Raw genomic sequence first — 72,089 nt, 5'->3', positions numbered from 1 at the left:
TCTATACGTGTAAGGGGAATTGAGGGCTACGTTCAAAAGCAGACCGACCGCGAATGTCTTAATTCTTTTCATGAGCCTATTGAACAGAGTGCGTTTAAAATGAAACCGAAACACTCAAAAACTAGCGAAAGACATAAGTAATGTCGTTTATTCTCCGTCATTCTCTCTTGAACCGCTGCGAATAACAGAAGGATGATTTCAGAGGAAACAATCAGTATGACCCTCGTTTTCCGTTTTCTTTCTCGTGAACGTTTCCTGTCTTTATAAAATCAACTTGTCCTTTAGAAATTATTTGTTGTTGCTAATACTCAAAGGGTCTTTAAAGAGTTGTTTTCCATTATAGGAAGATTCGGTTGGAACACAGACTATCGACAGTACTTAAGACACTATTCTCACATGTTTCTGTAATAGGCGGGGGAACTAAATTTGACTTGTTGATTGGTAATGCTGTAATGTAATTCTGAATCCAGAAATTCCTCTTGACGCAAGTGTTCGAAAGATCACGAAATAGGTTGTGTTCCTTTGATACTTAAACTACAAGGCAATACTACTTGATATTTGGCTTTGTTATTTTTAAATAAAGTTGGTTGTTTAAAGTTTATAGAACATCTTTTGTCTTTCAGATATAATTTATGCTAAATATTTCTGTAGGAGATGATAAGGTAGATTTTCAGCGCTTTGATTGGAAGTATTGTTATGAAATGTACAAGACATTAACAACTCTAATATCATATAATAAATGTTGAAAAGATTGTGATTAATGTACCTGCTATCCTCTATGGAGGAAATTTACATGGTTAAAGCGTTGTTTAACAATTCTCAATCTTTATGGCGATATATCAACAATTTTACATGAGGCCAAAATTAAAAACATTTATGTTTCCCCTAACGCGACCGACCCAATTAAATCCCGCCGACTGAATTGTTTTTTCACCACATTGAAAACTTTTTTTTTTTTATAAAGAAACCTTATTTTACCCAAAATCGTTTTTAGAATACCAACATCGTTTTCCTATCATTTTGAAAGCCTCGATCATTAACATTGGCGAAATACTCGCTTAATGATAGGTAACTTCGCCGGAATTTTCTCTGAAAGAGAATGTGTTTTGAGTTCACGATGGTGTAAATTAACCCCAGAGACATTAAAATGATAATCATTTAATTCAATAGACGTTTCACAGCCCCAGTTAACCACTGCTGTGATTAAATGATTGTCTTATCTTTTATGTGTATAAATACGACTGAGGAAACATGTAGTCTACTGTGCATTGAAGATTACAAACGATGTTTATTACTTTTAGTGTTGATATCAAAATTAGTTGGTAACTTGTAATTAGTTAATAACTCTACCAAATTAATGCTAAAATAATCATAAAACCATATGCCTACAGTTATCTTAAAATTAAAATGATCCTCTACACAATGTTTGGTCAAAAGATTTTATTGGTCATTTAGCTAACACAATTACAAAACATTCATCTATAAAATGTATGAATACATCAAATAAATTAAAGTTAATAGATTGAATAAGTTTTTAAAACTTTTAGAAGTTGTTTTATTTTTTATTAACTTGCTTATAAAGTTTAATCCAATTTTAATCAAGGTTGGATCATTGTATATCATCATTCCTGTAGGTTATGCTGTATAAAATATTGACAGTCTTCCTGATGTCATACTTCTTCTTACTTTTCTGTTAAGCAGAAATTAATCTCCCGATAATAAGGTTGGTACCTGTATGATAAAAGACTATTTACGTTTTGAAAAAATTAAACAGTCAAATTTCAAATCAACAGATACAAAAGAGTTGGTTTTGGTTATGACTATAATTTAAATAAAATTACATGTAGGCTTTACAAACATCTCTAGTATCTAATTTGGGTTAAAATTTCCTTGTCAAAGAAGAACATTCTCTGCAAGTGTGGTGATTTTGTGTAACCTCACTGTTGTGGAATCATTAAATACGACTTCACAAATATTTACATTTATTACATTAACTTAAGTTTATCAAATATTATTGTTTTAATATACTTTTAGACAAAATTTATATACCAAATTTTGAAATATCAATCGTTACTTTGAAGTAGGTACATTATGATCATTAAAATGATATTTAAATATAGGTTTACATGTACATCAACATACAACTGATAATGAATGTATTCATGTCATTGAATCAAACATGTTAAAATTTAAGATTATCAATATCAAATTGTGAATCCGATATTAAATTTGTTGTACATTCCATCAGCACAAGTATAAAAATTTGTTTTACAACTGGTCATATTTTGTTTAGTTTTGTAATTAATTAAAGAATTGATTTATTCATTTTCATTTTTAATTTATAATGTATTTTATATTGTGCCCTGACAGAAAAAAATATTTACCTACCTACCTACCCAACTTCAAAATTTAGGGTCAGGTTAGGGGAAACATAGATATTTTTAATGATGGCCTGAGTTCCAAGATTTTTTTTTAAATCAAAACATAAAATAAGTTTAATTCCATCCCCTTTAGTTTTGGGTATTTCGAATGATGTGTTTACACAAAATTGCACCCGAATAAATCAGGGCTTACAATTCACAGGTGCGGAATTTTTATTATTCATTTTATTCATGTCAATTCATATAGTAAATATAAACAACAGATATCATCGTTAGAATGTTTACAATTTGAAATTCATCGGGCTGAGGATTTTAAGACCTAAAACATTTGTACTAACTTCTTTTTTCCAAATTACCATTTTGGGACCGTGTCAATCGCATCTTCTCGGGCCTTTCCGGCAGAGCTCGGAAAACTCGTGTTTTATTTTCGGGCACGAGAAGTTGCGATCGGAGGATCATGCAATATATAGTACAACATTTTTGAAGATTTTAACTTACAATTTTAACTTACGGAAAAATCCGGTTATTAAAATAGTGAAAATGGCGGGCGGGCGGGCGGCTGCCAAAATGGTACCCTCATTGTACGGATAACTCCTCCTACAGTTTTCAAGATAGGAAGTTGTTCTTTTGCAGATCAATTACACATATATTAGAGGTGTGCATTTTGCTAGGATTTTGATTTCTAAATATTAATGAAAAAAATACCAGCTTTTAAACTTAGTCATTTTTTTGGGCAAAATATTGCATATAGGGTACCCTCATGGTACGGATAACGCCTCCTACAGTTTTCAAGATAGGAAGTTGTTCTTTTGCAGATCAATTGTACATATATTAGAGGTGTGCATTTTGCTAGGATTTTGATTTCTAAATATTAATGAAAAAATACCAGCTTTTGAACCTAGTCATTTTTTGGCAAAATATTGTATATAGGGTACCCTCATGGTACGGATAACTCCTCCTACAGTTTTCAAGATAGGAAATTGTTCTTTTGCACATCAATTGTATATATATCAGAGGTGTGCATATTGCTAGGATTTTGATTTCTAAATATTTATGAAAAAAATACCAGCTTTTAAACTTAGTCATTTTTTGGCAAAATATTGCATATAGGGTACCCTCATGGTACGGATAACTCCTCCTACAGTTTTCAAGATAGGAAGTTGTTCTTTTGCAGATCAATTGTACATATATTAGAGGTGTGCATCTTGCTAGGATTTTGATTTCTAAATATTAATGAAAAAATACCAGCTTTTGAACCTAGTCATTTTTTGGCAAAATAGTGTATATAGGGTACCCTCATTGTACGGATAACTCCTCCTACAGTTTTCAAGATAGGAAATTGTTCTTTTGCACATCAATTGTATATATATCAGAGGTGTGCATATTGCTAGGATTTTGATTTCTAAATATTTATGAAAAAAATACCAACTTTTGAACTTAGTCATTTTTTGGCAAAATATTGCATATAGGGTACTCCATTTCACTGGATACGGGTTGACATTGATTATGGATACAGTTCACATAAAAGAAAACCCGATTTGCTGTCACATTGACAGCTTTTCACTTGTTAAAATTCTTATAACTGTTTCAACAAAACAAAGCCATAGACGTCAGGGAATCCAGGAAAAATCGCCACTGTACCCATCCACGATCGGATGAAAACCGTACGACAAGGTACGGCCGGCTTTAATGACTGTACCCACCCGCGATCGGATTAAAACCCTGCGACAAGGCACGACTGGCTTTAATGACTGTAACCACCCGCCATCGGATTAAAACCCTACGGCAAGGCACGACTGGCTTTAATGACTGTAACCACCCGCCATCGGAGTAAAACCCTGCGACAAGGCACGACTGGATTTAATGACTGTAACCACCCGCGATCGGATACGGGTTGACATGGATTATGGATACAGTTCCCTACGACAAGGTACGACTGGTTTAAATGACTGTAGCTACCCGCGATCGGAAAAAAAACCCTACGGCAAGGCACGACTGGCTCTAGTGACTCAGTAGGAATATTGCAAACCAAATGTTAAGAAGACATGAGTGTTATAAGCTACTGAGCAGTTAGTGCAGCATCAAAAGGTTAATCTGTCAAGAAAAATATGTTGTTTTTTCAAAATGGAAAGGGTCACGTACTTAATTTCATGCAAACTACTATAAATAAATCTAATATGTTTTAAAGTGCGAACGTTGGGACAAGGGCAGCAGGCTCTAGCATTATACATATATTGCATCATTGTCAAATACGGTGTTATTTTGACAATTATCATATAACATCAAATAATTTGTGTGTGTGTGTGTGTGTGAGAGAGAGAGAGAGAGAGAGAGAGAGAGATTTAAAAATTCTTACAAATACCTTACATAGACTTGCTCCACCCTAAAACCGTCCTTTATTTACTTTTGGAGGGAATTGATCAGTTTGTATTACATGTATATAATTTGTGTGTAACTTGATCAAGTCTGTAAACTATAAATATTACTTCTTTTATTCCTTGTTGTTATTTGACTTTGATTTTTTTTCTTGTGGTTCATTATTTCGGAGTTTTTTAATTTTTTTTACTTTTGCATGCTAAATATTCGTTGTTTCTACCCCCCACCCACCTTGTGTGTGAGTGATTGACCATTATCCAATTTAATAGAGTGACAACATGCAATATCTACATAGATTTTTTAACTGTTTAATGTCTCTCTTTAATACTCCTTATTGATTACAAAATTACGAAGCAGCGATATATTTTTTTTTATTGCCTCCCTACTTACACTTACTGTATGCAAAGTATATAAAATAGGACCAATATGACAAAAAAGTATGGAACTTGTGTGGACATGTATATAAGCATGTATCATCCCTCTCTCCTATGTAAAGCCAAAGTGATCAATATTCTATCTATGTAATGATATATTTGTCTTTTCTTAATGCATTAGGCCAATTAGTTTAAAAAATGTAAATGGAGAAATGCTAATATTTAACTCCGTAATTGCTAAAATTATATACAACCTTTTGTATATCGTCATTTGTAAGATTATAAGATTTTTCGGGTCTCGATAAATTGTTGATTCATAATCCATTCGATGAAAGTTTGACATCCGTATAAGCGTCATTCGGGATTTGTATTTCTGGATTAGTAAGGCAACGTACCATTGAGCTGCAGTAATGTAGCCCTCTTCGATTTTTATATCTGATGCTATAATTTCATAGGATCTCCGTAATGGTGCAACATTACGAAAGCCAATTCAGCTCATATTCGTAGGTTAAAAAAATATTTTTTCTGCGAAGAAATGCAAAACTTTTGCGATATAACGCGTAACTTTCGCAAATAAACGCGAACTTCGCGATATGACGCGTTAGTTTCGCAAATAAAGGTGTAACTTTTGCGTTATAACACGTAACTTTCGCGAAAAAAACCGCATGGTACATGAAGTAGTTTTGTATAAAATACAGAGGTTGAGATTTTTTAAAAACGTGTACGGGTGCATGTACTAAGGGAATCACCTTAATTTTTCGCTAATAGGTCATCAGTTTTGTGACGACAATGTTTCTACACGTTCTCTAAACTTGTAGAGTGTCGTCTGCACGTAAGTACAAACTTGTAGCATTTGCAATAGATTTAATTGTTGCTCTCAGGCACAAACTTGACTTTTTATGATCTGTCTCCTTTCATTTGATAATTATGTACATACATGTAACTTATTTTACTTTGTACATGTTTAATATTGTGCATTTATTGCATCATTCAATAGTTATGTTTTATATCGATGGTGGTGGTAAGGCAAGCTGACATAAATAATCTAACTGATGAGTGAATATCTTTTTGTGATACACTATACACACTTTTAAACTTCATTTGCATACACATTGATAAGAAATTCACAATTTATTTAGAATTAATTAAATAAATTCATGTTACAAACTGCGTTGATTAACGTACACGTTTATATCATACAAGTTATGAAATCTCAACTGATAAACAGACGAGGTCGTCCATCCGATTTTTTTCAGACTGGGAGCATCAGACCTGCCGCTATCTAGAGAAGTTGCGATTGATTGATATTGATATTGATGTTACTAATATTATATTAGTGACGTCATAGATATAATTTCACTTGCTCTGTTTACGTATCCCGACACAATACGAAAAAATGGAAACGCAAAGAAATCATCTTAGCTGTCAACAAAGCTTGTGCGATACTCGAAACTTGTCTTCAAACCCAAAGGAACCGTAAATTACGAGTTAAATGAGTTACGTGTTAAATGGCGATTTTGGCAGATATGCACGATGGGAGCTAGAAGGCATGCTGGGATGTTGCCCCCCCCCCCCCCCCCCAAAAAAAAATCTTGTTGAACTCTGTCCTATTAGCTTGTTCTTTTTCCCACTCAGGTTTATCTAGTCTGTCCGAAGTTATTTTTGCACCCCGACTGAAATTATCACCTAATAATACTAAAAGAATAATTCCTTAAATAATTTCAATTATACTGCAGTAGTACATCAAAGAGTCACAATGAAAGTGTACATTAAAAAAAACCATTTGTTTGTGTTGATTTAGATTAGACCTCCTTTTTTTTGTTCCATTTCTGTCTTCATATCGTTTTAGGTTGTCACATATTTTTGGTGTATATACTACAGTTATTAGAACATTTTCAAAAACGAAAATCCCGGTAATCACTCATTCCACACATTTGCCTTGTCCCATATTATAGATTTAGCAATTGTAATTTTAATTACATCTTGTTAACACACAAAACTTAATATGCCTATTTATGTTCTATCATTTCAGTTAGTAACAGTAAATTGTTTGTTTCAAACGAAAAACCCTATTTTATATAAACATTGTTTAATAGTCCAGATAAGCAACATGTAGAAAAAGTTTGCACTTATTATGAATTACTAATATAAACGCATTGTGATGCTTCCACCTGCAAAGTTGTTTGCCTCTTAAAGACAAATAAAAACTTGCAGTACATCCTTTTACCTACAATTTCATTGCTATCTAAATCCAAAATTGTAAAAAAAAAAAAAAAATTCTTCAGGTTTTACATTTAGAAATAATTTTTTTACATCCAAGGTTAGCGCTTTTCAGTACTTTGATTATTTCTGTTACATTCGTCCATTTTATTACGGGCCGCCGGAAGGCGGTCCGTTATTTGATACACATTTAAATATTGTTACTGCGTTTCTGCGGGATAGTTCTTTTTTAATAGAATTAATACTATGCTTATTTTTATGCATTAAAAATAAATTTGCATGTAGAAATATGTTTTATGCCTTTTAGAAAATATCACATATTTTTTGTTTTACTCGTAAATGAAAATTAGGTCATACTTAGCTTAGTAGATTGTCGTATTTGGCGCGTTTTCATCGAGATTATAATCTCGGAGTTCTACAATGCATCAGGATCGATATGCGGGACATACTAAAAACCTTAAATACTAATGACCTGAATGTCATTAAATTTTATATAAATGATATATTTGAATTTCTACGTGCCGTGTCAAATAAAATGACTTTGCGTGTGTACTTATCATATTTCCATGTAAAATGTGGTAGAACATATCATGAAATGACATTATATCAATTATTCACGCAAGAATATGACAGAAATGAAAATTTGAATTGACTGGAAAATTTGAACTGATCCATTTTTATTTTATTATGAGGTCCCTTGAAATCATGTACTAGTATTAAACTAATGCATTAAGTTTTCATTCAATACAATGCAACAACAACAAAAAACCAAAATGGTTTGAAATACATAATCTCCAAGAGAAAAATGATGAGTTGAACTTTGTATTAGAGATATGTACAAATCAATGTGTTCTCCATTACTTCATACTATGGCAATGGTCATACAATTTCCGTTAGAAATGCTTACAGTAACGAAATCTATTCTTTATGATAATAGTAAAATGTTAAACTTCATAACAAGTTGCTGAAAGTATATTAAGATTTACCATAAAAATTAGTTCAACCAACTCTTATTTTCTTCTTTGTGGTGTGTTTTTATGTAAAATCCAATGATTCATACAACAATTATATATTTTGCGGCCCATTTGACGCTTGCGTCAATATGATTTCTTGTTTACCATTGTTTAACATGATAATTGATTTATCACACAAATGATAGTAGCTTAAAAATTTTAGTGCTAAAAACACATGTTATATCAAATTAGAGCCAGTCATATGTCATATTATGACCATGCTATTCAGAATTATACAAAAACTTAACAATAATATCTAATTTATTTTAAATCAATGTGCATAATGTTTTCCGGGGCGGTGCTGTAGGAATATTACACAATCTCTGAACAAATCCGGATTGACGACCTGGGAGCTACAGTGCCACCCATTGAAAAAAGTGTGTATTTATTCCACACAAAAACATGTGCTAGTTGTTTTGGGCTGATTTACCTTATTTTTACGCAATTTCTTTGAAAACAGTTAGTAACATTAAATTTGTCGTGCAATTCAAATATTAGAGCTTACTCTCTAACGTTTTGTTCGTTGAACACATGCTGGATTAAGAAGTAAGGGAATAAAACACCATTTTCAAACAATATTTTATTGACATTGCAAAAGTTACGTTAACACAAGCTTATTAGCGTGATGTCAGCTGGGACGGAATTAGCAAAATATTTCGTAGAGTTTTATATGCATTTTTCAACCAAAAACCAAATCTACTTTGATAAAGAAAAGCTATCCGAATACACTAAATTAACCCAAGATCAGATCATCATGACGTCATCACGGATCCCATCCTGCTATTGAAATAAAACACAAAATTTGCGCCACAAGCGATTATTTACAATGCATATATTTACAAAGGCAGTTCATAAAATCTTATACAATACATGACTGCATAACAACATGATGAAGAATTTTCTTCTTTTTTTCGACAATGAAGAAATTTTTTTATGTTAATATTGCAACAATTCATATAACAAATAGAACACATTTTCAATAAATATAACAATAAATTATTTCTATACCTACATAACAGTATGTGAACACATTATTCTTGAGCAGATTTCTCATAACGTATAATCTTTATCATAAAAATAAGTTCTAAAGAAATTGCATATTTAACTAGCAAAGCGCTGCAAACGCTCGTCGAAGTTGCTTACTGTAGGAACTAATAGCTCATTTATAATATTCTTAATTTTTAATCGGGTATTTAATTCACGAGTTTTATCTTTTTATGCAGATAAGAAATTTGGAAATTTTTGATCTTGAAAACAAAAATAAGTTAGCCGATAATGAATGAGTTTAGCATCGAGTCCATCATCCCATAGAACCGTTGTTTAGTGGGTTATCGTAGGCACTATCGATACCGCCAAGTTCCTCATAATCCTACAGAGAAAAAAAAACATGGTATAATTACCATCAACAATATGCGAGTATTATTTACAAATGTTCAAAAAATATGACAGAGACTTTTATTTACAATGTTAAGGGGTTTGGGTTATTCCGTGTTCAGTGAATTCTGAAATATTATCCATCTTTGTAAACCATAAAAAAATTCAAAGATTTATGACCTATGTTTTAGTTTAAATGCTGTCTGTTAACAAGTTATTCTTTTTCTACACGTCAAAGCTTTAGCAAAAAAAAAAGATTAGATTTTATGTCAGTCATTCTACTTTAAGAGCTTGTGTTTGATTATTTCAATACTTAATAAAATAACATTTATAGCATTGTATTGTAAACAAATTTTGACCAAAGATGTTGATGTTTTATAATATCGAAACCAGGTAAAAGTGCACAATACATGTATGTTTATTTATACTATAACATTATACCTTTGGCTCCTGCTTGATTGCGTCATCAGGTTCTGTTTTGATTTCTTTGGACATAGTGGAGAAGAATCGACCACCCTCCCCTCTACAGCGGTTCATGGCGTGCCGATGGCGGGACTCGTGGAGATATTTCTATATGAAATACAAAAAAAAAGAACTATAATATATGAAAACAAATACAATCAATGTGTATGCAGATTGCAGCTAACATTTTATAGGCATCGGAAGGAGGGAGGGGGGCTTGCCCCCCCCCCCCCCTTTCTAACAAAGTTAGACATAATCACCATAACTTTAATTCTTTCTTTTGCTTTTTCAATTAATAAAGAAGGTAAAGAACTATAAGGCATATTTTCTTGTCTATCATAAAGAATATGTTTCATAAAATACGTTTTCGTTTCAAAAAATACCACTAGCGCCATACATTTGTACACTAAATACATGTATTTTGATTTGCTCTGCATTGACTGTCATAAATGATTTATAAGTTATAAACGGGTATTTGTTAGCTACCTTTCTCTCTTTTGGAATTTTCCCCTGAGCCTCCAGTTTGGCTCGGGCTTGTCTTCGCTTCAGAATTCGATGGTACTGTTTAGCATTGACGTATAGCGGTTCTTCTTCTTGCACATCGGTCATGGGAAATTGGCAAGGCACTGGGTGAAGATTCTCCCCATTTAGAACCTGTGGAAACAAATTAGTCCCCCAAAATTAAGTTGATGTATTACCTTCAAAATTGATAATTTTCTGTGCAATAAACATAAACTTTTTAAATGACTCTTTTGGCCGTTAACTATCATTTAGCGAAGAGAAATTCCAAATATTTTTAGCTTTAAGATTTAAATATTTTCCTACATCGCAGCTCTTCGTCTAAAGTAGGCTAATAAAGCCTTCAAATGGTCAGTGCCATCCTGCCTTTTTAACTTAGAAAAAGTGCCCGTTTTTGTTGCTGTTCATGAACATACCATAACTTGTTGGTGCGGAGACATAGGGTAGCCGTCTGGGTACTGTTGAAGATCAGTGTGAGGGAGGATTCTTTGATTGCCAGACTCATGGGAATTTGGCAACTGCTCTTGACAACTCATTATAGGCGAATGTTGATTGCCGCTATCTTCTTGGGAAATGGCGCATGGGTGAGGCGGCGAGGGAAACGTTTGTCGTGAGCATCCGGAGGTTGGGGGTAAGGCTGGGTGAGGGGGATACAATTGGGAAGCCCGGGTGTATGAGTTTCCTACCAAACCGCCGTTTTGTAGATATGAAGACCGAGGTACTCCGCTGTAAGCTTGATGAGGCGAAGAAGAGTTTTGGTGATAGGGCGTGCTTGGGGATACTATGGAATTGCCATTGTTTGGAGAATTGATCCGAGTCACGTGACCTCGACCTCGCTGCTGGTGTTCGAAATGACTGTAATTGTTGTCAGTAGAGTGCATCTGATTGCGCGGAAAGGCTGGATGGGAGAAACCTTGTTGGTTTGAATGGTATGCCGAATTAGAAGTCGGGAGATGGGACATGTTGTCGTAATGCTGTGGGGATGAAATCTGTTCTGGAAAATGAGATGATCGTGGACTTCCACAGCTAGAAATGGGTGAAACTGGGCAAGATGACGATTGGCTGTCTGTAAAATCAATGAAGAAAAAAGTGAGTTATGCAAGCATTATTTTTCGCAAAGCAAACAAATCAAAAAATGTTTACACTTGTTGTATGATATTAGCAGAGGAACTTACTCCTATGTGAAATAGGGCTTTCAGACTGCCTCATTATGCAATTGTTCTGTGAGTGGGAACTGACAGGCAGCCTCAATCGTTGATGATCATCATAATAAGAGATCTTCAAGTCCTCCATCGCATGAAGGAAAGGCGCGGATTGGCAATGACCTTGGTAATTTCTAAACTGATTTTGGTGGTGCTGAGACTGCTGCTGAAGATAGAGCTGAAATTGACAAATAAAAAATACAAGGGTTATTTAAAAAAAGCTAAAGATCGATAAAATTCTTTTAAATCTTACTGATATCATTTACTGGCCATTTCTGTACACATAACATTAAGTATGGGTTAAGTTATCTTTCTTCCGGTTTCAATTTTGTACACTTTGAACTTCCGGTTTTTACATGAGCGAGTGGCATTAGATCGGAAGAAAAACCAGAGAAGAAAAGGCAAGAGCAAGATAATTTTTCAGAAAAAGGGGGAAATAAGTTACAGGTCCCAAAAATCTTAGCTTTTCGTGCTTATTTAGAGAAAAGCTTCTATATGTTTTTTTTTTCTCATTTTGAGAAATCTTCTAGAAGTAACGCATATTGTAATTGATTTTAAAGGTCATGATGAGTTTGAAGATAAGTCTTTATGAACGATTGATATCTTAAATATCTAGTTTATCAAAAAAATAAATCAGTTTACTATCCATGAATGATAACCAGACATGACATGATCTGAGAACTCTTTGTAAAAAAAAAATGATTGCAAAAGTTTTGTTTAATACGAACTTTTTATTTACCCCAATGAATATTACTTTAAAGTGGTAACACTACTTAAATAATTCAATATTCAAATGAAAAGAATAAAAGAATTGCGTGATTGACGTTCTTGAAAAGTTGGCTGTGGCCAGAACTAAAAACCATACATTTCACACATGACAAGGATTGTCGTATTTTCTTAAATTTTGCATGTTTTTGAAGACACATAACCATACTTTACACTAGTTCAGGTCGTTTTACCCTTATTGGAAGCAAAAAATACAAGCTAGTTTGTTGTTGAAATTACTTACTCTAGAACTGTTTTGACTATCAGATAAGTAGTCCATACACATTCTGTATGGTTTGAAAAAGGAATCAATAACATTATCCTTTTGGATCCGAACGAGTTCTTTTTTGTTTTCATCAAAGTCAATTTCAAAGTGAAACGAGTCTTTGTTCAGCACAAATTTATCCTCCACGTAATAATGATAGTAGTCTTCCATTTTGCTACACGCACAATCCATCATGTACAAGATACTAATAATTTTCATTCGTGATTATGAACAAACAACATACTGTATATTCGGTGATTAGGTGTAATGAATATACAAGCACCCTCGAGTGATTGCTGGGTATAGTTAACCTATCCTTTCCTAATTTCCATAATCAACAAAGGTGCATTACCCGCGCTAAATACAGATAATGCAAAATAAAAAACGGAAAGAACACAGCCAACATACACGTATTTGTCATGTTTAATGATTAAATTTGTCAAAATGCCATCAATGAATTTATTCATTTTTTGATGGGTGAAAAAAGGGGGGGGGGGATGAATATCAAATTTAAAGATTCTAAAATAGAAAGGTTAATTTCTGGATATTTAATTATCAATCAAGTCACTATGAGATACGAGATACAAATTTCGTTGGTAAGAGGATAACATCCATAAAATTCGCCGAACTGAATTCACCACAACCTCACCTCGTAAGCTAAGGAGATACAAAGGGGCACCTCTTAATTGTGATGTTCTTTTAATCGAAATAAATGATGAAATTATCTCTACGGCATTATATTTTGGTTTTTCTCCGAAACCGTTAGCTTTTGATCTGTAATCATAAGTTCGAAACCGACCGTTATGGGTTTTTTCGGTGTTTTATTTCTTGTTGGTGTTTTTTTTAACTTAAACAATGCATTATATGGTTAACAAATCGTACCTATTGTTTAAAACGCTGATTAACAACGTATATTTACATCTACCAAGCATAATTTCCTTTATTTCTTACAGAAACTTAGAGTTAACTCATAGCTCTATAGAAACAGCCAGACTGAAATCTACACGCCCTATTTATCGATTGGTCGAAATCTACAGCGGCTGAAAGTGACAGGACTGAAATTGACACGCTTTGTTTATCGATTGGTCTGAACCTACAGCGACCTTAGTAAAATTCCGGACTGCACGAAATAATCATGACGATGCCAGACTCAAAGTCTCACAGGAGACGATTTGGCTGTTTCTTTAAGCTGACGTACTTTTGAACATTAACAGTAATTTAGTGAATTTTACTAACTTTTCATAATCAATTTATTAATAAGTTAAAGAAAGATGTTAATATAAACAATAAAATGCTTTCTTTGATGATTCATGCGGGTTATGAAGGTAGCGATCATTGCAGGAAAAATTTACATAACCCGCTAACGCGGGTTATGTATTTTTCGTGCAATGTCGCTACCTTCATATCCCGAATGAATCACCAAAGAAAGCATTTTATTATTTAAATATTTCTTTTGCAATCTTTATGTTAACAGGGTAGCGCAAAATCCGAATTCCCTTAGAGCTACAGTTCTGCAGTTTCGTTGGCTATTGATCGTACACCTTATATAAAGTTTTGAGTTTAAACCAGTAAGGTTTTTAATTTTCAAATTATGGCCAAAAATTGTACGATTAGAAAATATTAAAACGATGGTTAAAATTTGAATTTTTAATACGTCCTTCACATCTATATCTCAAAGTTTCCCACGCCACTATAAGGCGATATGGATTACGCAGTATTTTCAATTGAGTTTTCCTTCATGAGGTTGGGTGGTGGACATATACCCATCATGTCCACATTAGATTTTTTTTAAATATTATTTGCTAAGTTGTAAAGTATTATTTAATAATAAAAGAAATCAATAAATTTGAGCTTTTTTTTTTTAAATTTGAGTATGTTTCTATATCTTTATATAGAGCTCTTCTTCCAAAGGAGATTAATACAGTCTAAAAAAATGGCCATGACCATGCGACCCTCTTAATAAATGATATTTTTAAATTTTTACTTGCGATTGCATTGGGCCATAGGGACTTGGAACATGCATCTTTGGACAGTAGACGTGATGTCAAGTTGTCGTGTAGCTGAGGAAGATCCAGTGGCCTGCAATAAAAAAAAAAGAAAAGAAGGTAAAAATACTGGTGAATGGAACTAATACTGTTAACTTTATAACAGATTATATGAGGAGAATACCCGCGGAGTCTTTCAATACAATTACCTGATGATTTCCAGTTCCTATGGATACCGAAAACTGCAATTTGCAAATTTATTACATGTATTTAAACTTTTTATCGTAAATTTGGGCTTTATGGAAAGTTCTTTTTAAAAACAAATATTCATTTCATATTGATTTTATATCGCTTTTGAAGATATCTATATAAAAAAAAAAAACCTCAAATTTAAAAGAAAAACTTTCAGAAACTTCATACTCACACAAAAGGTAATTATTCTTTACTTTTCTATTTTAGAAATCTTAAAGATCAGTACGATTACGATTCCTGAAAAGACTTAATATCCTCCAATGCAAAGATACTGTCGCTGAATAGTATGATTTGGAACTTAAATACTAAAAGTCTACGTAATGCATCATTGTTTGCAACACCTTTTCTTTGAGGGTGTTAACAAGTAATTAACATCTTTACCAAGGTGAAAATAAGTGAGTCCAGATACTAATACTACTTGTTCTGGGTGGATGAAACCAGTGATTGGCTTTTTTCCTTGCTTCCAAACATATAGGATTTTTAGATATATTTTCACTTTATTCATATTTTTCAGGCATGTAGTCTTACCATTTTTTTCGTTGAAAACATTTTTTTTTTTAGTTGACATTTACAAAATTTATTTTTTTAAGGAGTGCCCCCCTCCCCCCACTACTCTTTTTGGGAGTATATCAAATTCTGTAGTGAAATTAACATTAAATTAGAGATTTTAATTACATAGCTAGTTTATGCTAACCCCCCCCCCCCCCTCCTTCCACCATCTTCCACGGATTAGGATTATGAAGATTGGCGGATTAGATTTTGTTTTAGATTGTTTGTTTGTTTTTATTGATCAAAATTTCGGATAGATCCTCCCCTTCCATTCGTTCAAAACAATGCTACGTGTCTGTTTGTAAAATGACTACAAGCCAGATTTCCGTGTTTTAAAGAAAAATCAGAGAATCCAGATTATGCCATACATTTTCCAACATCAATCCATCTTTAACCAAAGATTTCCATGTGGTCAAGTGATCAAGATACAATTATGTATATACCGGTATGTGTAAACTAATCTTGGCCTTACAACAACAGCAAAAAAAATCTTTTTTGATGTGTTGGAGACAAGAAATGTTAAAAAGGTTAAAATGCTAATAGTATATCCCCTCCTTGAGTTGCAGCACGACAGGGCATTGGTGAATGCATTGTACATTCGTGATTCTTTGAACAGCACGGGTGGCGTAGTTTACATGTAAGATGTAAAACACTCAGATGTGACTTTGAAAAGTTCATTAATTAAAAACAAAATGCGTGGGAAAAAGGGTGCTACCGTCGATAATTGATTCAACATTTTAGAATTTTCCCCGCAGTTTTGATCAACCCGTACAGGAGATAAGTTTTTTGATCGGGCAGTCACATTTTACTGAATTTTCATTTTAATAAAGCGATAATTCATCAATCGAAGAAATCGTCATTAGAATAATTTATAATTATTACGTTGCCAACATGTTCCGAGAAATTGGGTGTGGCGGTTTTCATCGAGCGCTAAATGAAATTCAAATGGACAGTGCCTCGGTTCTATTTGTGTTGCTTTAAAAAAACCTTACATGCACATGCATCAGTGCATCAATTTCAGGCTTTTGTGTTAAATCTGAATGATTCTATCTTGTTGTATTTGTCCTGTGCCAATTCAGAACACCCCCCCCCCCGGGTGTGGGGGGAGGGGGGGGGTCCAGACCTCCAAGATCTGCCAATGCTTGGGGGAAATGGGGTTTAAAAACCTATTATTGTCTGACAGATATATAATCTAAATACTTCATATCTGAGAAATGTTTTATCCGCATTATACGTAAGTAAGGTAGACAGACTGCAGGACTCCCGGACCGGCTGGTGATAATTAATAAAGCAAATTATGAAACGTTGAAGATCCACTGTAAACAGAAAAATTAAGAAGAATTTCATTGATAGACAGTTTTGAAGGGGGATATATATTCTTTGCTCAATTCATTGAGGAAAAAAATTAATCACGCAATATTTTAATTACATAAAAAAGCATGTCGGTAAGAAGCTAACCAAAAAAAAAGGTTGCGTGTCATATTGTGAATTTTGCATCTAAATTAATTAGCTTAGCTCAGCATAAACATATAGCAATACAGGCAAGGAGCATCAGGGGAGGAAGACCCGCCCCCCCCCCCCCTCCGGACACACGCCTTTTCTCTCAGCAAACTTTTTTCTTAAATTGGGTTATGAAGGGTCCCAAGTAAAATTAACGAGATTAACATTAAAATTGAAGTTGTAAGTACAACTCACCCCCCCCCCCCCCATACACACACACACATCTATTAAGATTTTGAAAATTGGGGATTGAGATTGGGGGGGGGGGGGTGCAAGATTTTAGATGAGTCTGTCCCTTTCAAAACCGATGTTTCGTGCCTGCAATTTGAAATAGCGTAGGGCAATTTTTCCGAACATTGACTCAGTTATATAATGAGTAGTCATTTGAATTTCGGCGTTCGTTCCCCCTCACGATTGTGCAAAGGGACGAAGAAAAGTTCTACGAATCAAAAGTTCGCTGACCTTAACCCAAATTTATGCAAATACATTTAATTAACTCGACTCATTGCCAACAGGTCGCGCGGAAAATATTTTTTTCTCGATTCGGAGAAAATCAAGTTGAATTCCTCGTATCATTTATGATGAAGGAGTCATTAATAAATCATGAAATAATTTTTGTCCATTATTAATTTTATTTTTTGGTCTAACTGTCAAGTTATTTTATAACTTAATCGCAAAGATGAATGCAACAACCGAAGTCTGGGTGTCATTGGGTAAAGTGTATATAGTTTTCAGCGCACAACAAGTATTGATTTCATTAGCATTTTGATTTTAAAATTTTAAAAAATTATTATAATCGGTTTATTAGAGGAAATATCGATGGGTAAAGTACATACATGTTTGTATAAAATAAGAATGTCTCCGTAACGATAACCTGAAATTTGTGTGTTAAGTGTCCATAATGTGACCCGTCTCCTGTATAATGCATGACCTCTGAAGTCGCCTCAGAAGAAATCGAAACAACAAAACACACATCGGGTTCAGTGCTCTTTGTAAATAAATATATATTCCCAGTGTGTTGAATTCCTAATTAATCAATGCAAATCCATGGACTATATCTACATGTTACCCGCTATTCGATAACCACACTATATACCCGAGGTGCACATTTGGTTAACATTTACGTAGATCATTAGAAATCCGGGGTATGAACATTCATTCGACAGGCATAATTAGAAGACTTTATATGACTTTTTATTGTCACCTTCTATAGTAACTTCTACAGTTTGAACATAATCAATGGTATTATTTTTTAAAGTTTTAGATAAAAAAAATTATTATTATTATTAAAGTCTACATACCCAAATTATGGAATGTTTCCCACAATATATTTCCACAGAATTTTCAATTCGCTCAATGCGAAGAACCGTTTTCACGAATAATTAATGTTCAATAGCTTGTTCAATATTCATATATGCATTCACATGTTTCACAAAATACAAACATGCTCAACAATACATACGGTGCATAGTTGCATACATGTCTGTTTACAATCAGAGCTTTTTTGAAAATAAGCACATAATATTTAAGTTGGGTTTTAAATACATAATGAATTTTGCCTGTCGTGTGTCTTATGTGTATTTTTAAACATGGGAAGTTAAATCAAGTGGTTAAAATAAACAAACCAGGGAATCCGCACTTTATTGGATAAAAAAAGGAAGCAATGCACTACATAGCGATACGGCAGGAAGTAACGTTCTGATTGGCTAATATTATTAGAAAACAAAAAGGTCACATGGAATATTCAAAGTCCTGTGATAGCGAGTTGGTTATTGTCTTCATTCATACTGTCTGCTTTACAGGTGAATCGATTGAGCTAGTTGTATGGTTTTTTTCTGTCTAAAAGCGCCAACGCCATTGGCTTGGTTTCCTTCGAATGTGTTTGGTCGTCAAGCGAAGCCAGTCAAGCATGCTGAAATGATATAAAACGACTGCGGTAACATTGCTATAAATGAGTGTTTTGTCTTATAAAAAATTCTACCTGCACAACGAGAGGTGGTATCAATCAAACATGATTAGCAAGATGTCAACTTTATGACGTACAATTCTTTTAAATACTCTGATTTTAATGCACATGTCATAAGTACAAGAACATTGAAATTCTGATTTGATCGTTATTTTACGCAATTTTACGTCAAAAATTTAAATGCACCATACCAAGTTGCATTTGCTGCACCAATAGGAAAAGAACAATCTAGAATTTCATTTAAATCAGGCATGAAGAAAAAAAAGTGAAGTTGACAATTTCAGACACACATATATCCTTAGTAAAAAAAACACACAAACTCAACGTTTTATATAGGTCTTTGATGACGAAACAATTACATCACACCAAATTCCGTGCATGCTAAAAAATATGTATCTATGAAATATTAATGGTCACAACAATACAATAGCTTAGTTTTACAATTCGTCTGCATGATTTAATTGACTACAATCGCTCTCATTGGTGGATATAACCGGGTATACGGAAATAAGACAGTTATCCAATGGCTAGCCTCCTCTTTGTACACAAGATTATCGATTTTCATCCCTATAAACTAATGATGATGTTAAAAAATGCCAAATGGCAGCAATCTAATACAGATCGATTCTCTCAGAGAGAGAGAGAGAGAGAGAGAGAGAGAGAGAGAGAGAGAGAGAGACTGCGTTTGTTGTCTCTTTTTGCATTGACAATTCTTTAATGCTCATGTCTAATTAATTATTCGTGACAAAAGTTTGAATAGGGTTGAACTTAGTACAAGAAGCTGGTGCAGATTGCAAATCTACAATTAATTTTTATATTATAGGACTATGATAAAGCGGATTCGAAAATTGGTTTTATTTAAAATATTTTTGGGGTTTTGTTTTTTTTTTTGTTTTTTTTTTTTTAATAAAGCATGTGATATTAGAAAAAACTTTAAAGTTGGGGAAAGGGGTCGACATATAGACGTCAAAAAGTTAAATGATCCAAAAATAAAATTCATTGAAAAATAACGCAGGGAAAGAAGGATAAGGTTGTTGAGCATCTTGGTAACCCATCCCTTGATCCCAAATTCGATGCCTGTTTCATTCAGTTTTTTGTTATTTAGTCGGATAGACAATTAATCTGAGGGCATAATTCACTCATATATAATACATTAGCAGAAGGTTGGTATATATATATTATTACCTCTCATTTTACATTATCTGTAGCAACTCCAATCTAACAACTATCTTTGAGAGAAGATCTTCGCTTCTTCGTAGGTAAAAGTGAAACACAAACGGTATTTTTAAATCGTTATCTTGGTATCACGTTTTCATAATTAAGATTATCGTAAACATTGCTATTTGTCTTTTTTAATTGAAGGAAATAGTCCAATGTGATAATCTCAAGCCGGCGATAATTACAACTTAATTTATCTAAAGCTATGCAACAACTGGTGGATAAGATCACAAAATAAGCATTTTATTACGTTTAAAACGAAGTCGTTAGCATATGTTATGAATTCAAATAAAGCCATGGACATATCGTTTGTCTCTGTGATTTATTCATTTTCGTTTACAACTGACTCAGAGCATGGAGTACAAACTTTCAACCAATCAAAACTCGCGATACAAAAACCTGCGCGTGAAATATGTCGACGCCCCTTCCTAGAGAATGAGGATGTTTGTCCACATGTAATACAAATCTTGGTGGACAGTTGTTACTGCTCTGGGGCGTTTCTACATGAAAATCATTTTTTCTGGCGTCGGAAAAGGTCAGTTTCTTAAATGCCGAAGCATGAAAAAATCTGATAGAGATATGCTTGTATCATTCACAGCAATCGTATGCTAACCTTCGCTGAAAAAACAAAATGCAAAGAAAACCCGCCTACATCGGAGGCAGATTGGACGAATGCAAGGAAAAGTCGAGAAAAGAAATCAAGACCCCGCCAAATTTATTCTCTATTCATCATGAAAATATGTAATTAATTCATATTAGGTTATTAAAGAAAAACAGGATCTGTACAATATATTTTTCTTTCAGATCAATCAAGTTTAGGTCTACTGTGCTTTACTATCTGTTCGTAGGGCGTTCTCTATTTACATGACTTTGCATGAAGATCTTCGATAAAGATGAGGAAATTTTTTCTCTGAAATGGTCCTCTTTTCTCGTATATATAAAGATACTCCGAGGTTTACTTTTTGATTCATGGGACATTTTGCGGTCTGGCATGTTAGCTGATTGTTTATTGCTCCTCTCTAGAAGGTAATGTTTTAGTCATATTCTTTTTTTCTAAGTAAAGTACAGAGGTGGACTTACACTCTACACGTGCACAGGTGTTAATTTGTGTTTGTTTACCGAGATAAATCGCTGTAATTAACGGTCACTCAAGATCATCGTTGCAAACAAGACATAATTCTTCAAATTTGTTTCAGAACCTGCAGTGGCATTATATATCATGTGTTTAAAACGCGATTTCTTTGTATGATTGTTCTCAACTATTAACCCTTCGATAGCTTAAGATCATACAGGTTCGAGCTGCTTGCTAAACAGACATACATTGTATTATTATTTTTAATACAGTTTGCGATTGCTTCACTGCGAAGCTTGTGAGTATACAAATTAAAAACAAACCCTAAGCTTTTGAAACTTTGGGCCACACGTCTACATGGTTTAGAAATAATTTATTCTTTAACATGTAGTTGCCTTTGCATGTTAAGAATATAATGCAGTCATATAAACATATATGCATTCTAGGCCGACAGACCAAATTCAGTGTTCGCATACTTATGAGTAATTTAACCCAATTTTTGTTTTCTTTTAAAAATTACAAGGTACTGGTGATAAAAAAAGAACATACAAGTATATTGTAGCATTGTTTTTTAAGGTGTGTGAGACAAAATTTGACGAGCCAAAAGAAGTGGGATACACCAACTTCGTTTGTGTCTTTTGTATACTTAGATACTTGCTACTTTAGCTAAAATGGGGTTTTAAGATAAAGAGATAAAGGCCCAGTGCCATGAAAATTAGATGGGGCGATGACACCCCCCCCCCCCAACCAACCCGTTGTTTCCTGCCTGAAACATTCTTGGTTCATAGCGTTATGAAATGAAGCTGCTCGAATGGCATATTACAGCAGTTGATTTACTACAGAGCAATTATACCATACACATGATAAATAATTCTTACAAGTCATTTTATCGCTACGTTTAAATCTAGAAAATGTAGCATTGCGTTTATAGAGTTATAAATGCAGTCCGTGACTGTGCGATCTGATATATTTCAAAGTGAAGTCGCAGCACGAATACAAATATTTTATTAACGTAAAGTTTTTGATTTTGTTGGTATATATCTGCAAAACGTATTCATGCTGTGTACGATTCCATAAAATTATCTAATATTGAAATCGCAAGTGGCCTTTGATTTGCCATTCTCATTTGTTTATAAGTTAACAAGTTCCTACCATTGTTTGTACACTTTGATTGACAAATTGATGTATCCATATTTTCTTTTCCGATTTAGAAAAGTTTAATGTAAATATTTTTTTACGAAGGAAACAAAAACCTCACTTTCAAATCAAACACATATCAAACATGACGTTTGTATTGATGAATTGTTGCTTTTAAGATTCAAAATTTAAAACCAATTTTCTATAGGACCAACGTTTACATGTAACTGGTTGCTTATCGTATTTTTGAACCTTTGTTTCAATATACATATGAGACATTCAAATATTTTTTAAAATTTCTTTTGCGTTTTTGAAATGATAACTTAAAGAATTACCCTCTATCAATATTACTTTGCATTGATGAATAAACCAGTTATATTCACAAATGAATACTAAGTGGGCCCATAGAACACATTTTCGCAATCAAAATTTTGCGTTTGGGATACACGTATTGGAAAATATAAGAAAATCGCACCCCAAAATTTATATCTATGGATACAAGGACATTAAAGATTAATAATGATTCCTAATTCTTTGAGGATAAAAAAATAAATAAATCGACAACTGAGTCATATTTTGGACTGGTTCGCTGCTTTTCACCCTCTACAATATACCAGCGCAGCGGATATAATATAGTAGAACAATTTTGTAAAACTAGTACTTTTTGACGTCGAACACTTGAAGGACTCAAGTGGTTTTATGAATGACAAAAACTGAAACAGGAACAGTTAAGCAAATAGTCATCATAATTGACATTCTAAACGTGATGGTGGAACAAACAAGGAACTTGAAACGTAGATTTGTTTGAGATAAAGACTAAAACATTCGTAGAACGTAAACTGATAGCAGAAGCGAATACGATTAGCGTAAACCGGCCTATATTATATACACCGACACTGATTATTCAACTCCGCGGGCATTAAAATGTCACTCTGCCAAATTATCATAGAATTTCGTAACTTTATAATGACTGCTTTTCAGTAGATACCTAGTTGTTTTACTGTTGGTATACCCTTAGTTAATACATTAGGACATTTGAAGTAATACACAGGGAAATATCTTTGCTAGAGAGCATACACTATGCGTTTTTTATAAGTAATAAGGACTGCATGACTGTTGCCTATTTACCATCAATGTATTTTAGACGAACAAATGCTTTCAATTTTTTAAAATTATTTAATTTTTTAAAAATTATTTTCATATAAAAAAAAATAGCTGTTATTAACAACTTATGTAAATTTATCAATATCATAAATAAGAGAGTCAGCTCTCAAGGTTGATGAGTTCAGTATACACTCTTTATTTTTGTTTAATATTGTCTGTAAAAGATACAGGTTTAGATGAGTGCAAACTAAGCTATACTAATTAGTTTTGACATAAGAAAAAAAAACCCAGCAAAGCATATATCTTAGCAAATGGAATACTCCAAACACGATTCGATTTGATGAATGCTTCAGTGTTTGTAAATGTATAAGAAAAGATCTACAATCCATTGCAAGCGGAAGAAGAAACAATATGGACATTTTTATAAGAGAAGAGGTTCGAGTTTTGTATTTATAAACATATGCATTACTTTGTTTTTATCATACATGGGGTTGATTTGACAACACTGGTTCTCTACTACAATGCATGTATGACACTGTTTCAGGAAATTGTAAAAGTATACTAACTTATGTATAGATGTAAGGGTAACAGTCAGTATCAAAGGCATTACCAAGGTGGCTTCGTTAGATACAAAAAAAGCTCAAAGAAATGAGTAGAAGTGAAAGTTACATTGTATAATAAATTAAGATTGACCGAAAACAACACAGCACAACAAAAGCAACACAACACAAGAAAGTAACACAATGCAAAACAACAAAACACACAACGATACAACATAACAATTAAGACAATACAAAACAACGACACAATACAATACTACAACAAAACATTAAACAACAGAACCAACAAAAATACAACACAACAACAATTCAACATACATAACACAAGACAATACAAAACAACGCCACAATACAATACTAAAACACAACACAGCACTAAACAACAAAACCAACAAAACAAAGCACAACAAAAATACAACATAACGCAATACAGTACAACACAGCAATACAACACAATACAACAACAACACTAAACAACAGAAGTGACACAACGCTTAATCCTCGAAATAGCAATATCTTACGATGGTTATAAATATTCTAGAATAATCATGAACGATTTGAACAAAGGGGTTCCAAATTGTCACTTACGGTAAACCATTATCGTTTACCATTTGTCCGAGTTCATGAGAGCTCCAGTTCTGTTGCCGTGTATCCTTGTACATGTCTTGATTGGGCAATGAGAAAACGTTGACATAGCTCGCCCATTTTATTTGTTGTGGTTAGACCTTGAAAGAAAATGAAACTAATGTGCGAATAAATGTTTTGTATACATAAATACCAGAAAAAGTAGGCACAGCTGATACCTACGGTCAAACATGTTCGTAGCGGGACGTAAAATCTGATCGATAAAATTATTCTGTAATAGAGCGTGTCTTTGTATAAACGCTTTACTTGATTTTTTAGAGATGTAAATGAACATCAAAGAAATTGAACTGCATTATATCCTTGATAATAATTCTACTTTTAAGAATTAAAGAAGTTAATATATGTCAATTCTTCAGAAGATTTTTTCACTTAAAAAATAACTTAACAAAGGAAAAGTTAAACCCAAAATCCTTATGATTGACATTTTTTGTTTTTTCATCCTTTGTTTGTAAGCGTGAAAACCTTTCAAATGAAGTATAAAATTCCAAAGTTGCAGCTGCAAACCTTTATTCGTTATTCTCTTGGAGAGAAAAGATGGGGGATGGAGTTAACAGACTAAAGAGGGATACATATACGTCCTACAGAAATTTTAAAGTTCATCAGGGAACCTTTAGGTATTCGGCCGCGGCCATGTTTTCTGAAGTCTGCACTACCTGTGGCTAGACATTTTCTTGTCCGATTACTCATGTTGTTCCGTTTTCCGACTTGGATGTTCCCCTCGGGATGGTGTAAGTATGTGCGCCTTGCTCTTTCCTCCTGATTTTTGTATCAGATCTGTCATTACAATCATTTATAATGTGATGTTTCATGTTCTAAAGTTGTGTACGCGTACAAACTAGATCCCTGACTTATGCGCGGATCTAGGGAGGGAGGAGGGAGGTTCCGGACCCCCTTTGGAGGATTTATTTTAATTTTACATAGTTAAATTACCGAAAATAACTTGGCAAACTCAAATATCCCTCAGACTCCTTGGAAAAGTTCTGTAGATCCGCACATCTCGATTCAATCTCTTTATACGATTATGATTTTAAAAATTTGTTGATAAATGTTTTCTTTTTGGAGGACATGCTTTATTTTATTATTATTTTTTTTTTGCTATTCAAAATGATCAGAATTTTTAGTTGGTTGTTTTTTTTTATTCAGTGAGAAAATTAGTTATGAATAACACTGATAATTTAGTCGTTGAAAAAAGATTATTTCAAGGTCAAATGGGAATTTAAATTGTTTGAAATATTCCTAATTTCGATTATAATTTAAAGTTTTTCTAGTAGACATAGAGCCGCTTTTGGCAACAAACGGTTTCGTAATATCTGCATGCATATACTTATTATAATTCTTCCTGTTCCAATAAAGTGGTGTATGTTTTTTTCATTGATAATGCTACAATGCTTCCTTATTCTGAAGGACTTCATGTTTTAATAAATAATTAAAACCTAATGATAATTAAAATGCGAGTGTGTATCCGAAATGAGTAAGCATGTGATTTTCATGTTAATTTTGTTTTTGGTTAGTAATGGTTTTTCGCTCATATGATGTACATTTCTTTCTTTCACCCAGATATCAGACTCCAATTAGGTTGTTTGGCAGGGGAGTCCAATAAAAGACCAAGTTTAATTTGATTGGCTCAAAAAGTTACACATTCACAGCTTATCGGCAAATCAGTGCGTTAACGCGGCCAATAGACGTTCGCCCATTGGCTGAGCTGGTTTGGACACGCCTCCCCTTACAAGATTTGTTAATATGTACCAATCACACCTTTCGACTCATTGCCTGACCTGACACGAGATCAACATGTGACAGTTTATGAATTGCTGGTAGGAATGTGTCATTACTATATTGGTTTACAACGTTATGCGTAGTAAATCAGTACCTTATGTAATCAGTGGTGTTAGAGGACAAGGTATAAACTACGCTTAACCTCATCGGCATGAACTCTGTCAACCCTCTACCATCTAGTATACTTCGCACCCATAATGTCTTTAAAGCAAATATATAGCTATGCATTTTAGTCCACTGGAAAATCTAAGGTTATGACCTCTTTGATAAAAACACGTGTATGCAAATCGACGACTTATTGCTTTGTCAACATATTGTAGTCTTAGAAATTAAAAGCAACAGTAGTCTAAATATATGATAATACAGGGGCCGTATTTGAACAAAACGATACGTAGATTTAACAATAATAATAGCTACAGTCGAGAATGCAGAAGTCTAGTTTTAATATATGATTTCAACCCAAACTTTTGCTATATGACTTGTCATTACCGGTAAGTAAATTAAATACCGGTATATGTATCGTATCTGACAGGGATGCTTCAGAAATGCACAGTGAATGAGGAAGTGATTTAAAATTGTCATAAAACGTAAGTACATACATGTATATTATGTGTACATGTGCGTGATACAATATCCCAGTTTCACTAATATGTCTTTTTCAAATCAAGTGGATCGTGTGGAGTATAGAATGAAAAATTATTTTATTTACCGATTGCTCCTTTTTTTTAATTCCAATAGAAATTATACAGTTAGTTACTGCCACTGTAAACAATGTTATTTAAGACTATTATTTACCCGAACTCCATAACCTGTGTTAATTTCTTTATCGATTTCTCTTATTTTCATCCTAGGACCTACCTGAAATTATACAGTTAATTAATACAGGTAACACAGCATGTATATATACATGTATATATATTACATAAACCTCTGATCAAAAGTTGTCATCTGAACGCCTTAACTAGAAATCCGTGATAAAGGATTGATTTTATTACTCTGATGAAAACCATGCAGATATCAATTTAATCAACATTCGCGTTGAGAACTGACCAAGACGCGTGAACATCATTGACCCCCTCGCCCCCCCCCCCCTGAAAATTTTACATAAAAAATATACTGAAAATATGCTTTCAACTATGTAGTTCTAAAATGACTTCTGAAACCAGTATGGACGCCACCAGTATGGACGCCACAAGACCATAAAGAGTGGATCTTACAATAAGCTGGTTAGATCTATCTGAAACTTCAGAAATAAATTTTTAAAAGATGAAACTAACGTTACCGTTGTTAAATATTAAAGAAACGCTTGGAATTATTTAGGAAACTATTGTAATTTTCTTGGGCAAGTTGTTGATTAGCGTAAAACTGTAATCATTTAATGGTTCCTCGAGCTTGGGATATATTACCGACCCCCGGAACACAAATAAAAAGTCGGCCGAATGAATGTAATTATGAACCAATCAGTGTCCACCAAACCACGTGGTTCTCTGTTGTCTTTTTTTTTCTCTCGCGTTAGGGAGATGAGCTGACGAGCGAAATGACCGTTAATCTCTATTCATGGGTGGGTAATGAATATCCAAAGAAGGTTTTTATAAAATGTATAGCATATCAATCGTAAAGACTGTAAAATGGGAATCATGGTTGCAATTTATTCCGAATTAACTCGATGATTAAAAAAACGTAAACAAACAAGGAGCACATTCACCGGGACTCGTCAGGGACGTATACATTTGTATGTCTATGTTTACGTTTTACAATCCTGTTGCTTTATATGGCTCTTGATTAGTTTTAGGCTTTATTTTATATCCACCAAGTTGGTGACAAGCACTTAATTATACTATTCTTCAGTTGTCTTAGCTGAGTGATACATAAATGCATATTTGTACATTTATTTCACATTACTACAGTGTATATATACACTAACAGATATACTGATATATGTATTATTGAACGATATTTTTTTTTCGCCGGAGTTTGTCCTTTTCGCTTTGCAAAGACAGTGACATGTATGATAAAGGTTCCTAAAGATCATATATATAAGGAAAAGATCCTTAGCCTTCCATGTCGTTATTTGGGAAAGAGGAAATTGAATTAGAAATATTATGGATCTTAAAGTATTATGATGGACATCCTAAAAATTTGGTATTTTTCTGAATTTCTCATTTTTGGCTCACCTGAGCTAAAAACTCATGTGAGCTTTGTTCGGCATCCGTCCATCCTTCTATCTGTCTGTCTGTCTGCCTGTAAAATTGTTACATTTTCAACTTCTCCTCCAGAACCACTGGGCTGATTTCAACCAAACTTAGAACAAAGCATCCTTAGGTAAAAGGGTTTCAGGTTTGTTAAATTGAAAATTTCAAAGGGAGATGATTAAAAGTCATTGAAAATTTGTTGGTATTTTTCAAAAATCTTCTTCTCAAAAACCATTTGGCCAGAAAAGCTGAAACTTGTATAAAAGCATCCTCGGGTAGTATACATGTAGATTCAATTTTGCTCAAATCATGATCCCAAGGGGTAAGGTGGGGATAATCTTTTAAAATCTTCTTCTCAGAATCTGTTCAGCCCAAAAAGCTGGAACTGGTGTGAAAGTATTCTTAGTTAGGGTAGATTCAAGTTTGATAAAATCATGATCCATCCCCAGGGATTGGGCCACAGTGAAAGGTCAAATGTTTACATCAGAATATGTTCAGAAAATCTTTAAAAATCTTCTTTGAAATCGATCAGGCAGAAAATCTGTAGCTTGTGTGGTAGCATCTTCAGGTAGGAAAGATTCAGGTTTGTTCAAATCATGATCCCCTGGATATGGTAGGGTCATAATGGGGGGGGGGGTCAAATTTTTATGTTGGAATATTTATGGAAATTTTCTTCTAAAACACAATTTGCCTACAAAAGCTGTAACTTTAGTCAGTACAGAGAGTGTAGATTAAGATTTGTCCAAATCATATTCTTCAGGAGTTAGGGTTTTGCCACAATGGAAAACATCTAAATTATTCACAAAAACTCAAATGTTATTATGCAAGTATTTTGACATATTGTTGATTCTTAAAATTGTTTAGACTCAGGCCCCTGGAAATTCTTGGGCCTCACATGTGGTTCAAAATTTGATGTAAGTTTATGAATTAATATATGTATAAACAGTTGTTTAAGATCTTCTCAAGAGCTGCAGTGCGCAATATATGATATGACTGTACCATCCTGTTACATAAGGGGCTCAACGATAAACACAAGAATATGCAGGGGAATTTTTTTTTTATACAGGACCTATTATATGACATTATTTAGATATTTTGTATATGACTCTATAAAGCTGATTTTATTTTATCTATTGTTGCTCAAGTGAGCGATGTGGCCCATAGGCAGCTAGTCTACTCATTCATTTCCAATATATAATTAATGAATTTAAATATTTACTGTAATGTTTTATGACCAGAGTAAACTTATCCATTGAAATCATGATCAAGTTTTTCATGTTCATACTTTGACCATCTAAGAAAACTGTAGAATCATAATTGTTCGTTGAGGTCCAATATTGGTGGCATTAGTGGGTAACCCTTGCCTTTGAATTTACATCCCCATGAACGTATATTCAAGCATTTGTTTAGTATTTATTTATGAAAAACAACTTCTTACCAATGAAATTATGTCATCACAAACAAGGCTACCCACGAACATCGACCCCAACGAATAAAAATGATTCCACAATATTTCATATTTTTTGTGAATACTTAATTCTGAGATTCATCCAATTAACATCAAATTGCTAAAATATAACATCACTAATGTCCAATTTTTATCATAGTTTTATTTAATCAATATTTGAAAAATTAAAGCATTTGCTAGACAGTGCCTCTTGTGATTTAATTTGCACAGATATTACATGTTAACTTAAAAGTATTACATCATGATTGATGCGGAAATACCTGTTTATGCCTCCATTGTTTGGACCCAAGCAGTGCCCCTGACCCCCCACATGTGTGTGGGTACATAATGACTTTGCTTTTATTAGTCCCCTACCGGTTTCACCAGAGGGGACTATAGCTTTCCTCTGCGTCCGTCAGTCCGTCTGTCCGTCTGTCCCACTTCAGTTTTCCACACTTTTTTTCTTAATGCGTTTGAGGAATAAGATGACATTTGCTGAACAGCTTCAAAATGTCAAACTACAGATCAAGTTTACACTTTTGTAGCGTCTGGTTGACATATTTTCGAGAAAATTAATTTTTTATATTCCAATTTTTTAATGTTCGGGTTCAATATTCTGCATAACAGTGCATTGTTTTCACAATTTCCACAAACCGGTAGGGGATGTGTTTTGCTTACGCAATACTCTCAGAATGCTTGTTTTAATTGTGTGTTTCACACTCTTTATTAGAACTCTCCAGGAGATTTCATAAACAGCAATTAGCAATTGTCTCCATGGAAATTTGTTGATTCAGTGCAAGCAGATCAAACTGGATTCTAGTTGCAATGTCCTTTTTGATTGGTTATACTTACCAGTATTCCTCTTTATGGTTTAACATAGGTAATTTGCCTGTGTCACAATATGACGCACATGCAATTTAATTCTATTCATTTTGACGTTATAACTTGTTGGATACACAAAGACTATATTAATTTAAACTTTTTCTGATTGGTTGTTTGTATATATTAAACAGTTAAAGCTTCGCCTCAGGAAATAGACTTGCTCTCGGGGAACTGGAATCTTACCGACTCCCTCAGTGGTATACATGTACTGTAATTGTATACTGTACTTACAAAGCTCATTACTGGTATTAAACCATTACCAACATACTGATCATTAAAATCTGTTTATTATACCCCCGCTCCGAAGGAGAGGGGGTATACTGTTTTACCCTTGTGTGTCTGTCTGTCCGTCCGTCTGTCCGTCTGTCTGTCTGTCTGTCTGTCCGTCTGTCTGTCCGTCCGTAACAAAAATTTCTGTCGCATTTATCTCAGCAACTATTTATCGCAGATGATTGAAATTTTAACACAGTGTTTGTTAAGGCATGCCATATCGTGGGATATATTTTTGTACCAATCGGACGTCATCTTCCTGTTAAATGACGACTTTGCTTATTTTTTAACCAAAATTTTCAAACAAATTTTCGTCAAAGATTTCTCAGCAACTGTTTATCGCAGATGCTTGAAATTTTTACACAGTATTTGTATAGGCATGCCATATTGTGGGATATATTTTTGTACCAATCATACGTCAACTTCCTGTTAAATGACGACTTTGTTTATTTTTAGCAAAATTTTCAAACAAATTTCCGTGAAAGAATTCTCAGCAACTGTTTATCGCAGATGCTTGAAATTTTTACACAGGATTTGTATAGGCATGCCATATCGTGGGATGTATTTTTGTATCAATCGGACGTCAACTTCCTGTTAAATGACGACTTTGTTTATTTTTTGCCAAAATTTTCAAACAAATTTCCGTCAAAGAATTCTCAGCAACTATTTATTGCAGATGCTTGAAATTTTAACACACTATTTGTTTAGGCATGCCATATTGTGGGATATATTTTTGTATCAATCGGACGTCATCTTCCTGTTAAATGACGACTTTGCTTATTTTTTAACCAAATTTTCATACAAATTTTCGTCAAAGATTTCTCAGCAACTATTTATCGCAGATGCTTGAAATTTTTACACAATATTTGTATAGGCATGCCATACCGTGGGATGTATTTTTGTACCAATCGGGTGTCAACTTCCTGTTAAATGAAGACTTTGTTTATTTTTAGCCAACATTTTCAAACAAATTTTCCTCAAAGATTTCTCAGCAGCTATTTATCACAGATGCTTGAAATTTTAACACACTATTTGTTTTGGCATGCCATATTGTGGGATATATTTTTGTAACAATCGGACGTCAACTTCCTGTTAAATAATGACTTTGCTTATTTTTTGCCAAAATTTTCAAACAAATTTTCGTCAAAGATTTCTCAGCAGCTATTTATCAGAGATGCTTGAAATTTTTACACAGTGTTTTTTAAGGCATGCCATATCGTGGGATATATTTTTGTACCAATCGGACGTCATCTTCCTGTTAAATGAGTACTTTGTTTATTTTAGCCAAAATTTTCAAACAAATTTTCCTCAAAGATTTCTCAGCAGCTATTTATCGCAGATCCTTGAAATTTTAACACACTATTTGTTTAGGCATACCATATTGTTTATTTTAGCCAAAATTTTCAAACAAATTTTCGTCAAAGATTTCTCAGCAGCTATTTATCGCAGATCCTTGAAATTTTAACACACTATTTGTTTAGGCATGCCATATTGTGGGATATATTTCTGTACCAATCGGATGCCAGCTTTCTGTTAAATGTCGACTTTGCTTATTTTGCATATTCACATCAGAGCGGGGGTATCACTAGTGAGCATTGGCTCACAGATATCTTGTTAATTATAGTTACAAAATTCATTAGATTTTCCAATGGGGTGTGACATATGGTACAGTAATATTTGTATTATAAGACTTAATACTTATGCTGTATACAGACCCTTTCCCCTGCACCCATGTACCCCCATTGAACAAATCCAAGAATGAGCATTCTAAAATAGTGCAAATACGGTTTAACTGTAATGCTCTTTTAATTTAATTACTTTCTATTGGTTACCAGGTAACATGAATGTGATATAATATGGTCAATACAACCAAGAATTATTATAAATGCATTACATTACAGTATTTACAGTGTTTACAGTATTTACAGTGTTAACAGTTACAGGCGGGGTAATTAATTTGCTTGATATACATTGTTATGTTTCTTAATATACTTTTTATTAAACATACATGCATGGTACATGTATATATATAAACTTTAATATGCAACAAAGTTTTGAATTTTAAATTCTTCTTTCCTCATTCAGTTAAAATATAATCTTGTTGTGATGGATACCACAATTGTGCCTTAGTTTCTTTAACTAGTGGGGAAAGATGCTGCAACTACTGTAGATTCCTATTTAAACGTGAGGAATTAATATCCATGTGAAATCGCGAGAAGGGCATCTCGCGAATTTTAAAATCTCACTTTTATTTTTTTTGGACATATGTAAACTATAGTCTGTCCCAAGATATTTATGCTGCACATTTGGACGATTTTAAAAAAAAATACACATACCTGTGAAAGAAGTGCAATTGTAATAGTTGAAAGGGATAATTTCCAAGATATTTTCATTGACACATTTTCAACTGTCACTCAGAAAAATTCACAGGAACGAAAACAGATTCCTTACGGAGATTTATAATGGGGAATGTTTACATATTTTCTCCATTCGGAATACACTAGGAATACATCGAGCAATTTTTCAACGTTATCATCCGGGCTTGCTGCAATACAAAATCTCCGTAGACATCACATATTTTAGCATTGTATTGAAACCTGATAAGCTAACAGGGGCGTTTCGACTGAGAAATCTTGGAAATTTTTTATACCTTTGAATGAACATCGTTTGAACCCTGAGGTATTTAAAAAGATCAAGCAATTAAGCAAAATGTGAATCCAAGATATCTTGGGACAGACTATACATGAAAGGATGATAAAAATTCGACATTTGCGATTTAATGTTCTCTTCAAATTAATGGAAAATGGCTGAATCACGGAATTAAGTACTCGCGTAAAATAAGGAATCTACATTTCGGTATATAAAATTTTGTATTGCTGTGATTTCATGAAGCCTGTTATTTGAATGATAAAGTCATTAAAAAAACATTAGCATTTAGTAAAACTCTTCTCTATCAATATTAGTACATGTACCCACCAATACGCACGTCTGTAAACCAACTTTTTCTTGTGTGCAATAAGTTAGCCTGAGGTTCACAAGAACCTCGTCATCGCAAATATCTCTCACAGCAAACCGGTCCATAATGTCTCTGGCATTTCATTTTCTAGATTTGAAATCTACATCTGATTGCAAAAATTAGTTGCTGCAAACAAGTTTATCTCAAAAATTATAAATTGCGAAAGAAAGACATCACGATTAAAAGTCAGTCTAAGTATATACATGTTCAAGCTATTAGAGAAGTGTTTCATTTTAGGAGGCAAGAGAAGCAAGACTGCATGCCCACAGGTTTCAGATTACGGAAGAATTATTGTTACTATAAATCAATAATGTTTGAATGGAAGTTGCATAGTTATTTCCATGTATTTATATAGTCGAGTATGATTGATCTAAGAATTCTATCCACTACCTCTTGAATTACAGGGAGCCAACAGCTACGGTCAGCTGGGGCTTGGAAATCAAGATGATCATCTCTTACCACAGAAAGTTGTACTCCCTGAAACCTCAGATGGCACCATATTGAACCGGCCAGTGGCCAATAGGATCAAATCAATAACTGGAGGGGGAGGTCACTCCATCATTATTCAGGGTAGGAAATGCCAAATTTTAGTCGCAGGTTTGCGAAGTATTTTAAAATGGAATATTTAGGGGCCAATTTTCGTGGACTGCCAATTTTTCAAAGATAATTCATGGTTGAGTAGTTCGGTGGTTTTACTTATATATGTAATAATTGAATTTGAAAATTAATGTGTTTCATAATTTGTTTAATTTTTTTCGTGAGAAGGACCCATGAAATCCACTGAAATTGAGTAAACATGAATGCCCATACCAAAAGAAAGCACTAAAAAGTTATACCTATTAGCCCTTAAAAAAGTTACAAAAAGGTCATAACTAAGTTAGCACAATTTGGAACCATCTGATCAACTATGGTTCCAAATTAGCATCAAAAAGTTATACCTATATTCATTATTGTAACTTTTTGCTTAAGTACAAAAAAGTCATAACTAGAGTGTAACTATTGACAATTTATTTTTTCCATAAAAATAAAATAGTTATAAAATGGTTATTAAAGAGTTATAATAAAGTTATCATTTTGATACAAAAAAGTTACAAATTAAAGTTACAGAAAAGTTATCATTAAGGTACAGAAAAGTTATAGATGTAGGTACAGAAAAGTTATAGATGTAGGTACAGAAAAGTTATACATATAGTTACAGAAAAGTTATCATTTAGGTACAGAAAAGTTACAGATGTAGGTACAGAAAAGTGATACATATAGTTACAGAAAAGTTATCATTTAGGTACAGAAAAGTTACAGATGTAGGTACAAAAAAGTTATACATATAGTTATAGAAAAATTATCATTTAGGTACAGAAAAGTTATAGATGTAGGTACAGAAAAGTTATACATATAGTTACAGAAAAGTTATCATTTAGGTACAGAAAAGTTACAGATGTAGGTACAGAAAAGTTATACATATATTTACAGAAAAGTTATCATTTAGGTACAGAAAAGTTACAGATGTAGGTACAAAAAAGTTATACATATAGTTATAGAAAAATTATCATTTAGGTACAGAAAAGTTATAGATGTAGGTACAGAAAAGTTATACATATAGTTATAGAAAAATTATCATTTAGGTACAGAAAAGTTATAGATGTAGGTACAGAAAAGTTATACATATAGTTACAGAAAAGTTATCATTTAGGTACAGAAAAGTTACAGATGTAGGTACAGAAAAGTGATACATATAGTTACAGAAAAGTTATCATTTAGGTACAGAAATGTTACAGATGTAGGTACAAAAAAGTTATACATATAGTTATAGAAAAATTATCATTTAGGTACAGAAAAGTTATAGATGTAGGTACAGAAAAGTTATACATATAGTTATAGAAAAATTATCATTTAGGTACAGAAAAGTTATAGATGTAGGTACAGAAAAGTTATACATATAGTTATAGAAAAATTATCATTTAGGTACAGAAAAGTTATAGATGTAGGTACAGAAAAGTTATACATATAGTTACAGAAAAGTTATCATTTAGGTACAGAAAAGTTACAGATGTAGGTACAGAAAAGTTATACATATAGTTACAGAAAAGTTATCATTTAGGTACAGAAAAGTTAAAGATGTAGGTACTGAAAAGTTATACATATAGTTATAGAAAAATTATCATTTAGGTACAGAAAAGTTAAAGATGTAGGTACTGAAAAGTTATACATATAGTTACAGAAAAGTTATCATTCATGAAGATAATTCTCAAGACTCTTCACACAGTTTTAATCATTATCATTCTTGTATTTTGTTGTTTACAATGCAAAATCCTTGTAGACTTTTTTTATTCTATCGAAAGAATGTAGTTTTGGCGCAAATGTATTGATGATTTAGAAATTTTAAGCAAAGGTTGTGGAAACAGAAACTTGGGACAGAGTATAGCCCAAAATTATATATGATCCAAACTATCCAGATAAGATATCAGTTATGTTTCCATTTCACATGGGGATAGGCCCAGAGTAAAAAACATATCAATTTTTAGAAGTAGCTATGTCTTCATTGATTGTTACCCAAGTTTAAAAAAAAAAGAAATGAAAAACAAAGTCAGTTTTCAGAATTACTCGTGTTAAAAGTATAGTACACTTTTGAAATTAGAGATGAAGTGTTAAATTGCCATTCTTTCAGATGATGGAAGTTTATTCACATGTGGAAACAACTGTAACGGCCAGCTTGGTTTGAATCACTACAATAATATAGCCGCATTCACACGAGTGAATCTGCCAGCAGTCATTCTCCAAGCCTCTGCTGGATGGGATTTTACAGTCGTTCTCTCGGGTAAAGGATATAGATACTGTGGTTTTATTAATATACTGGGTATCACGTTTCGTGGATAAAGTGAAAATCATAGTTTCAAATCAAGGATAAGTAGGTAAATTCTGATCCTATCAATACAAAAATTAGGTAAATTTGTGGCCAATGATCCTATCAATACAAAATGTTAGTAAAAATTGTACTTCAATGAACATTAAAATTTTTGGATCAACTTATAAAGGCAATCCAAGAAAACTGGTATTCAACCAATATAGATGAAACCAGAACAGTATCAAGTTCTGCAATTGTCATTGTTCCAAAATTTTTGGCGTATTGAGGTTTTGATAGTTTTTTAATTTTTTTTTAAAATTTTGTGTTTGTCCTTAGGTGCTTTATATCAATTTTGAATTTGAACTTTTTTAATGAGAGTTAATAAAACATGATTTATTAACACCAGGTTATGTAAAAAGTTTATTGGCAAAATACAATAGCAAATTTGATTCCAACTTAGTTCTGGTTTTATTTATGGAACTGAATCTGATAATCAGCTAAAACTACCATAATGTTTTATAAATCAATAGCTACTATCTTGACTTTAGTGACATAAGTTTGAACCTTACGTAAAAGAAATAATAATGACCCTTTGGGTTTTTAAGGCGTCGAGCTAATGCTCGGCAGCCTTCTAGCGATCGTCTGGATTGGCAATCGTCCAAAAATTCATGCACTGCACCGCCTTTTTAATGCGCATAAAAATAATTTCCTTGAAGTATTTTAAAACGTATTACAAGATTTGTATTCCTTTTATTCAGCTAAATTGTGTACAAAAAAAACAACTTTGCCTCCCTGGTTATTGACAACTCATTGCATTAGTATAAATTTGCTTAATCAAGAAATGGCGGATGAATACAATAAGGTGCAATGTAAACGTTCACTAAAATATTATTTAAGTTTATCGCTTACATTTTGATTGGAGACTGTGCCCGATAGAAATAAAATTTGATATGTAAATGTATTTGTTATCGGGCATGGTCTCCAAAATAATTGTAAGCGATAAACTTATCTAGAGATTTTGTTGCAATTAATAAACACGATAATGCAGTTGGTTTGGTCGAGCATTTTAGATAGCACGTGTTGTGGATTTGTTTGTAAACAACCATAGCATAGGTAATCTTGTTTCAAACGGGAATTGAAATAACTGAAAGTATGTTTTATTATTATAATTAGGGACACACTGTTAATGTATTCAAATTATGAGCCTGTGAAATGTGCAAAGACTTTTTAAAGCAGAAAGAAAATAATAATTTTTTTTTAACTTTGAAATTTCTTCGATTTTTGTAACCATGATGAGTTATTGTATTATAAACTCATCACTACCTATTTTATAACGAAATATACTGATTATTGTTTTTGAAACAGCACAAAACATAATTTATTTCCTTTTTTATTCTAATATTATTCATTAAACGACTATATATATTAGTACAGAAATTCAAATTATTGATATCATTCTATATATTAAAAGAAAATGTCAGCTCGACGCCTTTGTGGCCGTTCCGGCCTTTGATTTTTTTATATGTAGTGGACTTGCATTTAATTTGCAAAACCTGGAATTTGGTTGCAATGCAAACTAATAACTTGCAGTTTTTAGTCCCGTTGGGACTTACTGCAAACTGAATGCAGTTTTCAGTTCATTCAGGTAACCATAACATCCCTAGGATGGGCTGTTTTAATACATGGGGCTTTTTATTCACAGACAGGGGAGAAGTATTTGCATTTGGCTCCAATGAATTTGGACAGCTTGGTTTTCACCCTAAAGAGCTGCAGAAATCCACTGTACCTGTAGGTAGGAGTGATCATACAGAAATTAATGTCCCTTCATACCAATACCGATAATGGTCATTAAACCCAACAACCTGACTAATACGTAAAAAACAAGTATATCTTTAAACAATAAAATGCTTTCCTTTCGTGATTCATGTGGATATGAACGTAGCTAGGATTGCAGAAAAAATATGTAAAAAATATGTAACCAACTAATGCATGTAATGTTAAGACCCCCCCCCTCCAACCCCCACCCCAAAACAATACAACAGTCACTTTTTAATGTATGAAAAGGTAACCATGGTAACTAGTCAAAGGTCAGTCAGTGGAAGTCTGTTAAGTCTGTGTTTTCAATACAGCTTTAGTTTAAAGAAAAAAATCCACCTCAAGACAACAGCAAAAGTATAAAGAAAACATAAATGAACAATGTAAAAATAATTCATTATAGCTACTTGAGTTAATGAATGACATTAATTAAGCTAAATAATTCATCTAAAAGTAGCTTTTAAAAGTTGAAAGAGTGAGTATATTCTTACGCTAGGTTTTTTTGCTAGATTGCATAGATTGCTTCCTTAATTTATCTTGCCCCAAATATCAAGATCAATCAATTTTCATTAGAAATAGTGGAAAAAACTTAGTATATGTAAAGGTATCAATTTTTACCCACCATTTGTATAGAGTACGTGTGAAATTGGCCATACCCGAATGGAATGGAAAGAATTTTCTTGTTGTAAACAATTTTAAAAGATAAAAGTGATAATTAAAGTGGCAGATGAATGCTAACTTTGAATTGTAAGTGTGATATGTGACATCTGTCTCTGTAAAATTTTCATGTTATTAAATGACTTCTTTTCCTGAACCATATGGTGGGCTAATTTTAACCAAACTTGGCAAAAAGCATCACTAGGTGAAGGAGGCTCAAGTTTATTAAAATGAGGGACTGAGTTCTTTTTCAAAGGGAGATAAATGAGAATTTTCAAAAAATTGTTGGCTTCTTAAAAAATCTACTTCACAAAAACTAGCCAGAAATGCTGAAACTTGCATGGAAGCATCCTTAGGTAGTGTAGATTCAACTTTGTTCAGATTATGATCTCCAAGGATAGAGTGGGGCTTGAATGGGGGGGGGGGGGGAGGGGGTTGAATTTTTATATGGAAATGAATAGAAAAAAGTCGATCAAAATCTCTTTCTCCAAAACCAGTTGGCCAGAAAAGCTTTACCCCCTTATTGCCACCTTTTGATGCATAAGCCATATCCTTAACACTTTACCCTGGGCTACCCTTAGACTGTTTTCAGATGAGTTTAAAACAGCTGGTGTGTGTTTTTGAATTGACTTATTACAGGTCTTTAATTAACAAATCAAATGTATGGAAAATTAAGTATGTGTTGACTTATTTTAAAAAAATTTAATTTACCGTTGTATTCATGTATTAAAGGGTTGCAGGTAATTCGGCTAATGCACGCCTTGTGTTCTGTTTTTAACCGGGTTTTCCAACGGAAAAATCCGGTTATTAAAATGGTGAAAATGGCAGGTGGGTGGGCGGCTGCCAAATGCGTACCCTCATTGTACGGATAACTCCTCCTACAGTTTTCAAGATAGGAAGTTGTTCTTTTGCAGATCAATTGTACATATATCAGAGGTGTGCATATTGCTAGGATTTTGATTTCCGATAAGTTGTGAAAAAAATACCAGCTTTTGAACTTAGTCATTTTTTGGCAAAATATTGCATATAGGATACCGTCATTGTACAGATAACTCCTCCTTCAGTTTTCAAGATAAGAAGTTGTTCTTTTGCAGATTAATTGTACCTTGATTTCTGATTATTTATGAAAAAAAATACCAGCTTTCGAACTTAGTCATTTTTTAGCAAAATATTGCATATAGGGCACTCATTTTTTAGCAAAATATTGCATATAGGGTACTCCATTTCTCTGGATATGGGTTGACATTGATTATGGATACAGTTCACATAAAAGAAAACCCAGTTTGATGTCACATTGACAGCTTTTCACTTGTCTGTAATTACATAGATTTTTCCACAAAATTTTGCATGAATTTTACAATGTTCTGGCTTTCATCATTCACTACTAATAATAAGTCTAGAAAATTTTGACTCTAAACTTGCTTATAAACAAATATTGAAAACATGTGCGATGTCCGCATCATAATCCGCCATCTTTTATTAGCTCACCTGAGCTGAAAGCTTAAGTGAGCTTTTCTGATCAAAATTTGTCCCTTGTCTGTCGTCGTTGGCTTTGTTGTTCTTGTACACTTCTGACATTTTCATCTTCTTCTCCAGAACCACTGGGCAAATTTCAACCAAAGCATCAATGGGTGAAGGGGATTCAATTTTGTTTAAAAAAGAGCCACACCTTCTTTAAAGGGGAGATAATTTAGAATAATTAAATTTGTTGGTATTTATCAAAAATCTTCTTCTCAAAAACTATTAGGAGAGAAAATTGTAACTTGTCTGGAAGCATCCTCAGGTAGTGTAGATTCAATTTTGTTCAAAACATGGTCCTTGGGGGTAGGATGGGGCCACAATGGGGGGGGGGATGGACTTTTACAAATGAATGTATAGAGAAAATCTTTAAAAATCTTTTTCTCAAAAACCATTCGGCCAGAAAAGCTTAAACTTGTGTGTAGGCATCCTCAGGTAGTGTAGATTCAAAATTGTTCAGGTCATAGTCCCTGGGGATAGGATTGGGCTGCAATGGGGGGATGAATTTTCACAAAGGAATGTATAGAAAAAAATCTTTGAAAATCTTCTTCTTAAAAACTAATTGGCAAGGAAAGCTCGAATTGGAGTGGAAGCATCCTCAGATAGTGTAAATTCAAGTTGTTTAAATCATGGTCCCTGGGGGCCGGGTGGGGTCACAATAGGGGGATTGATTTTTACATTGGAATTTACACAGAAAATCTTTAAAAATATTCTTCTTAAAAACTATTTGGTCAGAAAAACTCAAACTTATGTGGAGGCATCCACAACTGGAGTAGATTCAAGTTTGATTAAATTCTGGTCCATGGAGGTAGGGCTGGGCTATATTGGGGGGATGAATTTTTACATGGGAATATATAGAGAAAATCTTAAAAATATTCTGGGAAAGTTTTCAGTCCAAAAAGCAGTAACTTGTGTGAAAGCATGGGTTGTGCAGATTAAAGTTTGATCAAACCATGATTCCCTAGAGAAAAGTGTGGCCACAAAATGGGGGGGGGGGGGTTATATAGGAATAGAGGAAAACAAAAGGGGCTTGGTATTTACTATAAAATTATGTGGATAAAAATCAGTAGATTTTTAAAAAATTTTGATCAAGATCTACTGTACCTAGTTGTCAAGATATTTTGATTTTGATACCATAATGCTAATTTGATCATAGTTAAGGCTTTTGTTGCTCAGGTGAGTGATGTGGCCCCTGGGCCTCTTGTTATTGTTAGTGGTGCATCCCGCCACCTACACTGGTAAATCACATGATATCTTTACTTAGAATTAGTGAACAATCATCTGAATACATGTCGAGGTATATACAAGTCAATGTTTATTGCAAACAACAGGTGTTGAGAGGTCTACATTAGTGCTGTATATAGGGTGCTTCAAAAGTCGTCATTGAGGATATGGCCAGGGTCGTCAAAATGCATCATTGGGGGTTAAAGGATAAAAACCTCTAAGGGGAAAAGAGTTAAACTTGTGTGGCAGCATCCTTAGGTTATGTAGATTCAAGTTTGTACAACTCATGATCCCCTGGTAGGGGAAGGGTTGGGCCAAAATTGAGGGGGTGACTTCTTTTTTTTACATAGAAATAAATAGATGAAAATTCCCATAAACCCTTTCACAAAAACAATTGGGCCAAAAAGAATTAACCTTGTGTGTAAGCATTCTCAGGTAGTGTATATTTGAGTTTATCAAGTTCACAATCCTTGGACATTGGGTAGGGTCACTATGGGGGCTTCAATTATTCAAAGGAATAAATAGAGAAAAATCTTTCAAAATCTTCATCTCAAAAGCTGAACAAGGAAAGGAGCTCATTCTTGAACATGGAGAAAAAAAATCAAAATCTTTTTACCAAATTTTGACTAAATTGTCCAGATATTTTGTACCGTAATGTATCGTGTATAATACGCACTCGTGTATAATACGCACCCCCAAAGTTGACCAAAAAATGGCGAAAAAACAGCAGGTCCTATGTATAACACGCACCCAAAAAATGGCAAAATCAACGGCCACCATTTCCCCCAAAACTATCGATGTTTCATAATAATTTTATAATCCAAGCACAATTTCTTTAATTTTGTGATCGGAACATAGCACAGCGATGAAAATCGACGGCCGCCATTTTTCCAAATAACTATCGATGTTTAACGATAATTTTATAACCCAAGCGCATTACTGTAATAGCATGATTGGAACACAGTCCAAGCGATATTAGAGTCAAAGTTCTTACAATTTTTCTTAAAAGGGAATGAATGATTTACATGGGTAGTATCAAATATCATTTCACACTTCGTAATGAGTTTCTTATACAACAGCGGAGACGTTAAAGATCATCATATGTAGAGAAGAACGGCAACTGAGCTTAGTGCTTAAAAGTAATAATGTTTGCAGATATAAACCAAAACAACATGAAAAGAAATTATTCAATCGATTAATTATAGTCAAACTCTTTGATTGTTGTTAAATAAACATTGTGAAGAAACGTATGTATGTCGTATATCGTCATTATCAAGTCGTACAAATGATCGCTGTATTTTTAGCAGTGTTTATGTAAAGCAATAACGTTTTACTGCATAAATGGACAAGTAGTAATCAAGTTTAATAAAATCAGCACTTAAAAACACCCTGTGAAGTCCGACACAAGACAGGTGCATGCTTCTGACACCGGAAATTGTTAAACAAACATTGACCACGCGCCGAGTCAACAGGTGGCTGCTTACGTAATGACGAATACACTGGCGATATTTAAACTTGTTTGATACAAGAAATAGTGTTGAGAGAGGATAAGTATTTCAATACATGGAAATAAAACTAAGAATAAGGTATTTCTGATGCAGTAAATTTAGTATACACTCATACAACTTGCATAACATGCTATATCGGCAGTCACTACTCCCATGGTATCAAGAATCACGGCTTGAAAAAATGGGGTAAAATTTAAGTCCTCTGTACAACACGCACCCCCCACTTTTGATCCAATTTTGGCTGAAAAAAAGTGCGTGTTATACACGCGACATTACGGTATTTGATACCATAAGGTGATTTGAGTTCTGGTTATTGTTGCTCAGGTAAGGTGAGCGATGTTGCCACTTGGCCTCTTGTTAAGAAATCACTTAAAATACTACATTGCATTTTAATAATATCAGTAATAATTTTCAGTAATAACAAATAATTTAAATTAAGATTTACGAATATGTTAGCCATGTTTAACCTCTTTTCTCTCAAGGTAAAGGTGACTTTGCCGGCTGTGAATGGAAATATAGTGGACATAGCTACCGGTCTCCGTCATACGGCAGTCTTATCAGGTACGTGTCCTTCACATTGTTGTTATACTGGACTTATGAATGCAAGTTTTGTCTGACATTAGACTATTCAATCTGTCCTCTAATAGTTTACAGCAAAACTAGATTATAAAAAAAACCCACATTTTATTTTTTTAAGCTGGAACAATACTGGTTAATATACATGTGCGAAGGAAAAGAAAATGTCCTTTATCTGTGACAATCCTCAGCCAATCCTTGTGTGACATTTTCAAGTTCATATCATTTAAAATGCTCCAGAATATACATTTAAATTAATCCTTTATTAACAGAGATGTCCTGCTCTTCTTCCCTACTAACTACCTCTTTAGTAGAAAACTTGTGATTATCTGGTAAGTAATGAGAATATCATGCTGTGGGTCCATCATGAGTTCTGGCAATTCACATTTGACCTTTCAGAGAATCCATACCTGTTAACCTTTCAAAGCTGCTATGAGGGAGAATCTCCCCCTTAACAACTTGGCTAAGGGGGAGATTTGGCATAAACGACGTTTTTTCACGTGAAATGCAAATATATATTTAAAAAACTGTTATATACCTTATTTTACCATTGTTCTTAATGCACTTACAATCATTTTAAATTTTATTATTTCTATGACTACCAGTGTGCAATTACAACTTGTGTTGCTGTACATGTTCAGAAAACTATTTTTTTTGTTTGCATGGTACAATACAAGAAGTCAATACTGCCACTTTTTATATTAAGTCTTCTTATTGTTCAGTAATGAACCATTACTGCATGCTGACATCTAGGGTAAACACAGAAAATTTATCTTGCCTATTTTGAATTTGCAGTGAAACCCAGTTAAGAAAATACCAGAAAATAATATTCATTAAAATTATTTTTGGCATTATATATAGGATAGATTTTTAATTCACAAAACAACATGTATTTCTCCAGTATCATTTAAAAATGACCTAGCTCTGTTGTAATGTCTATAGCATCCCTGTAATTCATAGTACCGGTATTATAAACTTTAAAAACTCTTTTGAAATGCTTTTACACTTTTTCCTCGAGCTTCACTTTATTGGTAGCTTGTATAAACACTCAGTGTTCCAAACTCACTTTGATTTTTACGGACCATGCTGGCCAGACAGAATTAGTCACGACTCACTGCATGTGGCTTGGGTGCTTTACCTGTGCACCTGTTAAGTGACACCACTGGCTGTTATTGTTTTCTTTGGTGTTACAGAGTAAAATCAAGATGTTTAAAGCTTTCTCTTATTTTTTTATAAGGCAATCAATCTAATTTCCAAACACATTCTGTACAAATATATGATCTTAAAGAAATTCTCAGACATTTTACTAGTATATGTGTCTACAGATTTCGTTGCCTCTAAAATTCATTTAAACACCAAAACAACACCCCCAAGGTGCAGTACCATGGTTTGTTTACATGTAAAAATGGTGACTCTTGATTTGCAGGTGAACATAACATATTTCACATTCAGTGGTCTTTAAGCGTGTTTGAGAGAAAGGCTGAGGCAAGTTAAGCAATGAAATCTATAATAAATTGTTTGAAGAATTTTATTGTAAATATATTAAGTATTTTCACAAAATAAGCCAGGAAATATTAGGTTAATCAGTTCAAAACTAGTGCAGTTAATACATGTACTTGACATGTAAATGTGGTGGCTCTGGTGAGTTATGTAGCCCATGGGCCTCTTGCTTATATTTATACATCTTAAGTTTTATTATTAGGTCTTGGATGTCCTAAGATTGAATGTGTCTAGATAATAACAAAAAATATCAAGTGAGCCTAAAGTTGTTTTAAAAAAATGTGTGATTACAATATTTGTTAGCAGTCACCATTCAGTTAGAATTAATTTTACTAATTAAATAACGTTAAAAATACCAATGTGATGTCGACCAATGAATTACAAAATTTTTCCATCTTAGCCATCTGTGATTTATGACAAAACAAAAGTTCTTGTTTTAAAATGATTTATGTATGATAGCATACAGGGAATAAATAAAAATTAATTAAACATTCCAGATCCTGATCTTTCTGCTTTGAATTATGCAATCAAGATGGTATACACCTGGCCTAGAGGCCATAAATCTTATACTATTTCACTTTTAATTAGATCTTTGCCTACATATTCTTAGACTATTTGTTAATGTGAGACTTTATCAGATCCAAAGTGAGCTCATCTAAGTTTTATAGCGCCAGAGCCTGCTAAAATATTAATCAAGGCAAAATTAACTTGGGTATCGTGGTTTCACTGTGGCACCTTAGACCAATATTTACCTGTTCTTATGAAATGAAATTGATAATTAAGGATCTCCCTGATGTGTGATGGATTATGATTCTTAATCAAAAACTTGTGCATTGAAGAGGCTGGTTGGTCCACAAATTTTTTTTTTTTATTTACATTTTTCAAATTCAAACATAAAAAATTTCTGTTAAACTGATGTCAATTTTTTTAAGAACATTTTAATCTCTCTTTCATACGCTCATTCGAAAATCAGTAAAACGAATCTGAGGTTGTATATTAAAATGGATAGAAAAAAAATGAAATAATAATATACAAAGCAAGTTCCACTTCTGTATAATATAGTTATACAACTATTTCCCACTGTTTGGCCATGGTTATATTCTACCAACAGGAGTTAGAATCCTTCTGTTCCAGTGTTGAATCAGTGAAAGAATTTTTGGCAGTTGTATGTTGTAATTTAATTCAGTAATTTTATCTAATTCTACACAGAATTCTATCCCTAACAGATTTAAAGTTGTACTACCCCAATCGAGTTTCCATAGAGTATGGTTAAAAACCTGATCTGAGAACTTCCTTGATCCTATCCAAACCACCTTGGTTTTTGAGCTATTTATTTTTAATCCAGAAAGTTTTGAGAAAAAATCTAAAGTATCTAGAGAATTAAAAAGAGGCTCTGGTGAACCATCAAGTGTCAGTGTTGTATCATCTGCATATTAGTTATTTTATGTTCTTTACCATTGACTAAATACCCTTAATGTTTGTATTCTGTTTGATAACATCGACGGAACCCATGGGTTTTCTATCCGTTACACTGCTTAAAACAGTGTAACGGATAGAAAACCTGTGGGTTCCGACGATGGTTTGATAAGTATGGCTAAGATCTCTGCACACAGTAAAAATAGATATGGAGCAATTGGATCTCCTTGTCTGCAACCCTTCTGTATGTCAAATTGATCAGACAGATATCAACATTGCAAAATAGCTGCTTTAAAATTTGTATTTAAAATCTTAGCCCAGCTAATTAAATTTTTTGCAAACCCCCAAATATTCAAAACTTTGTAAATAAACTTCCATGTAATAGAATCAAATGCCTTTTCGAAATCTATGAGAACAAGTAAGCCAGGAATTTTAATGACTCTGTATATGCCATAAGGTCATATATAAACCTTGTGTTTTCACCAATGTATCTGCCTTTCATAAAATCTGACTGTGTTTCTGAAATAAGATAATCAAGGGTAGATCTTATTCTATATCTAATACACCATGAGATAAGTTTATACAAGACATTTAGCAATGTAATTGGGTGCAAATTTTTTAAAAATTGTCTTGGCTTATTACCCTCTGGTAAACAGGATATAATTCCAAGCCTTTGAGTAATGGGAAGCTCTTTTTTAAACTAAATATCATATCAGCAATTAACTATAAATCAGCTATTTAAAGGTGATATAATGTACAACTTAAGATCCTCCCAAAAAAATATAAAGAACTCAACAGTGAATCCATTGCTTCCTGGAGATTTGTTATTTTTCTTGTTTTTAAAACTAGGGAGAATTTGTTTTCTGTTCTGTTCTGATATTACCCTTGAGGGAATCTGAAGTCTTTCTATCGAGCCTCTGAAAATATAGGGATTTAATACATCTGTATGGTTTATGTAGATGTGTACAGAGTCTCTACAAGTACACAAACTTTTGTAAAAAAAAAATTAACCTGCTGTAAAAGATATAGAAAAATTTTGATCTTGTTAGTAAAAAAAAATTGGAACTAGAAAGTCTTAGGAAAGAAAAATTTACAGGGACATGTTATAAGGTTGTGTGCCAAATGGGTAGAAAAAGGGGAAAAACCTACCAAATATTTCTGCAGTCTGGAACCTCGAAGTTTTTAAAATAAAAGTATCAAGAAGGTGGAGTTGGATGAAAACAATACTATTTATGATCAGTCTGAAATTGTAAAAATTGTTGCTATGAATTATTATGTTTTGTACATATTTGTCACCAAAATGTAATAAATAGAGAGGTTGAAATTTCAAACGTGTACGGGTACATGTACGTGAACTAGGGGAATCACCTAAATTCTTCGCGTATAACATCATCAGTTTTTGTGACGACATGGTTTCTACACGTTCTCTAAACTTGAACAGTGTCGTCTACAGGTAAGTACAAACGTGTAGCTTTTTACAACAAATAAAATCTTATTGATGAATGAATGTATTCTTGGGATACATTATATAGATTTTTAAACTTCATTTGCATGAAAATTGATAAGAAATTTACCATTCATTTGGAATTAACTAAATAAATTCATGTCACAAAACTGCGTCGATTTACGTACACATTTATATCCTACAAGTTAAGAAATATCAACTGATAAATTACAAAAACGTGTACGTGTAGTTTTAACACATGTCCGCGTACCCGTGCACGTTTAAAATCTCAACCTCTCTAATGTTTAACCACTTTGTTGCCATGAATTTCCAAAAAAAACATCTATCCATTAGTCTTGCTGACTTTTGTTAACCAGAATCTTAATCCAAGAACATTTTAATGACACTAAAAAATTATAAATATCCAACATTTTAATTCTACCTTTTAAATAGGTTTGAGTAACTTGTTGTCTCTTGACTTTATCTATTTCTGAACTTCATATAAATTCATATACCCGGTAAAAGATTGTTCAGGGAAGAAATAATTTCTTTATTTGGTCTTGGAAAGGAAATAAAAAGATGATTGAGTTTGGGAAGGGGTACATGTAATATGTTTAGACCAAAATGAGTAAATATTCCCCTTTTCCACTGTTGTAAAATCAAAATTAAAATTATCTTGATTATTAATCCCCATCTTTTAACTTGTTCTTAAGGAAAAAAATTCAAATTGACCTGTTTAATGACCTTCAAAAATTGACGTCTTCTCAAGAAGTGGGTCAGAATTAGGTTGATTTATAGAGATTTGAATTTGGCATGTGACAGAAATATGCCTGATTTGCATTTAGTTATAATGGTATTGATGCATTTTTGACAAAAGGCATGAATTACTTCTGTCCAAACAAATTTATCTATTGGAGAAAGTAGCAGACCAGTAAATTTTCAATTGTTGAAAAATGTATTATCTGACTTAGTTCAATAAAAGTAGGTTAATACACAATCATGTTTTATTTTAGGAGGAAGGAACCTCTTATCTAGACACTTGAACATGCAATCAGAATGAGTTCAGTGACCCTTAATTTTGAGAACGAGTAGAGTACTGTTTTATTGAACTGGGCCAGGTTGCATTGGAAAAAAATGAAGAATAAATTGATTAATTAAACGATGCATTAATTTTTACATTTTCAAAATACAATTTAGTTTGTACATATAATTTTTTATTATTTTGCTTAGTTTTGGGGTTTTTTTGTTGTTGTTTTTTGGGGTGTTTTTTTAAGGGGAGGGGGGGAGGGGGATTTCGTGGTGAGACACTGTTGACTGAATCCCAAGGTATATAAGGAGTAGAGGAACTGAAGCAACTCTTGTAGGAGGTGAGAGGGTGGGGGTCGAGGTAAGTATGCTACAAACAGCAAGAAATGGTCAGTCAATCAGGAAAAAAAAAATCACAAAAGGGGGAAAAAAATAACAAAATATAAAATAAAATTTTGACTCTATTGAATTTTAATTATGGGATCGAATGGTACCAAGTACCTAATTCACCCCCTTGATTTATCAAGTAGTTGCCCAACACTAATTAAACAATTGTGTCACTCTTTAATCTATATATTTAGTACTAAGTCGTATCAGGCTTTGAACTTGATACACTTGATTGTACAATTGCTTTAAACTAAATCGGAATTCTCAAATCTCATAAAAAAAGTACATATTATAGTTATAATGCAAAAAGGTATCAATTTGAGTTGTTCTCAACAGAAATCTGTTTCCTTAAATAAAGTGAAGGAATAGCAACAGGTGAATACTGTTCGTACCAGTTGAAAAGTTCTTGACTATGAAATGCGAAGTGTCATTTGAATTGTATAATGCGGCTGCCATGCATTTATTGTTAAGATATTTTTTTCATTGATCATTGGTTTTCAGTTATAAAAAAGCAATGATAATGAAGTGTCTTAACTTCCCATCATAGTGCCCACATGTTGAACTTTTGACTTGGTGTTAATATTTTATCATATATTTTTTCTTTATATAAGATTTCAAAGGATTCAAGTATCCAATTTGAAAATGATGAAATATTAACACCAAGTCAAAAGTTCAACATGTGGGCATTATGCTTGGAATGAATAGGGAAGCTAAGACATGTTTGTAACAAAATATCTTAACAATAAATCATTTGATTCACTGTATTTTAAATAAATCTATTTTGTCATTAAACACATTATTGTATTGTCTGGAAATACATATATTTAGCAATGTATTCTTTGCTTTCTGCCAATGACATTTCAATCCTCCTTAATAATATTGAACTTCGGTATCTTGAACACCGATATCTCGAATACAATGGATATGTCGAAGTGATTTGTAAGTCACAACCACTTCTACTTTTAGTAATTTACCCTTGATATCTAGAATACTTCGTCTTGGATATCTCAAAGTTTTTAACCACTTCAATCTGGTGAGATAACGAGGTTTGACTGTACTTTCAATTGCCAGATGGACATTAAGCATTATTCATTCTTCATGCAGGCTTATAATTGGATAATGGCAGCAATTCAAATGACACATGCTTTGCATTTCATAGTCAAGAACTTTTCAACTGGCACTAACAGTATTCACCTGTTGCTATTCCCTCACTTTATTTAAGGAAACAGATTTCTGTTGAGAACAACTCAAATAGATACCTTTTTGCATTATAACTAATATGTACTTTTTTTAATGAGATTTGAGAATTCCGATTTAATTTAAAGCAATTGTACAATCAAGTGTATCAAGTTCAAAGCCTGATACGACTTGGTACTAAATATATAGATTAAAGAGTATTTTAAAACTTCTCGTAAAAGGCATTGTCCACTATATTTATCTTTCATTGCTGCTATCTGTACATCCGCAGACCTCTTAACAGTTTAAAATATTTCACTGTAGAGGTATCACCTGTGTGGACGTTAATCTTGCATCACTGTGAAACTTGGTCGCGATGAAATTATCAAACTTTTATGCATAAACATAAAATTTACAGGTTAAGGCCAAAATAGAGTTATAGTTTGTTTGGAATTGCCTCCCACCTCATTGAAATACCCCCATTGATAGAATTTTATTAGCAAAAAATAAGGAACTTTTTTTTTGATATGGAGATTTTTATTTTTAACCAATTTTTCACTAGTTAAACTTCAAGTTTGAAAAATTTTAAAAAAATTTCTTCCCTCCCTCCTGGGTCTAAAAACTTCCAGGCGGCAATTCCAAACAAAATTTTTTTTTAAGGATGGCCTAATGCATTTATTGATATTTACAGGCAGAAATGCACATAAAACAAGAATGGATAAATGCACAAAATTTAAGACAACAAAAGGAATACTACACTATGCAATCAGGTGTAACAAAATTGGAAGGTTTATTATATACCTTCAGCTTTGATGAAGTTTCGTCAGTGAGAGGCAATCAATCAATGTTAAACCATTTAACGTAGCTCGCGAGTTTGCTGACGTCACAATAAGAATCGACGTAAAGAGTTGACCGTCATAGTAAACTCATAATCTTATTTTAAAATGACAAATGAGATGTTTAGATATGCGGTTTATGACTGTTTATACAAAGATTTATAATATCAAGTGCTGAAAATTTAAAGATGTCGCATACATTGTCACATTTTTTTCTATAAAGATAAAGAATGAGTGTGCGTTAGAACTCTTCCATTTAAAGTCATGTTTTAAAATAGAATGTATGCATTAACTTCGCTTTTTTTTTTACAATTATAACTTCCGTAATCTGTACTACTGATTAAATTCTTAATTTTCTTTTGGCTTGAGATAACTGTTTTATTCGATTACTTACTATAATAATGTCAGTAGTTGCCTGGCATTTTTTTTTTGCATTGATTGACTCAGAGTTTCATAAAAACAAAAATAGCAATTTTCTGTATCTTTACAGCCTTACATTAATTGCATTTAATAACATTCACAATAATGTCTAATAAGCATTAATATGTTCTAAAATGTGTTAAACAGCTAGTCTTGTCAATAAATGCATTTCAATTTTAGTGTTCTAAAAAGTAAGGAAATGATGACGTCAGGCTAACGTCGTAATGAAAATAAAAAATGTATAAGGTTTTGAGAAATCTTTTAAATCTTTAAAGTTTTTTTGCCAAAAATTGGCCGAGAACACATACTGATATTTTTTTAAAAATTGATTCATAATTATCTCCTCTGATTTTGTGTTGAGTATGTTTAATTTCGTCTGAATTGTTTAAAAGTTTGGAGCATAGTTTTGTAATGCGTTTCTCGGTTAAATTGTGCATTTTACTATATATTTCATTGAAATGGCATTGCTTGATTATATTAATGACACTGTATTTGAAACACGATAACATTATTATAGCGCTGACAAATCTTAAATAAATTTTAGAAAAAAACTATAAAACCTATGGATCACGTGGACAAATTTTTAAGGTAGGTTTTCTCACAAGCAGGTAAACCCGCGAGCTACCTTAAATGTAGTGGCCAGGCTCTTGATATCCATGTAGGAGTATAAGTTGTAACTACTATTTAAATGTATGTGTGTTAAGATATTTACTTAAAATTTTTTACAGCTGAAGGGAAGATCTTCTGTTGGGGAACGAGAAGAAAAATCAAGGATGAAGAATTACTGAACCAAATGATAACGAAGTCTTTAGAGACACCTGTTCTAGGTAATATATTTCACCTGTTTATTACCTGTATGTCAGAAACTCATCACACAACAACTTTTGGTCATAGGTCGTCATCTATTAACAATTTTAAATTGTGAAATTAATTTCCTAACTACCACCGGGGCCTCATGGGCGGGGTCAAATTTTGGGGGGGGGGGGCAAAATTTTCAAAAATCTTCTCAATTCCCACATGTCGGAGAGAAAACTAACTGCATGGTTATGATGTCTATAAAGCCCTTTACCAAAATTTTTGAAATTTTTAGACCCCAGTGAGTCATCAGTTCACTTAGATGCCCTAGGGCGCGGCCTTTATGGCAATATCGTGAAAATGTATCAATCGATCTTCTCTACTCCCAAACACATTTGAGAAAAACTAAATGCATAGCTAATATAATGTCCAAATTAGCCCTCTACCAAAACTGTGAAATTCATGGTCCCTGGGTCAGGAGTTTAGGCCCTAATGTGGGGTTTTAAAAATTTTAATTTCATCCAGGGAGTCAAATAGTAGCTTAAAATTGGCGTTTATCACTCCTTAAAAGAACCTAGCTCCCAGAACTCCTCTTATGATTTAATGAATAGCCGCATCCACAGGGACCAAGCCCGTTTTAACATTAATTTCTTTATTTATGGTTACATTGAAATTAATGTTAAAACAGGCTTGGTCCCTGTATGGTTACATTGAAATTAATGAACTAAACAAATAAAGTATAAAATATAAATTAATATTTTCCCCCAAAATAATGTTACCTTGGATAGAGCGTTAACTTAGTGTCTGTAAATTCTAAAACGATGAAGGTTTTTTTTATTTTAATATAACTATTTACTGATAATATAAAGAACACATTTTTATCCACATAAATATCGACATATGTCCAATACCGCCTTAACGATCTTCGATCCTTAGCAATGTTCGATAACTCTAAATTATCCAGAAATTTAATAAGTATTGAAGTGTTAATATTACGCAAAGCCATTCAACGAACTGTTTGGGTTAGCGGCTCCATGGAGGCTTACTACAAGAGGTAAAGGTGCTTGAGCCAACGATGCACCGGTACAACCATTTTTTTCTAATTTAATCTCAACTTGCAGACATTATTATACCCCCCGCAAACAAAGTTTGGGGGGGTATATAGGAATCACCTTGTCCGTCCGTCCGTCTGTCTGTCTGTCTGTCTGTCTGTCTGTCTGTCTGTCCGTCTGTCTGTGCAATCGTGTCCGGTCCATATCTTTCTTATGGGGAAACATTGGAAGTTCTTACTTCACACAAAGATTGCTTATGACCTAAGGGTGTGTCATGACCTTGACCCAAGGTCATTTGGGCTAGGTCAAGGTCACTGGCAGAAAAAGTGCAAAATTCGTGTCCGGTCCATATCTTTCTTATGGGGAAACATTGGAAGTTCTTACTTCACACAAAGATTGCTAATGACCTAAGGGTGTGTCATGACCTTGACCCAAGGTCATTTGGGCAAAGTCAAGGTCACTGGCAGAAAAAATGCAAAATTCGTGTGAGGTCCATATCTTTCTTATGGAGAAACATTGGAAGTTCTTACTTCACACAAAGATTGCTTATGACCTAAGGGTGTGTCATGACCTTGACCCAAGGTCATTTGGGCAAGGTCAAGGTCACTGGCAGAAAAAGTGCAAAATTTGTGTCCGGTCCATATCTTTCTTATGGGGAAACATTGGAAGTTCTTACTTCACACAAAGATTGCTTATGACCTAAGGGTGTGTCATGACCTTGACCCAAGGTCATTTGGGCAAGGTCAAGGTCACTGGCAGAAAAAGTGCAAAATTCGTGTCCAGTCAATATCTTTCTTATGGGGAAACATTGGAAGTTCTTACTTTAAACAAAGATTGCTTATGATTAAAGGGTGTGTCATGACCTTGACCCAAGGTCAATTGAGAAAGTTCAGCGGGGGGTATCAATTGTGAGCTCGCTCACAGTACCTCTAGTTTATTCAGTTATATTCATCGTGGCCAAAAATTGCAATAACTTTATAAAATGCATGGATACCATCAATACATTTCTTTTTATTTTATTTATAAAGTTTGAAGGATAAATAACATTTTTATGATGAGAAAAAAAAAATACTTAGAGGCTGAGGATCGGAGAACCTTAATCAATAATTAAATCTTCTGTCCTAGCAGTCCTGCAGTGAAAATTATTGTGCAGTATGTCATTAATTTTGCACTATTTACAATCTTCTTTATTGCAACTACATGTACAGGCTTTCATTGTTACTGTTCTCAAAATATTCTGATGTTTATTTATCCATGGGTAGTGGGGGAGGGGGTCGCCTTAAAAAAATGTGTTTGCGGGGGACAATGTGTGTTTGGGGAAGGGGGGGGGATTGTGGTCTAACATTTATTTTTGGTAATTTTACTACATAAATGAATTTTTAGCTCACCAGAGCTGAAAGCTCAAGTAAGCTTTTCTGATCAAAATTTGTCCGTTGGTGTTGGCGTTGTAAACTTTTCATATTTTCTTCTTCTTCTCCAGAACCACTGGGCAGATTTCAACCAAATTTGGCAAAAAGCATCACTGGGTGAAGGGGGTTCAAGTTTGTTCAAATGAAGGGCCACACACTCTTTAAAGGGGAGATAATTGAGAATTATTGAAAATTTGTTGGCATTTTTCAAAAATCTTCTCAAAAAGTATTCGGCCAGAAAAGCTCAAATTTGAGTGGAAGCATCCTCGGATAGTGTAGATTCAAGTTTGTTCAAATCATGGTCCCAGTGGGTAGGATGGGGCCACAATTTGGGGATGAATTTTTATACAGGAATATATATAGAAAATCTTTTAAAAAAATTTAAAAAAAACTATTAGGCCAGGAAAGCTCAAATTGACATGTAAGCATCCTTAGATAGTGTAGATTCAAGTTGTTCAAATCATGGTCCCTGGGGGTAGGGTGGGGCCACAATGGGGGATAAATTTTTATATATAGAGAAAATCTTTAAAAATCTTCTTCACAAAACTATTAGGCCAGGAAAGCCCAAATTTGAGTGGAAGCATCCCCAGATCGTACAGATTCAAGTTTGTTTAAATCATAGTCCGAGGGTATAGTGAGGCTACAATGGGGGATGAATTTTTACATAGAAATATTTAGAAAAAATCTTTAAAAATCTTTTTTTTTTTAAACTATTTGGCCAGAAAAGCTTAAACTTGTGTAGAGGCATCCTCGGGTAGTGTAAATTCAAGTTTGCAAAATCATAGTCCCTGGGGATAGGGTGGGGCCGCAATGGCGGGTTGAATTTTTACATAGGAATATATAGAGAAAATCTAAAAATTATTCTTGAAAAGTTTTCAGTCCAAAACTCAGTACTTTGTGTGAAAGCTCAGGTTATGCAGATTTAAGTTTGATGAAACCATGATTCCCTAGAGAAAAGTGGGGCCACAAAATTGGGGGGGGGGGGGTATATAGGATCAGAAAAAATCTTATTAGGGGTACAACAACAAAAGGGGCTTGGTATTTACCAAAAAAAAGATGTGGATAAAAATTGGCAGATTTTCAATATTTTTTTGGCAAGATCTACTGTACTTAGTTGTCAAGATATTTTGATTTTGATACTGTAATGCTAATTTGATTAGACTTAAGGCAATTGTTGCTCAGGTGATTGATGTGGCCCCTGGGCCTCTTGTTGTTTTTTTTTTGGGGGGGGGGTGTCATGACCCCTCACCCCAACCCCTTCTCTAAATCCACATGATGATGATGGCAGACAAAAGCATATCTACAGCAGGCGTAATTTATTTTTATGGCTTACGGCCATCTAGTTGCCGGATAATCTTTACGGCAAAGAGTTCAGTTATCTGAACATGCGCGACAAAAAATAGTTCTATTCGAATGTTGTAAAGTTAACTGTTCGTTGTTCATAATAAATATCTTTAAGCAAGATTATATTTTCCATATGTTATTATCACTTATGTTATTGTAACCAATATGAATTGACTTTATTTAAACAAACTCGAAATCTAACGCGAATGAATATCAGCTGCAGTGTTTTCCCTAAGCCGTTTTTGCATAGAGGTATAGGCCCCCGCCATGCATCACACAGTACCGCCATGCTTTCCGCTATGCATACTTACATGTATTATAAGCAAAAAATCTTTTCCCAATTATTTCAGATCCTAACAGTGATAAGTTAATGTAAAGTTGTCGTTATTTCGTTCAATCTTCATAAAAACGTCTGCACCCGCAGACAGCGTCGCTAACTTTGATCGACATCGATCTCAGCAAGGGGGAAAGTGTTTAACGGTGAAAGAACTGAACTTATGATTGATATATTTTGAAACTGGGATTATAAATCGGTAATAAATGCATAAATAGAGGGGCAATTACTACTTGTTTTAATATAATGTGCCTTTTTCGACACCTCCGCCATTATCGAATGTTGGGGATTTTCCAAGATCTAAAAATAGCACAATGTTCGCTCGATGGACTTACCTTGGTTGTGCTATGATTGAACTGTTTATTTGTCGTAAAAATATTGGAAACTTGAGACCAAATGACCTCAAATAAGAAAACAATATGCAGTTAAGCTTGATTGCAAGTCATATACGGAAGTGATGTCACATTATTATAACATAGAGACATCGTATATAGTATGCCTCTGAAAATGACTGTGTGCATATGTCATGTGAAGAGAGACAGACTGCAAAGTTATAGTGCAGTAATTAATTTTAATTAAATTTGGTGTCAAAACAAGTTTGCTGTAATTTCATAGTTCTGCCTGTTTCTTGCCCCCCCCCCCTCCCCCCTCCAAAGAGTTTATCTCTGTACAAAGGGGGAAAAAATAAAACAGAAGGTGTTAGAACTGCCTTGTGAATATATATTTCTTATAAAAGCTTGTGAAGGTCAGCCTCTTAAAAAAGTAGAAAAATAACCCAGAAAAATATGAATAAATATACATTTATGAAATACAAATAAAATGGAATAATACTTGTTGGTGTAGATTTAATGAGAAATCACTAATTATAGTACATAACATGCAGTACATTTCATCAATTGGTTATATTATTTTTACGCGCAGTGAGTTGGCGCTGCCTGTGGCGCTGTTACGTCGCACCGTGCACCAACTCTCGCGCAAGTTCATAGTGTGTAGGAATACAAGGTCATAATACTGCTATTTGAGAGCATGTTGGTTTTAAGTGTTTTTGTGTCCTATATAGTTGAATGAATTTACAGTTAATATACTTCAGTCGTTGGATAAAAGAAAGAAACAAATTGTCTCATATTGGAGTTTGAATCTGACATCATCATTATTATTTTATGCAGTCTATGATTTTCCTAAAAGCAATGGTGGTTTCAATCAATTGATAAAAGAGGCGTCTAGATTTCAATCCTGTCTGTTTCGGTCACTAAGGTTCGACCATGCAATCAACAAATGGGGCATGTTGATATTGGTCCTGTTAGTTTTTTATAGATCTATGAATTACATGTAGCTAGTTACTTTCTATAGAGCAATAAATAAACTAAAGTTTCCGTTAGAAATAGAGGGAATCATACTCGATCCATGTAAATATAGTCATATCAAACCCGTAAGTCATTATGGCCCTTCAGGCCTTTGATTTTAATTTAATAAGACCATACTTCCTATGACATGAAATGTTTAGATTATTGATTAATTTAAAATTCACATGCAAACAGTTCAAATTGTACATAAAGGGCAGTACAGTAAGACTTGGTTATAGCGAAGTCCTAGGGATCAATGGATTTACTTTGTAATATCTGTGATTCGTTGTATCCATATAACGAATTCGTAATAATAACTATAATAGCGAATTCACTACATACATGTTTTTTTCATTAAACTTAAATTTTTGCTAATTGAGGCTTAAAATAAAAATACATTACTTTCAAATCAGATTTCAATTTGAAAATTTTTTATTAAAATAAATTCATTAAAACTTTTATGTTAAACGGTAGTTCAAACTTTTTTGAAACTGTAAAGAAATTCGTAATAAAAATGTTAAATCTCGTTATTATTTACCTTTATGGGACTCAAAATCAGATCACTATATCCGTAAATTTGTTATATCCGAACTGTAAAATTTTGCAAAGAATTGTTAAGAATTTTACCAGGGACTCAAAAAACTTTGCTATATCCGAGAATTTGCTATATCAGTGTTCGTACTAAACGAGTTTTACTGTATGTGTATTATGGGATGGGATCTCATCAACCACTTGGATGAATTTGAATTAGCATATTCCTGAGTGTTCCTATTCTTATATATGTTGCATGCCATTTAGCAATGCACATAAACTTTATATTGTGGAAGTTGCATTCCCCAAAAAACACTAAATTATGTGAATATACACAGCCAAATATGATATGATTATGGTATGTGAGTAAATAAGGCAGTCTATACGTAAATTTAGATGCCATGGGGGAAGAATTTTTTCTGGCCTGTTGGGGTGGGTATTTAGGTAAGACATGTATACTTTTGACATCTTTTTAAGTTCTTTTGTTAACAAAGTGCATTTTTCCTTTCTTCTAGAGCCACAGGATGGATACAAGTTTGTGAAGATATCTGCTGGCTCATTCCATACTTTGGCACTCACAGGTAAAATACTACTGAATTTTCCTATGATTGCACGTCATTTTTTATCTCCAAATTTTGAGATGGACATGAATTAATAAGAAACAAAAATTGTTATAAGACCATAATGAGGATCATTTTATTTCTCTCAGTTGCCATTACATGTACTGTAGAAACATATATTTTCGTTGGGTCAAAATTTCGTTGTTTTTAAACCAAACAAGATTTCGTTGGCATTTAATTTCGTCATATGGTAATCTTTTTGTATTCATTAATACCAGGGTTAAAAATTCGTCATGGATTTAATTTCGTTGATTTATATTGCCAACGAAAATAATGAAATTAAATCCCCAACGAATATTTCTGCTTCTACAGTATTTAATATGTATTGTATGGTATTTTGATGCATTGAAAAAATAAGAATCTGACTCTATTTTTATTTGAAAGAGAATGGTAACTTATGGTGTTTTGGAACATTCAAATACGGAGTTGCAACTCATCATAATCCCGCACCTGGGCATTCCATGTTGGTTTACGCTATTTCCAAATCTTTGTTTGATGGTCCAATAGTTAAAATTGCTTGTGGTTGGACACACTGCCTTGTCAAGTCAGGTAGCTATATTAAGGAGTCTGTTTTGTTTACAGTATACTAACTGTGAATTCCTTATTTTATGAACAAAAATATACAGTAAAACACGCTTATAACGAAGTCCAAGTATGGTGGCATAGATCTGCCACCACTTGTCAGATAGTTATGTCGACTTGTCAGATCTTGATGTCGACTTGTCAGATATTTATGTCAACTTGTCAGATCTTTATGTTGACTTGTCAGAAAATAACCATATTGACTAGAAACTCAATATTTTGTTATTAAAGCGTGTTAGTGCCACTAACTGCCATCAAGTTGTCATCATAATATCTGACAAGTCGACAAAAAGATCAGACAAGTTAACATAATTATCTGACAGAAAAAATGGTATGGCCAATAATTTAAAGAAAATTATCATTCATATTATAAGTCGACTGATCAAATAATGATGATGACTTGTCAGATGTTATGTCGTCTTGTCAAATAATTATGTTGACTTGTCAAATAATTATGTCGACTTAAAAGATGCTAATGTCGACTTGTCAGATCCTTATGTCGACTTGTCAGAAAATATTATTTCAACTTGATGGCACAAATTGGGCGTGGAAAGGTTATAGTGTTAAATTTTTAAACACGTGGATAAGTGACAAGTCGACATAATTACCTGACAAGTCGACATAATTATCTGACAAGTCGACATCAAGATCTGACAAGTCGACATAATTATCTGACAAGTGGTGGCAGATCTATGCCACCATATCCAAGGGACGGGCAATTTTACTTTGTTATATACGTCAAGTTTAGAACATGAAGTAGAGTCTTAGGGAATGAAATTCACTTCACTGTAAGCATCAATTCGCTACAAGCATGTTCGTTATAACTGTGTTTTACTGTATTGTATATTTGTTAATTTGTCCTGAAAACCACATATTTAAAGTGTGGTGCTTTATAATTCATAGATGATTAAAGATCATATGCATTTCTAGCATTAATTGTTTCCCCATAATATGAAAAAAAAATTTTTAAATATTTATTAAGTGAATGAAACAAGTTAAGCAAATGTGCATGTAAAATGTTGGATTAATTTTAGAATTTCAATAAGGCCCTTTTTTATTGGACCTAAGTTGTTTTTCATGACCAACCTACTCAAATTTTGAAGAATTTGAAAAAAAAAAAATTTTGTCTGTGAAATGGATTATAATATATAGTATATTATATAGATATTATATTTTTCATCTAAAAAAATCAACATAAAAAAATGAGACGTGAAGAAGATTTTGAAGAGGGAATTTTCTTAGGACATGTTCGACCTACAGACCCAATTTTCTGAAAAATCTTGAAAACATCTAAATAAATAAAGAAAATGGCATTAAATATATTTATTCCAGCCAGTGAAAAAATTTTTTCATGGGGAAGAGGAGATTATGGTCAGCTAGGTAGATCATGTGACCAATCACATGATAGCAATCCACAACCAATAGAAGATCTACAATGTGTGAATTCCTTGAGATGTGGATCCGAGCATAACTTAGCCATAACAGGTACCAACTTAGCTTTTGAAGATTAGTTGGGATGGATGATCATCACCATTTGTAGATTATATAAACCTCCTTGAAGAGATGAGCTTTGTTTTAGTATTCAACTTCATCAATTAAAACCAAACACATTCAAGTTTCTCCGACCCTTTGCCTCAAAGTATTTTTTTTATCTTAAAAATGTTAGTTAATGTTTTTCAAACTTTATTTAAAAAATGAAATAAAAAGAAATTTATTGATGGTTTCCATGCATTTTACAAAGTTATTGCAAATTTGCTCACAATGGTTATAATGGAGTAAAGATACTTGTTGACATCAAATTTAAACAAAGTAAGGTTGGATCGGTGGCTCAGACTTCTTTACCTATGTATAGTAGATCTCCATGGAACCACCAAGCCAAACATTTTTAACTGGGTTTTCCAATGGAAAAATCCGGTTATTAAAATGGTGAAAATGGCGGGGGGGTGGGCGACTGCCGAAAGGGTACCCTCATTTTACGGATAACTTCTCATACAGTTTTCAAGATAGAAAGTTGTTCTTTTGCAAATCAATTGTACATATATTAGAGGTACGCATATTGCTAGGATTTTGATTTCCGATAATTTATGAAAAAAAATACCATGTCATTCAAACTCTTGCATTGGAATTCAGACTAGATCTGCAATCAAATGACATGTTCCTCTTGTATTGCAATAAGCAAGATGTTTAATGCTGATACAACAGTAGTATTAAGTCTTTTACTTATTTTAAGACTAATATTGTCTCATCTTTGCTAGTCAAGGGTTTTGGCTCCACTCCATCTCCACTTGTGGAGAGTGGAGTGGACCAAAATTACCCTTGGCTAGTAAAGATGACATTATGTAGATTAGTATACTATGGTGAAAGCCAATCGTCATAGAAGACTCTGTACATTAAGTTTTATGATTCCCACATTTAATGCAATTTATGTTCTACAAATGCACCTTCATCTGAATAAATTTTGTTTGTAGATGATGGAAAATTATTCACCTGGGGTTGGAATGAGCATGGAATGTGTGCCACTGGAGATGAAAACAATGTTGTCCGACCGACACAAGTGAAGGCTGTGTCGAACCTTCTTTCTGTTGACGGTGGGGCTGGTGCTGGACATTGCTTCATTCTTTGTCAAGACAAAGACTGAAAATAGACTGAAAATAGAGCTAGAATGGCCAGGCTATTGGCCCTGTCACAGAAGGGTATAGTTCTTGAGTGGAATACACAAGACTAGATCAGCTGTGAAAAGAGGACAGAGTTAATTTCCCTTTAGTTGATTGTGGTCCAGCTGATTTCGTGAATCTATTGCAACTATACCCCCCACCTCCAACATAAAGAGAGATGGTTTAAAAACATTCTTAAAATGCTATCATGATTTTGAAGATCAATACAGTATATCTAGCATGTAAGAATTAAGACTTTACTTTTTCTAAAGTGAAATTAGATAAGGGGCTATTGCATTGAAGCAAAACATGATCAGCTTCTGGCCTGTTTACTCTGTCACTGAAAAAACGAATCTGAATAAATTTTGATTTAAAATGATATATTCTTTATCTTATATCAGACATCTGTATATGGTGTGGCGATTCCATTCTGTTTCTCCATCTATTTGCTGTCGGCATTTTTAGCCCTTTCTTGTCAAAGGCTCAAATACATAATAGCTATGGTGTGGTGTGCATCAACTGTTTGGAATGTGAGCAAGAACCTCGTGGCCAGTTTTTATCAAAGGATGATATCCCTGAACATGTGAGGGGTCCCTTTTTATGCAATGAATGCAATAAATTTTTAACAAAACCACATTTATTCATTTATTCCTATACATAGCTTTATAGAGCACTTGCATATTGTCACATACCTTCTTCTTAAATTATTAGAAATTAAATATTACATTTTTTTTACAACCATGTTGTCGAACAGGATAGCTCTATAGGTTCAAGCCTCAGTAATTTATCTGTGAGTCACAAGCTCGAAACCTGCTGAGGCTGTTACAATTTTTACCTTTAATGGGAAGAATTGTTATATAGACAACAAAAATATGTAACAATTGTTCAAATTTTGAACACTTTTTTCTTATATTGAGTTAATGTGCTTTTGGTTTGGTTGAATAAAAATAACTTGTGTGACAATCCAGAAACTGTCAGTAGGCCAAGGAGAGTTTCAGTAATTTGATTTTTTTGCCGCTGTTAAAAAGGGTATAAAGAGAAATCCATGGTGAGCATTGATACAGTAACAGTGCAGATCAAAGGATATCAAGTTTAGTGGGCCATTCCAATTCAGTATTGTAGTTGTGGGTTTTCATGTGCATCAAGTCTTAGATGTGACTTAATCAGTCTTTCCTGGCATTGTATTATATAAATAGTGCCTGTTTGGGAGGGTAACAGTTGAAATTGACACCCCGAGAAAACCATTGTCAACCGACGCGAAGCGGTGGTTGACAATGGTTTTCGAGGGGTGTCAATTTCAACTGTTATCCTCCCAAACAGGCACTATTTATTTTGTTATACTGAATGACTTTTTTAAAATTTTTAAGAAAATTTTACTGCTTTTATATAGGAATAACGTGAATTCTACAGCGAACCGTACGCGCATAATTTTCGCGCATGTAACATTTTTTATTGTTATACCCCTGTAAAACAGTTACTATATAACTCTTTACAAAAAAAAGTCCAGCATTTTGACTGTTGGACTGGAACTGTTGGATTGGAACTGTTAAAATCGACTGTTGAAAAAGACTGTTGACCGGTGACGTCACATTCCGCGAAAACATGTTATTGATTAGAAGGGGTATAACAAAACAGTTGTTGACTGCGTCTCGGGCAACAGTTGATCTGTCGGACCAGCTCGCAAACTGTTGCCCGCGGCCTTCGGCCTTGGGCAACAGTTTGCGAGCCGGTCCGACAGATCAACTGTTGCCCTCGACCCCAGTCAACAACTGTATAATGTTACCCGTTGCCAAGTGCGTTGCTAACGCTGAGGGTAATAGTAAATATTATTAACTGCGTCTTAACCAATCAGATTTCAGTATTTAACATGAAAGTATAACAAATATATATATACCGGTATATATATTTTTTACTATAAAACAACTGCAATACGTGATAGAGCCGGAGCTAGAAGCTGGAGTATTAAGAACCCTGCAGTAAGAGTCAGAGTAGGAAGAGCCATGCTGTAAGAGCCGGCGTAATAAAAGCCATGCTGTAAGCACCGGAGTATGAAGAGCCACGCTGTAAGAGCCGGCGTAATAAAAGCCATGCTGTAAGCACCGGAGTATGAAGAGCCACGCTGTAAGAGCCGGAGTATGAGGAGCCACGCTGTAAGAGCCGGAGTATGAAGAGCCAAGCTGTAAGAGCCAGAGCTACAGATCACGTGCATCAGATTCTTCTCTTCATACTTTAATTTACGACAAGCAGTTCAGTTTTATCAATCAGCATTTGTATATATTGAATATTAAACTACTAGCCCTCAGAAAGGTAACTGATTATTCCAATCCAATTCTATTTTTTATTATAATCAAAAGGATTCCATGCTACAATTGATATGAAGTTTACTGTTAGTAATGCAAATTTTAAAATGGTCATACATGTACATGTACTGGTATTATTTTCAATGCACCAAACCATAAAAAAATGCTTTGAAATGATGACTTAAACTTGCAGAGTTTTGCTCTGGCACAAGATACTAGCATATTCCAGTGAATACCAGTTTGTTTAGCTAGAGTATGGAATATACCAGTGAGTAAAAGGGAGGTTTATTTAATGTGTTGTATTAACGGTGACATTAAATTATCCATCTATTTTAGAATATGCTATTCCTATAAATCTAGAATTGACGTCAATGCAGATGTTTAATTATTGTAATTGTGAAAATCTACAATCATATTTACTTGCGAAATAAACAATCACATCAACATATATAATTGGGATGAGTTGGCATTAATTGCAGGCAGCAACAAGAGATGGGGTTTTCTTATGCACTCTATATAATAATAGATGAGTGAATATTTAAGGTGGTATGGGACACCTACATATTTTGATGTATATCTGTAATCCCATGGAAGAAACAAAATCTAGAACAATTTTATTAACCTTTTCTTTCCTGAAATTGTTACCTAATCGTGTAGTGCAATGGGTTTGAGTTCTAATTATGAACTGTTAAGTCATGAGTTCGAATCCCGCTGGGGATTTTATAATTTTTTTCCTTTTCCAAAAAATTTCAAACATTTTTTGGGGTCAAATGTTTTAAAATTTGAAAATTCTAAAACAGTGAAGGTATTTTGATTTCTTGTACTTTTATCCACATTAAAAACGACCTGTTCCTTTACCACCTTAACCCAATAGACTTCCCCTTTTTTTGACAGTATAAAATGGTTTTGAAAGTTGATACAAGATAAATCCCCTCTTTTCATTGAGGAATTTTAGATTTTATTCATTGGTTTTTAGCTCAACTAAGCTGAAAGTTTAAGTGAGCTTTTCTTATCCGGTTCAGTCTAGCGTGAGCGTGATCCCTGTTTGTCCAGTGTCTGTCCTGAAACTTTTACATTTTCGACTTTTTTTCTTCTGAACCACTGGGCCAATTTCAACCAAACTTTATTAGCACAGTGGTTCTCTTTGTAAAGGGAATACAAGTTTGTTGAAATGAAGGGCCACACCCTCTTTCAAAGAAAGATAGTTAAGAGTTATTGAAAATTTGTTGGTACCTTTTAAAAAAAAAAGCGAGAATAGCTGAAGCTTTAGTGGAAGCATTCTCATGTATGGAAGATTTCGGTTTCTTCAAATCATGATTCCTCAAGATGAGGGTGGGGCCAAAATTGAGGGTTGAATTTTAACATAGGAATATAGAAAAAAAATCTTTTGAAGATCTTCTCCTCAAAAAACGATATAGGCTAGAACGTAAAAGTTGTAAATTGTGAGGAAGCATCCTCAGGTAGTGTAGATTCATGATTGTTCAAGTCATGAACCCTGGGGCCACAAGAGGGGGGGGGGTCAAATGTTTCATTTGAAAAGCATATGGTATTACTTACATGCAAGGATTTTACATATTCTTGACATGTTGATTCTTATTTGTTTTGACTGTGGCCCCTGTAGGATTCTTGGGCCCCACAAGAGGGTCAAAGTTTGATGTAGTTTTACATGTTAATATATATAACAGTTGTTTAAGATCTTCTTGGGGACTGCAATGCTTATTCTGTGACATGACTATAAAATTTTCTTGTTACAAATAGGGGGTATATGTTTAAAGCTGCTTGGTCCGATTTATTTGTTATTACAGTATCAAAATTTTTTCCATACAAACCATTTATCTTAGAAAGTTATGGACTTTCTCCTATTTACACCAGCAGAATCAGTCTCCTTTCAAAGTTAGAAATATTCAAAGTAAGTAAAAATAATTTCTTTTTGGGCAAACGAAAATGCATCACGGGAATGTTTAGAAAAAGAAACCGTTTGGTTTCGTCCCCCGAATGATTGAGGTCATTCAACCGGCATGCTATGCATCGATTGTAAAGAAAGCAAACTTAAGAAATATTAGCGAACAAAACGTACATATGTTTATTTGTAATTTGTCTGATCATTTCGACCTTTATTCAAAGCGATGACAAAGTCGTAATACAACCATACCCGTCTCCTCGTCAGGGGTGAAATTTAACATGAGGCGAAATAACGCGGTACCCTTTTATGTCGTTTGTTTTGTTAGCAAATTTTGTACGTATTTTTCTTCATTGAAATTTGGCTTAATTGACTGGGAAAACTACTGCAATGTCTATTATTATACATATACTTAGCATAACCACCGTTTAAAATCGTGCATAAAATTTGATATAAAATCGGACCAAGCAACTTTAACATAAGAATACCTGGAGAAAACTCGTAAATCTATTTATACAGGATCTCCTCTACTTCATTGTCCAGATACTTTGTATATGACTCCATAAAGCTGATTTTATTATGACTACAAGCTTGTCTTTTAAAAAGATTGGTGAGCTAGCGCTGTAGCCATCGTAAAACACAGAAGCAGATTTCTAAAACGATTAACAATAGGAAGGCACAGTGGTGTAGCCTACTGGAATTGTGCTGGAGTGGGGTCTTAATTTAGAACTGTGAATCTAGAGTGGACGTCACATCGGCAATGGCATAGCTTATTGCCTTAATCATTATGTAGTTACTGTAATTTCAATTTCGAGGTGAAAATTTTCAAGAACCATTGGTACTGTTTTGTAGCAATCGTATCTTCTCGGGCCTTTCCGGCAAGTTCGGAAAACATATCCGAAGTTGTTTTCCGAGCTTGAAGGAATTTAAAATAAAGTAAGCTATCTAGTATAATATTGAATATAACGTATAAGACCTTAAGATATAGTTACTTTTTGACTTTTACAACTAAAACACAAAACTTCATATGAATATGATAAAACGAAATTTAAATGGTACAGTTTATCTACAGTAGTAAAGTATTCCCAGAATCCCCCGAGAGCGCTAGCAATTATTGTTCAGGTGAGTGGTGAGGCCTATGGGCCTCTTGTTTTGTTGGGGTTTTTTATAGTGGTGGGGAAGGAGTAATTTTTGTTTTAACAATTTGCGAAGATTTATGCTTTAAAAAAAGAATTCAAAGTATTAAAGCAATTTTTGACTTAAAAACGTCCGGTATTGCATATTGTATTATAATTATATCGTATTTATACATATTTATTTTTTCTTTGCTCGGTAGGTTATTCCACCGTGTACAACCGGGATGGGGAGACTCGCGAAAACTTGATGATGTCTGAATAAATACAGTATAATTATACAAATACATTCCTGATACACGTCAAGCACGTTTTTGTAATATATATTAATCGTACATACCACACACAAAGCGGATTATGGGTCTTGAACAGGCGATTATTGAACTAACGTTATTTAGTAAGCATCGTCGGTAACCCACGGTTGATTACGCGCCGTTCCTCTCTACATCAGATGTAGAGAGGAACGGCGCGTAATCAACCGTGGGTTACCGACGATGTTTAGTAAGATTCTCTGACGTACATCGATCTTCTTTTCCATGTTTACATTGTAACCAAATTAATAACTGTGGGCGGTAGATCTCGCTTGAAACTAAACAAATGGCATTAAAATTTGATTAACCATTTGAAATACTCAAGTAAACCATTGTAAACATTAAAAAATTGGATAATAAAATTTTAAAAACTTTAAACATAATGTTTGTCAATTTTCCTGGTACTTATGGCCGGGTGTCGAAACCAAAAGTCTGATATTTCACACGCAAAGAAAGAATGGGGTGGGAATGAAAGTGGGACCGCTGTATCAATTGGATCTCCGTTATCTGCTGTACAATGTACAGGCACGTGGCATCGGGGGCAACCCCCCCCCCCCCCGTTTTTCTCGCAGGAACTAAATTTTTAAAATTTACATATAAAAAATTGAATTATCATGGAGTTACCCCCCCCCCCCCCAACTTTTTTTGGGGCATGTACAAAATTAATAGAAAAATAAGGAACTTGGATTGAAATTGAAGTTATATACTACGCCAGCCCCCCCCCCCCCCCCCCCCCCCGGGATTAGGATTTGGAAGATTTTGGGAAAGTCCTAATTTCCTTTTTTTTCTTCTTTTGCTTGTCAAGATTTTTTGGATGAGTCTGCCCCCCCCCCCCCCAATCTTTCAAAAACCATGCTACGTGCCTGATGTATATATGGATGAGTCTGCCCCCCCCCCCCTCCAATCTTTCAAAAACCATGCTACGTGCCTGATGTATATATGGTAAACTGACTTACATGGTTACGGCGCCGATAAACAGTCACACTGGAGTTCAAACGTGGATCCAGGATTGGAAGTTAGAGTGAGGGCCAGTTTTAGGAAGGGGTTCTGGGGGCTCCTGGATTCTATATATTTTGCAGGGTAAAAATGAAGTCTTCAAATTTAGACTTGCGTAATATTTCTTCTCGTGAGTATACTTAAAATACTTAACAATTTTGAAAGGTTTGGAGACTTAGGATAATAATAGGTTAATAATTATTTCACGCGGAAATATACATATTAATATTCAATTTAACTTAAAGGATGAACAATAAGTAAAAAGATTTTATGTTTGTCACAAAATGGTACATGTAACTAAGGTGGCCTTCTTGAATTTGATGCTTACCGTAAATTATTCAGGCTACGAATATCTACGTAGTGGCTAGGTTAGTCTACCGTTCAACTACGTAGCAGCTACGATCTTGAACGCAGCCCTGCAGAAATCCCATCATAACCGTCTGCATTGAAGAAATATAAGAAACTTTTCCATTTATTTTTTTCTTACGAATAGCTGTAAATTAATCAGTTTAAAAAATCTATTTCAAAGGGACGATGTAAATGAAGTTTAAGAAAAGAAATGACGCAAGCTTGTATCACAATAAAAATGGAAGAGTCGTTAAAAACACAAGCTATATATGAACCCCAGGAGAGCGTAACTAGAAATGGGCTTTTTAGAACCATTTGAATCACCAATTTAACAAGAGCTTGGACTTTGGGTAGTTGTGTCAAACAGCAGTGTGACGTAGGCCTGTCTATTTCATTGCTTGCCACTCAGCCATTGCTCTTTGAAATCAACAAGATTTGTCTGGCTTTTGAGCTAATACTACGCAATCGGTGCACATTTCGCTTGAAACCGCGTCATTTTTAACTTGTTTTGATGCAAGAAATAGATACAGTGTAGCTGCAGTGTCCGTTGAACCGGAAGTCCAAGGTCTTAATTGTTAAAATGGTTCTATGTATATAAGCTACACCATCCATTGAACCCACGAGTTTTCTTTATACTACTCCCGGAGTTAAAATTAGTCTAATATAGAGTAATCTCATGAGTTTCCAAAAAGTTCATAATTAAGACTCGCAATTTGTACATTTATTTGCCAGAAGGAATACGATTTAACTTTAGAGGGAGGGCGTGCCGGATGTGCCCCCATCCCTTGAATCCGCCACTGACATTTTCTTTTTAACCAAAAAAAACCGCAGAAAACAGAGAAGGCAGTTATAACTTAAACCTCTATACGTACATTTTACATAAATGCTTTCTTTGGTGATTTACATGTATATGGGTTTGAAGGTAGCAAGCATTGGAGATTTTTAGCGGTGTTTCATATTTTGTGGTTGCTGTTTTGATACGCAAAGTTATATTTTTATCATGAGAATAAAATTTGAACGTTTCAATTATTTTATTCATGTGTTGTTTTATATATATACACACAACGTTTGTTTTCCCTATGTTTTAAAAAAAAGGTATGAACAACTTCGAATAAACAGATCTACAGATCTGCTTGTACGTCAAATTCTTTTCTTACCAAAACCCATCCCCTATGCTACAGGTATGAGTAATCTGGACTTTGAATATATGATATTACTACACATATATAAACACAAAGTTCATTTTATTGACTTCTCGATACTGGTTTATGAAAGTGCGTAATATTTTGTAAAATACCTGATAATTTGTTATGACGTCATTGACATAGTATTAATTATAAAGCTATATATATACGCTTTAATTTTCGTTTATTATGAATGAAGATGAAAACATGTTTTTGTTCTGTCATGTTGTAAATTTTGAATTTACCGGGTGGCAGTAAATACAAAATTTCTGTTGTAAATTTTGTATTTACTGCCACCCGGTAAATTCCAAATTTACAACATGACAGTTCAGTTACTTACAAAATTTACCCCCTTGTACTGTACTGTTAAAAAGATTTAACATTAA

The 72,089-nt window shown here is 33.6% G+C and overlaps 2 protein-coding genes across 7 annotated transcripts; one reads left to right on the top strand and one right to left on the bottom strand.

The window, feature by feature from the left end:
• Positions 1 to 8,929: 8,929 nt before the first annotated feature.
• On the bottom strand, positions 8,930 to 25,031 carry LOC105341411 (nuclear transcription factor Y subunit alpha). Of its 5 annotated transcripts, XM_066084047.1 has the most exons (9): positions 19,395 to 19,545; positions 18,539 to 19,149; positions 15,146 to 15,178; positions 14,936 to 15,030; positions 11,895 to 12,099; positions 11,136 to 11,785; positions 10,687 to 10,854; positions 10,180 to 10,308; positions 8,930 to 9,733 (listed from the first exon to the last, which is right to left on the bottom strand). In XM_066084047.1, the coding sequence occupies exons 4-9, from the start codon at positions 14,972 to 14,974 to the stop codon at positions 9,665 to 9,667; spliced, it is 1,260 nt and encodes a 419-aa protein (XP_065940119.1). In that variant the 5' UTR covers positions 14,975 to 15,030; positions 15,146 to 15,178; positions 18,539 to 19,149; positions 19,395 to 19,545; the 3' UTR covers positions 8,930 to 9,664. The 5 variants fall into 5 exon arrangements, with proteins under 5 accessions (XP_065940119.1, XP_011446245.3, XP_034327957.2 ...); XM_011447943.4 differs by lacking the exons at positions 15,146 to 15,178; positions 19,395 to 19,545 and adding an exon at positions 24,903 to 25,031; XM_034472066.2 differs by lacking the exons at positions 15,146 to 15,178; positions 19,395 to 19,545 and adding an exon at positions 24,883 to 25,012.
• A 3,128-nt stretch (positions 25,032 to 28,159) lies between these two features.
• On the top strand, positions 28,160 to 63,524 carry LOC105325940 (secretion-regulating guanine nucleotide exchange factor). Of its 2 annotated transcripts, XM_034472084.2 has the most exons (10): positions 28,160 to 28,276; positions 34,927 to 35,092; positions 37,188 to 37,337; positions 39,067 to 39,152; positions 44,569 to 44,647; positions 53,596 to 53,694; positions 60,191 to 60,256; positions 60,680 to 60,844; positions 62,210 to 62,362; positions 63,346 to 63,524. In XM_034472084.2, the coding sequence occupies exons 1-10, from the start codon at positions 28,253 to 28,255 to the stop codon at positions 63,513 to 63,515; spliced, it is 1,158 nt and encodes a 385-aa protein (XP_034327975.2). In that variant the 5' UTR covers positions 28,160 to 28,252; the 3' UTR covers positions 63,516 to 63,524. The 2 variants fall into 2 exon arrangements, with proteins under 2 accessions (XP_034327975.2, XP_065940121.1); XM_066084049.1 differs by lacking the exon at positions 44,569 to 44,647 and having other exon boundaries at positions 39,067 to 39,156.
• The last annotated feature ends 8,565 nt before the right edge of the window (positions 63,525 to 72,089 follow it).

This window comes from Magallana gigas, chromosome 5, assembly GCF_963853765.1.
Source record: "Magallana gigas chromosome 5, xbMagGiga1.1, whole genome shotgun sequence".
Classification (NCBI taxonomy): Eukaryota; Metazoa; Mollusca; class Bivalvia; order Ostreida; family Ostreidae; genus Magallana; species Magallana gigas.
The sequence above is the reverse complement of the archived record's forward strand: the minus strand, read 5'-3'. Positions and strand labels throughout refer to the sequence as shown.

Excerpts from the sequence above, each read along its gene's own strand:
- LOC105325940 (XM_034472084.2), top strand. The coding sequence starts at position 28,253 with ATGACCGTTAATCTCTATTCATGG. Across the intron at positions 37,338-39,066 it reads TTTTACAGTCGTTCTCTCGG|ACAGGGGAGAAGTATTTGCA; the intron begins GTAAAGGATATA and ends TTTTATTCACAG. Across the intron at positions 44,648-53,595 it reads TCATACGGCAGTCTTATCAG|CTGAAGGGAAGATCTTCTGT; the intron begins GTACGTGTCCTT and ends AATTTTTTACAG.
- LOC105341411 (XM_011447943.4), bottom strand. The coding sequence starts at position 14,974 with ATGCATGTTCCAAGTCCCTATGGCCCAATGCAATCGCAA. Across the intron at positions 12,100-14,935 it reads ATGGCCCAATGCAATCGCAA|CTCTATCTTCAGCAGCAGTC; the intron begins GTAAAAATTTAA and ends TGTCAATTTCAG. Across the intron at positions 9,734-10,179 it reads CAATCAAGCAGGAGCCAAAG|GATTATGAGGAACTTGGCGG; the intron begins GTATAATGTTAT and ends TTTTCTCTGTAG.